Source organism: Dipteris shenzhenensis, chromosome 20 (assembly GCF_047967505.1).
Source record: "Dipteris shenzhenensis isolate YYH24624 ecotype China chromosome 20, Dip_SZ_1.0, whole genome shotgun sequence".
Classification (NCBI taxonomy): Eukaryota; Viridiplantae; Streptophyta; class Polypodiopsida; order Gleicheniales; family Dipteridaceae; genus Dipteris; species Dipteris shenzhenensis.
Genome location: NC_141615.1, coordinates 26432421 through 26504509, shown reverse-complemented (window position 1 = coordinate 26504509; position 72089 = coordinate 26432421). Strand labels below are relative to the sequence as shown.

Here is a 72089-nt window from a genome sequence, read left to right as displayed (position 1 = left end):
AGGGGAAATGCCTAGCAGGTTATGTGAAATCTTACAAATCATGTCAAAAAGAGAAGAAGGGAAAGTGATTATGATCGTGGATCTTCTAATCCTTTCACCTCTCCAATGTATTCATGAGACTGAGTGGATCAAATTCCATCCTTCAATTCGAATTCACTAACTCTACATTCAACACACCAAAAACCCGTTCAATAAACATAATTTCAGCACTTCCTTGTGCTCAAGTTCCATCCACCGATGCTCTTTACAAAGAGGTGAGAATTCCCAACAAGAATCATGTTTAGTTTACAAATTCTATAAAAGTTGAAATTTCTTGGGTTTTCTTGAAAAATGTTCGTTTAAAATGAGCAAATGCCCTTTTCGTCATAATATTGCAATTATTATCTCCCAATTTCACAAACATTATGTGAATTTGGAGAGATTTCGAAATGTTCTCTTCAATTTCTATTTTTGAGATGTTTTTTGGTAAATATTGCACTTTCATATTTCTGTACCTTTCAAACTAAGATTCTAGAATTCTACCTCTTACATTTGCAACTCATTGTTCTTTTACAACATCTAGGTTTCATCTTCCATGCTACTTTCCACTTCACTAGTTCTTCTTTAAACTTCTTTTGTTTAGTTTGGATTCTAGAATCCAATTTCTAACGTGTTTCGTGATGGGGCATGCTAATGTGACTTTTTCACTGATTTCTCTTTCCTCCAATACTTTAAGTTTTCTTAGTCTCAGTATTTGTTTTCCAGGCAATGGCATCACAATCCCAGCTTCTCCACTCCAAGAAAAAGTCCAAAACGTCAAAAAATATATCTCCTTCTGAGGTGGGAGGTGATGGAAGAAGAAGGTTGGGGTGTTCAGGATCCTTGACTCCTTCTCGTTTGCAAGCACTACCCATGAGTCGAGCATTTGCAGAGACAAGATCGATCAACTCACCAAATGCTTCATCAAGGAGAGAGCTTCTTGCACCTGAACAGTCTCTACAGTAAAGTGAGGTCATGCCAACAAGGAAGAGAGTGTCTAAAAAAAAGCCTCTTCTTGCAGCGGAACAATTTCCACAACAAAGCCAGTTGACACCATCAAGAGTGAAAGGTCGTACAGGTAAGCACTCTTCAAATGAGATGGAGGCTCCTATTCCAAAGGATTCAAAACCTACTGGCAATGATTATTATTTTGAGGGAAAGAATAAAAAATTGAAGTATGGGCATGGTTGGACATTGATCATGGGAGTTCTTGCCCTTCATAGGATAGTAGTTGAGTCTACTACTACCTTTTTGCTCATGACTAAATGTAAAGGTTTATCAAGTGATACTAATCAATTCCAACAGGCTAGACGTATCATAAATGTAATGGAGCAAAGATCAGAAAAGATGTTCTTTCTGGTTGAGCATGAACTAGGATCATCTGAAGTTGTTGTACTCCTTTTTCAAAAGGACTTTGAGCTATAAGAGATCAATCCCCAAAGCACATAACAATTTTTCAAAGATGCGATGCAAACAAGAGGTTTGGTAAGAAAATTCTCTCTTCATCTCCTAGTTATTCTAACTGTAATTTGCATGTTCTTTTCCTCATTTCCTATTTTCTTGTTGGATTTTAGAGTTTTGGTCAAGCATTTTCGAAGCACATGAAGAGTATTTTTGGTGGTTCAAATTTTGCAAGTACCTCTGATGAAGATGAAGAGATGCAAGAAGATGTGGACACCGACACTAATGATTCGAGTGAAGAGGAGACAGTTCAAGAACCTTTTGTGCAGACACAAGAACAAAAGGTAGTAAAGACAAAAAAAGAGAGAAAAAACTCTTAAGTTTAGCTGAGATTGTTATCTCAAGTTTTATCTCAGGTTCAGGTGCACCCTTGTTAGCTCCACAAGGTGACAATTCAGAGAAAGATGTGTAAGAAGACAAAGATGGTGCTAGGACTTGCATTAGGCCTAATCCATTCCTTACGAGGCACTTTTTGAGATCCCAATTCTCCCCTAATTCTCTTTGATGTGAGAAAGGATAATTTGTGTACTTGAGTTTTGAGGATATTATACAGCAGCCTATTTTTGTATTCATTGACAAAGCAATACAATCAAATACATTGTGTAATAGTTGTTGGGCTTACGGTTGGGATACATTGATGAGATCATGTACAAATCTTGTGATGTGGGAACATACCCATGACTTAAAATGTTGATAAAAGTATCTTATTGGAAGGAAAAGTTTATGATTATGGCCTAGGAGACCTTTTCATTTAAGGGCAACTTGTTTGAATGGTGTATATAGTTGTGTGATTGGGTCTGAGACTTGGCTATAGTTTTGCTCTTGGTGTTATGACACCTCTTATCAACTCAATAGCCTAGTTGAATACATACTACCAAAGTTCATGCTAGGGATGTTGCTTAAGCCTCTATTCAACACACTAGGGTGGAACCTGTCACTAACGACAATGTACTTTGTTAATATGTTTCCTTGCTAATATACTCATATATAGGAAATCATGCATCTTTTAACATCACTTGTTCTTTTGGCTAAGTACAAAACTGATCTATTTATCTCTACTTGGAGAGAGTCACCTCAATATACGATGACATAAATTATTATGAAAGGACTTCTAGACATAAAAAGGGTCTTTTCATTCAACATGTCCAACCAAGAAAGATCCTATGAGAATGTTGTTTCCCAAACACAGGGGAATAGATGATTTCATTTTTTGCAATCTAGTCCTCCATTCTAATTTGATGCTTGTTTTGCATATATGTTGTGTCTTTTTATTAGTGAACTCATTCATGATTGTAGCTTGTTGGGAGGCTCATGATCCTTTCCCTAGTGGTACTCCAACCACATACATATCAATAGTCATATTTAAGTCTTGAAAAATATGAATGACCTGAATTCATGAGAGCATTTATGGAACATTTGGTGGCTACTGAATAAAATAGTGTGTCTTCCCATAAAGTCCTCTTGCTAAGCCTATAGATTTTATTTGATTTGTAATTGCATTTGATATTGTGATATAGATGACAAGTGGAGCTCTACATTGCACTTGCAGTTATACAATAAGATGTTTTTGTTTGGACATATCTTTTTTTGTGGTGGATGTAGGTGAGTGAAACTCCTTCAATATCATCTGCATTTTTACAATACTTGTCAAATTAAATCTCTACTCTCTAGGAATGAGAGCTTTCAGTTAGGACAATTGGAGAGTAATGGATTGTTGGATCGTATCTTAGAAATATGAGCCATTAGATTATTTTATTACATGTTGTCAGACCATTTCAACTTTTTGTCTGACATGTCGGAGGTTGGGCAACTCGGTGAACTCCCTCTCATGAGCAAGTTAGTTGCCCTGTGAAAAAATAAGGGTATGTAGAATCCATTATAGTAGCCTCTCATAAGTCTCTTGTTCTTGAGGCTGTTTGCCAACTTAGATTTTCCTCTTGAAGGGTCTGAAACTGCATCACACACATCTAGAGACCTTTGTTAATTTTTTTAAAAATATTCCCTTAATTTCTAACCCCTTTTTATGACTATTTAAATTTAACCTTTTTACGACTAGTGACATTTAACTGATTCCCCTACTTTTATTTATATGCCCCCCCTAAAATTTCCCCTACCCTTATTGTCTACATTTTATTAAGCTCCCCTATGTTTTCTTAATACATCTCCTTTTATTTAGGACAATTTCCTGACTACACCTCCTTTTTATTTAGGACATTTCACTGCCCACTCCCCTTTTTCCCCATTTTTTATAGATTATATACAAATTTTTACCATTCATGTAACAGTATGATTTTTTCTTTCATTTTTTTAATATCTTAAGGATTTTATGGACATTAATTTGCATTATTGGCATTAATTTATTTTGGTCATTATAGTGCAATTTGTTGGGAGTATTGGACTTTTGGTATGGTTTTACTTTCCCTCACGTATTACCTTAACACTACTACAATCCTACCAAACCCCCGCTTGGTTTCCTAACCCAACCAAAATCGCCCTCCCCCACCTACTCACCACCTATTTTTCTAACTACGTATGCACTGCCTACCTTCATAACTACGGCCCATGCACATTATCTTAAAGAGTTGATTAGCTTCCACAACCGTCATACACCTCGTTACCTTGCATAGTGCACACTTGCTTCTACTCGTCCCTTCCTTTAGCAAATATGGCGTACCCTCCCGACGTGCTTGTTGCTTTGTCTACTGTGACCTTCCTCTCCTTCTCTACCTTTGTCTCATTCGACGTTGGGAAGCTCCCCTTATGGATATAGTGTAGCCTACTGTAGTGCTGCCTATTTTGCCAAGCTTCTCTATCCCGTGCTTGCTTAAGTTATCCTGGCAATTGGCTCCTACATAGATACTTGCATGCTTACATCGCTCCTACCCTGGTACATTGGAAACCATGTGCCTTGCACTTTGTTCCTCTTCTCCCAGCCATTTTGCCACCTTCTATCTTTGCCGTAATATATAAACCCACAACTCTAACTCCCTATACATGGCGGTCTCACGGGTGGACAGCTTCTCTCATGCCTCGTTTCTATGATCTTATGCGCTCTGTCCTTGGCTTTGCTTCGATCTTCGACTATTGATCCTTCTCCACTGCCACTTTGGTTGCTCAAGCGGCTTGAGGATTTGCAAATCTCTACTCACTGGTAGCCTTCGATTCCTCTCTCGCTTACTTGTGCTAAAGGACTCTTGGTTAATATACATTGGTTCGGTGGCTCCTAGGTCCTTGTTGCCTCCTTAGTCCTTGGTGCATTTAGCTTTGCTCATTGGCAGCTACCTGGTTAATGACTTGAGGATTTTGGCTCCATGCAATGTGCTTGCATGAGTCTTGGTGTACCTTCCTAAAAGCTTGATCCAGGTTGATGTTTATTCTCCATTGCATTTGCTCTGGAATTTTTTTGTCATTTTGTGCACACTTTCTCTGATGGCAGTTGCTCAATTGCTTACCCAAAGATAATTTGCTTGCCGATATTGTTTCTTGTTGTGACTGCTTGCACTAGCTATGGTTGATAGACTTTTGTCAAAAGCATTGGATTAGCCAACTCTTAGCTACCTCCCTTCAACTGTATAATTTTTTTCTTCATGGTTTACATTATCTATGCTTGCTTAGATTGTGGTTCCTACTAGATGAAATCTTCTGGATTTGTCTCTGATAGTGCATTCATCTTTGTCGAAGATGACTCGGTAGTTGTGTTCAGTCATTTGACCTACTGATAAGAGGTTCTTGCTGAGCTTCAGAACGTAGAGTACATCTTTCACCAATCCTTTTGTAATAGTGAAATTGTTCATAGGGATAATGTTGGTCCCTTGAACTGGATTCAGTGTATTATCTGCTATGTAGATGACATTCTTTTGACCTTCTAATGGTTGCAACTCTGTAAACCATTCCTGATGATTTGTCATGTGAGATGATGCTCCACTATCGATGTACCAAGGATCCTATTCTGCTTGGTCGACTTGATAGCTGAAATCCTCTTTTGTATTGAAATCAGTGTCTATATACACTGTCTATATACACTGTGTCATTTTTTTGCATTTCCTCATTTGCAAGAAACATATTCCCATGTTCATTTGCAAAATGACTGTGACTAGAATCTCCACCATGATGATTTCCTCTTGCATGGAAATTCCCTTGATTACTACTAGATGACCGCCTTGGTCATACTGCTTCTTGCGGCAATCTCTTTCATAGTGTCCAAACGTATGGCAATTGTTGCACTGGATGTTTGACACGTTGGTGGATGCATTCCCTTGTCCTTGGAATCTTCCTCAGTTGGAATGATTTCCTCTTTGCTGATTTTGATATTGCTGAGGACGATGCTGATGCTGATTCTGACTTTGCTAATGACTTTGTTGCTGATGATGACCACTTCTCTAGAATGATCCACCTCTGCCTCTTCCTCCTTCTGTCTGAAGCTATGAATGCCTGATCATTAGAATGACCTCTGCATGCATGAATGGATTGCATACTAAGTCCTTCACCAAGTAAAACTGACTGAAGTTCTTCTAGTGTCAAAATTTATTGTTGGATGGCAATACTCTGGACTAGATTCTCGTATCCCTCTCCTAGTCCATTCAGGATGACTTGAACCATTTCTGCTGGATTCATAGTCTCTCTTGCTATTGCGAGTTGATTGTGTAGTCTTTAATTCTGAGTACGTAAGCATGACCGATTTTGCTTCTTTTGCAGAAACTCTGGTTGATTTGGTTTCATAGTGTGAGAATCCTGGAAGTGTTCTTGGACTCGTAGAGAGATGCAAACATATCCCATGGTTCTTTTGATGTCTTGACAGTGTTGAGTTGTCCTAGCATGACATCTTACACATTCTGCTTGATCATATGATATGCACACTTATCTTTGTTATCCCATTCTACCTATGCACGAGCAATGGCAAGGTCTGCTACAAGTGTGAAAAATGTTAGTCTGTGAGCTAGAGATCCCGCTATAGATCCCATTGCTGGTGCTATGAGAATAGGTGGAGTAGAGCTATTGCTGGCTGGATCATCCAATGGTCTAGGTGTAGATCCATCAACATACTACCATTTGTCCTAAAGTACAAGAATGGTCTAAATTCGATATTTCCATGTTCCGTAATTAGGGTTGTTTAGCTTAGTAGATGCCTCCAGATTGAGATTGCTAGTCGTAGACATGGTGCAAGAAATATACTCAAAGTGTCGTGAAAATTAATGTTTGAATCAACTGCAAAAACATTGACTATGGAAAGTGAAATCTGAATTGTCGGTGAAGGTAGAACTGCAATATATAATCCGATCCGAATTACAAGGCTTGTGGCAAATGATGCTGGGAATAGCCAAGAGGCTTTACAAGGCTGAAATGATGTGCACAATGCTGTGAAATAGCTGAATAGGCTTTACAATGATGGCATGTGTGTGAAATCAAATCATGTGCTATCTGCCCAACTGATCAATCGACAATGCCTCTGAACACTCTGAAGTCTACTCACTGAACTGATGAACGTTAGGTTTCAGGTAATGTGATGATGTGAAACCGTGTGTGAGCATAGGGACTGTTGACTCTGAGTAGGAACTAGTCGGGAATTTTTGTCATGGCTTAGATTGGCAACTTGGGGAAATTCAAAGTGTCCCCTCTATGGCGATCTAGTCTACTCTGATCTAGATCTATACCAATCGTCGATCAATGAAAGAACAGTAAATAATTTCTTTTCTTTGGCTCTTTTTATGTGCTGGGAAAAATACATCGATGTAGAGGTTGATGTGTGTAGGAAGTGGATTTGTTGGTGAGGCTCAAAAAGAGTAATACTTGTGCCAAAATGTGCGCATAATATGATGAGCATGTAGAGCCCAAAAAATCAAGTTATTTTTCTTTTTGGAGCCCTCAAATTCTTCCTAGATCAAGAGATACGACTTGATCTAGGTGGAGGGGCAAAAGGAGTGCAAATGTGCTTAATGATGATGTGGTAGCCAAGGGGTGCATGGAGGCTTGTCACTCGAGATGTTAAAAATGGCTGAAGCCTAGGAGTCGGAGTTGGAATGCTTTGTGGCAGCCCGTGATGCAAGCAGAGTCGTGGTGTTGAGATGGCTAAGGAGCTTGGCTTCCAGTGATGTAAGCGCTACTATAGACTGTTGCTACCCATGGACATTGAAGGAGGTAGTTGGAGCATGTTGGTGTGGGAGTTAAAGGTCACTGTGCCTTTACCTCGGTTATGTACAATACTGAAACACATATATAAATGAATGAAAAAAAAGATTAGGGTGTTTTGCAACCACCAAAACTTGTGTGGCTCTCTGTTTCTCTCTCTCCCTCTTCCGTTCTTGCTTCCGTTGAGAGCACTCTCAACTGGTATCAGAGCCCGGATGATCTAGCTGAGCGTGCGTGAATGCTTGTGTAGAGACCTTGGAGGAACCTTTGGAAAAGTCACTTTGGTTTTGCGAAGTGGTTTTGAGAGCCTGTTAAGTGTTTTCAAAGAAAAAGTCGGTTTTTGAGCTTTTCCCTGTTCTGTTCGATGATAGAGACTCCGTATTGACTTGTAGAGGCAACTATTGCTTGCTTTTGGTGTCCACTTTACTTCAGGAGCTTGGAAACACCTTCATTCTTGAATCTGGGATCATTTCATTAGATTTCTGACTCACTGTGTCAGTTTCTGCGTTTTTCTGCCCGGGTGTTGGAACTCAAGTTTGGAGCAACCATTTGCAGATCTGTCAGTTCCGGTGGACTCAAGAGGTCCTAAAACTTCTATGTTGCTCATCATTCGCACTCCGGTGGAGTTTACAAACAGCTCTATTTCCAAAAACGTTTTTCAGTCCGTGTGTTGGACCCAGTGATTGAGACCACGGTTTCCAAAATCGTCTATCCCATTGCATTCCGGACGCCCAAAAACCCCTACCTGTCAGTTCTTATGTGATTCGATGGAGGATTTTAAGAGTTATAGATCTCTGTGTATTCGATTTCATCTCTCTGTTATGCATTTTTCATTCTAAGGTTTTGAAACCTTAGATTTATTCCACATGGCAGTGGATAAGTGTTGACTCCCATTTCTCACTCATCGGTTGGGATTTTGGAGTTCCGGCAGAAGAGAGATATTTGCAGATTTTCTTGCTGAGTCCGATTATGCAATGGTGCCTATGTTTTGAGGCATCTCAGGTTCCATTTTTAGTAGCAGTCATTACCGTGGGACTATGATTTCTTGAGCATACCTTATGCAGATCACTTTGGTTGCAGTGTTTGAGTAGTGTGCGCTCATTCGTGGTGTGCATTGGGTTGCAGTGGATGATTTATAGGCCATTTGGATGCATTGTGGTCCTTATTGGATGCGCTGATAGGCCCAAATTGCCTTGTCGGATGCTATTTTTATGGACGCTTTGCACATGGATGCTATTTTATGCTGAGGGATAGCTTTGACACATTGCAGGTGATGCACTGATAGTGCTATGCTCTCTTGGATGAGATATTATTAATGCATATGCCAGTGGATGGTGTTTATGCTTGAGTCATTTGGAACTTATTGGCATTTTGGATTACCATTGCAGTTGGCATTTTCTTTTGGGCCAGATTTGCTCATATGGATGCATAGTATATGCACATGAGTCAAATGCATCTTTTGATGCTTTGAGCTTTGAGTTTTGGTGATATTTCACTCTATTGTGGCATACACATTTGGGTGCACTTGGTATTTGGTGTGATTCTCTCTTGTAGGCACTAGCATTTGGGATTTTGCTTCATTTGCATCATGGCATCCTCTTCCATGTCTGAAAAGGAGTTTTTTAGCATTAAAAAATTTGATAGGACAAACTTTTCTTTGTGGAAAGAACAAATAAGGGATGTGCTTATTCAAAAGAAGCAGATTAAACCCTTGGCAGGGATTGAAGCTAAGCCTGCAAATATGTCTGAGGATGATTGGAATGAGTTGGATGCATTAGTAAAATCTACTATTAGACTTCATCTTGCAGAGTCAGTTTATTTCACAGTAGTAAATGAGTAGACTACAGAAGATTTGTGGAAGAAACTGTGTGCCACTTATGAAAAGGAAACTGCCTTTAATAAAGTCTACCTCATGAAGAGCTTGTTTGAGCTGCAGATGAAGGAAGGGGTCTCCATTGCTTCTCACTTGAATGAATTCAATATTATTTTTAGCCAGCTTCAGGCTCAGAAGATGAATTTTGATGCGGAGACTAAGGCAATATTTCTCTTATGTTCATTGCCATCCTCATGGGATACCTTCCGTACAGCTGTCAGTAACTCTGCACCTGGTGGAGTACTAAAATTTGATGATGTTGTGGGTAGCTTGTTGGCCGAGGAGATTAGACGGAAGTCTATGGATGGCAATAAGTAGGATGCAGCCTTAAATGTGCAAAGGGGCAGATCACAGTTTAGGGTTAAGTCCCAAGAAAGAGGGAAGTCTCGTAGCAAATCTAGGGCACGGAACATTGAGTGTTACCACTGTGGCAAGAAGGGTCATATGAAAAAGGATTGCTACAAGCTGAAAAGAGAGCAAAAGGATAAGAAAAAGAATGCAAATTGGGGTGCAAATCAAAAGGAAGAGAGTCCAAGGGAGGACAAAGGAAAAGTGAAGATCGAGGAGATCAATGCAGTCACACATGATAGTGACAATGACATTCTCTTCATGTCTAGTTTATGTGCAGAGTTGCTTACCACTTCAGATGATGCATATTCCCAGGATTGGATTTTGGATTTTGGTGCTTCATTCCATGTTACTCCCCATAGGGAATGGTTCTCCACTTATGACAATGGAAAGACAGGTTGTGTGCATCTTGGAAATGACTATGCATGCGACATAGTGGGAGTAGGTGACATAAAGTTTTCTTTTGCAAATGGGTCTACATTTATTTTAAAACATGTGCGACATGTGCCTAAGTTGACCAAGAGTCTTATTTCAGTGGGTCAGCTAGATGATGCTGGTTTTCACACCACTTTTGGCTTTCAGAGTTGGAAAATTCAAGAGGGCTCTATGCTTTTGGCCAGGGGTGCCAAGTGTGGGACTTTGTATCCCTTACATGTATTAGGGGTATTTGATCATGTTGTTGCAATAACCGATCAGCCAAGCACTTCTTTGTGGCATTGTAGGTTGGGGCACATGAGCCAGAATGGAATGAATTTCTTATGCCGTTTGGGTTATGTACCGCATTTGAGTTTCTCTGATTTTGAATTTTGTGAGCACTGTCTCTATGGGAAGCAGAATAAATCAGCCCATAAAAGAAGGGGAAAGAAAGAGTTTGAAAAGCTTGATTTGGTGCATTCAGACGTATGTGGTCCCATGCCTAGACGGTCATTAGGTGGGGCTGAATACTATGTGACATTCATTGATGATGCAACTAGGAAAGTGTGGGCTTATGCTATAGCTCGAAAGAGTGATGTGTTCTAGGTATTTCAAAAATGGCTAGCCTTGGTTGAGAATCAGTCAGGTAGAACACTTAAATGCCTACGGACTAACAATGGTGGAGAGTATCTCTCTCATGACTTTCAGCATTTCTGTGATACACATGGGATTAAGAGGGAGCTCACATCCCCTCGTACTCCAGAACAAAATCCAGTTGCAGAAAAGATGAATCGTACCATTCAAGAAAGGTTGCAATGCATGCTTTCCAATGCAAGTATTTCTGGTGGTTTTTGGGCTGAGGCAATGAAGACTGCAGTGCATGTGATCAATAGATCACCTAGTAAGAGTTTGGATGGTGGTATTCTTGAAGAGGCATGGAGTGGCAAGAAGCCCTCTTACTCTCATTTGCATATATTTGGGTGTGAGGCATATGCACATGTGCCAAAAGAGCTTCGAAAGAAGCTAGATCCCAAGTCTAGGAATTGCATCTTTCTGGGTTATGGTGAAAGTGGAGAGATGGGCTATCGTCTCTGGGATCCAGAAGCAAAGAAGATCATACGCAGCCATGATGTAGATGCATAAGGCACCCATGAGGGATGTGGAAATGAGGAGAATCACTTTCCAGGATGTGAATCCACCTACATATGTTGATAGACAGCAAGCTGTCCATGCACCAAATGTGCAAGAAATGGTACCACCAAGTACTCCCACAGGTATACAATCAAGGGTAGATGATGGATCATCTATTGGTGGAAATGATGAGCCAAATGTGGCTGATATGCAAGTGGGACAGCAAGCTGAAATGCCCTTGAGAAGATCATCTAGAGTTTCTAGACCGCCTGATAGGTTTGTTCCAAGGGTAGACTATGTGACGCTTACTGATTGCGGGGAGCCTTCTTGCTACAAAGAGGCTATGATGCATGAGGCCTTTGATATGAAGGATTTGGGACTTGCAGGTCATATTCTTGGTATGCGCATCACGCGTGATCGGAGTAGGAAACTCCTTTGGCTTTCATAGAAGGAGTATGTTACAAAAGTATTGCAGCATTTCAATATGGAGGGGGGGAAGGTAGTGAGTACTCCATTGCCTCCATATGTGAAACTGAGTCATATGGATAGTCCCAAATCAAATGAGGAGAGGGCCATGATGGCCAAGGTTCCTTATGCATCAGCGGTTGGGAGTCTTATGTATGCTATGATAGCTACTAGACCAGACATTGCATTTACAGTGGGAGTTGTTAGCCGGTATATGGCTAATCTAGGAAAGAGGCATTGGGAGGCAGTTAAGTGCATCATGAGGTACATGAAGGGTACTAAGGAGATGTGCATCTGCTTTGGTAGAGGAGACATGCGTGTACTTGGGTACACAGATTCAGACTATGCAGGGCATGTGGATAGTAGGAGATCCACTTCTGGTTATGTGTTCACCTTTGCAGGTGGTGCAGTGTCGTGGATGTCTCGCGCACAAAAGTGCATTGCTTTGTCTACAACAGAGGCTGAGTATGTTGCAGCCACAGAGGGTGAGTATGTTGCAGCCACAGAGGGTTGCAAGGAGGCTATATGGCTTGATTGGCTAGTGGGAGATTTGGGGATTCATACATGTGTACCGACATTGCATAGTGATTCCATGAGTGCTATTCAGCTAGCACGGAATCCGGTCTTTCATGCAAAGACCAAACACATTGAGGTCAGGTACCATTTCATCAGGGAGGTACTTGAGGACAAGCAAATAGAGCTTGTCAAGGTTCATACAAATGATAACCCTACAGATATGCTGACGAAGAGTCTACCTAGTCAGCGGTTTGAGTATTGTCATGTATTGATGGGCATTGGATAGTATGCTCACTGGTTGTTCTCCCTTAAAGGCACATTGTCCTTTAAGTAGGAGGTTGTGGGGGTTAAAGGTCACTGTGCCTTTACCCCGGTTATGTACAATACTCAAACACATATATAAATGAATGAAAAAGAAGATTAGGGTGTTCTGCACCCACCAAAACTTGTGTGGCTCTCTGTTTCTCTCTCTCCCTCTTCCGTTCTTGCTTCCATTGAGAGCACTCTCAGTTGGAGCTCCATTGAAGTAAAGGTCCATTGTGTTGAGGTAGGTATCTAGACACTCCTTGACTCTGCTGCAAACAATTTGGCCTGCAAAAAGACTACTGCTCCCTTTCAAGCTCTCAAAGCAAACTCACCGAGATAGAGTAGGCTGTAGAGCAGAGTAGAGTTTCTCCAAATGAGCTCTCTCACAATTGGATTCCTATATTTCTCTCTCTCAAATGAAGCTATCTCATTCAGAATGAAAACAGATCCATATCTCTCTCTCAAATGAGGATATGAGAGCAAAATCTCTCTCTCAATAAAAACAGAAATCTACAACAATAGATTTGTCAAAGAACAATGAATCTCTCTCACACAAGGATCTCAAATAATGAACGGAATGAGTGAAATCTCTCTCTCTTTCAATAGATCTCTCACGAACTCTCGAAAGAGATGAACAAAAATCCTATGGATGGAATGGTATGACAGAAATTTCTTTCAATGTGGAAGTTCTCTCAACGGAAGAGAATCTCACGATCACTCAAGAACACTCTCGATCCCTCAATCTCTCTCAAAAGGATGGTGCCTCATCGGAAGGCAAAACCATGCTCTAATACCATGACAAAATATGAAGATGGGAGAGGAGAATGACTAATTGTACACTAAGCCATTTAGGGTTAGGGTTAGGGCATCTAACCCTTCCCTTTATAGCACTTTATTAGGTTAGTGCTATGCACATATGATCACATGATGTTGAGCATGATCTCTCAACAAGGGAAGCAATTGGAATGATCTATGCATTGCACAAATTTCAGCATTATTTATTGGGCAAAAAAGTGAATTTTCATGTAGATCATCAAGCTCTCATTTATTTAGTGAATAAACTACAATTAACAGGAAGATTGGCCATATGGATGCTCTTATTGTAGGAGTTTGACATAGCATTGTGCATAGGCCTGGAAAGCAACATGCCATTGCTGATTACTTGAGCAGGTTGCTATTAGGGGAAGCTCCAATAGGTATACCAGATGAACTTCCTGATGCAAACATTTTCATGATAAGAATTGAAGAACCACCAAATTGGTATGATAAGATGTTCTTCGTCCTTACTAATGGTTTGATCCCTAAAACATTAACTAGGGATCATAGAAAGAAACTTGTTTTACATAGCAGAGCTTTCCTAGTCATTGTTGGTGTTTTGTATAGAAGAGGAATTGACCAAGTAATTAGAAGATGTGTGCAAGATCATGAGTAGAAAGGTGTCCTAGCTGAAGCCCAACCATGGCAGACCAGCAGGAGGCACTTCTCTAGAGACATTACAGGTAAAAGGATTTTGCAAGCTGGTTTATGGTGGCCTACAATTTTAAAAGATGCTCATAATTGGGCCAAAGCGTGTTTTCCATGTCAAAAAGATGATAGACCACTTGACAGTGATAGGATGCCCCATCAACCAATTCTCCCCTTGGGATCTTTTTCAGAAATTTATTGGACCCATCAAACCTCCAGCAGAGTTTTTAGGTAATCAATATATTTTTGGTGCCACTGACTATTGTACAAAATGGGTTGAAGCTGTAGCACTCAAGACATGCAAGGCTAGGACTATGGCACATTTCCTTTATCACAACATTGTCACCATGTTTGGTGTTCCTATTGAAATAGTGTCAGATAAAGGGACCCATTTCCTCAACAAAACAATTAGAAAGATGACTAAAATGCACATGATGTTGCATTAACATTCTATAGCCTATTACCCACCACAAGCCAATGGGTAGGCTGAGAGCTCTAACAAATTGATGAAAAAAGTATACAGAAGAACAGTAGCTAATCACCCAGAGGATTGGGATCAGCACTTGGACTCAGTACTACTTTTTCATCAATAATGTACAGGATTTGAGAAGATAACAATTTGTTTTGTATCTCGAAAGGATGCAGTTGCTCATCAAATCTAATACTATGAGCAGAGATTCTTATGCTACATTAAGTGTAGCTGTGAAGGGAACCAAGATTTCATGGGCACATCTGCTGCACTCATGCCTGATGAGTGAGATTGCCAAAAAGGACTTGAGCACCTCCGACGCTCATTCAAAGATAGGGCCATTCATTGCTACGTTATTTGGATTTTCTAGTCAGATGGGTACAAAGGCCCAGAGGTAGTCCATCACTACAGTGAAGAGCACACAAAAAAAAAGCACGACACATAACAAGAGAGATATGCTACAAGCATTGGAAGATGCCCAATACTCCAAGCAGGAAGCCACTATGGTTGTCTAGGGCCAATCCTTGGCAAAACGTGTGTGGGATATGCCCCTTGCAAGAGAAGAGCTTCTAGCCGCACTTGCAGAACCCAAATATTCTAAGAAGAATAAGTTAAATCCTCGGTCAAAATCTATACTTATAAAGCCAGATACCTAGAGCAAACCAGAAGATAACATTGCCAGCATACTGCTTACAATGCCTTCCAGAAGCTCCTTCAAAGCCCCTGTCCACAACATGATGGACTTATAGGCATCCCCAACATAGAATCTGAAGAGTCCAACTATAGAAGGAATACATGCCAGCATGGATCCAGAACATGCACTCCGAGTTTTGCAGGATATGTTGATCAACAATATAGCTCTAGCTAAAGCAGAAAATGCAAGAATTAACAGAGGATAAGAAGGTCGAACACGAATACAGGCTTAAGTAGGCCGACATGCAAAAAAAGTTCCATGCCACACAGTTGAAGTTAGAGAAAATCAAGAGGGAATATGCCCAGTACAGAGCTATGTAGGAGAAGCAAGTCTCTAATCGTGCCAAGCTTTCCTTTTACATTGTATCACCACAGTCTGTGACTAGGCAACTCAGAGACGTATCTCATCTAGCTGGCTTAGCTAATCCAATCATCCCTTAATTGCTTCAAAGCTCACCCAAATGATGCTTGGTAGCTACTCCAAGACTTAGAACCACAAATTCTAAGGGGACAACTGCTTCTAGGCCAAAAGCCATATGAAAAGGTGTGAGGTTAGTAGTTACCTTGTAAGCCATTCTATAAGCCCACAAAGCAGAGCATTAGGAAAAAAGGGAGCTCATTTTGGGGCCTTTTGGCCAAAATGAAAAATAGCTCTCAACCAAGGGCCATAGAGCCAATGCAACATCGGGAAATATAAAACAATTTGAATTGTCTCTAGATTGTCAGAGCAAGAAAGAATATTTTATTCATGTACAACTATCAATAACAAATAAAAACATTGGTATAGCTACTGACACGATTCTACTATCTGACAATGTCTCATTCAAAATACATCACCAACTGAAATTTGCTTTCCCTCCCAAACTACTCTCCCCTCCCAAATTACTCGTCCCTCTCTCTCTCTCTCTCTCTCTCTCTCTCTCTCTCTCTCGGTTGCCTCCTCATATACATTTATTCAACCTATAGATTGGGTTTCCTTCTGCAAGTTTTGGGTGGCGATGGCAAACCAGTAACTCGAAGTACCTCTAGGAGCAAGGTACAAGAGAGAGCTATTTTCTTTGTCAATCTCTCTCTTTGAATCTAATCTATGCTTGTGCAAAACGGTGTGTTTATCAAAATATTGCAGACTAGAATATAACTTTTGCAAGTTTTGTACGACAAACCATTAGAATTTTTCTTTATCAAAATATTTAGGAGCAAGGTACAACAGTGAGCTCTTTGCTTTTTCAATCTCTCTTTTTGAGATTTAAGATGTGAAAGTGTTAAGTTGGATAATATTGTTTCAGTTTTTGGTGAACAATAGTGTATTAATAAAGATGCTATAGAATGGAATATAACTTTTGAAAGTTTTTCATGGGGACAACAACACAATGACTAGTCTTAGTTTTTCAAGAAGCTTTGTTGATCATAATATTGAAGCGCAAGGTACAAGAATGATATCATTGCTTTATCAATCTCTCTCTTTGATAATATTCTTAAAGTTTTGAATAAGAAGATCGTGCTTATGCAAGACTAGAGTATAATGTGTGCTCTTTGATATGTCCATTGAGTTTTCAGGTGTTCGAGTAAAAGTTTGGATACTAGTCCCAATGGCATGCATCGATAATTAGAACCGTTCTTGTGCCAAATGTCGTGTTGATCAGATTGCTGAGGATGAAGCTATAGACATGAGCTCCCTCACTCGTCGACCTCTTTCCTCTATATCTTCCATCGATGTTGCCAACAAGGTTACTATGGATGGCTCTTGCAAAGACTAACTGTATCAAAAGGAAGTTGGGTGCTCATGCAACCAAATAGAAGGAACAAGCCACGTTCAAGTAATCTCTTTTTGGCATCTTGGAAGGGTAGGGTGAAAGATTTTAGAACCAAGGAGGGGATGAAAAGGAATATTGGTTCAACATGTATACATGCATAGAGAGCTTGTGTTGCGAGAGAATTATCCAACTTATCTTCCACAACACAGACCAAATTGTAAGTGACTTCATTGAGAATTTATATTTCATAATCATAGAATCTTCTGAATCTCAATGTCTTTATTTTTATTTTCAGATACATATCCTTCATCTTATGAGCAGTGGTAGCCTATCGAATGCCTTTTAGGATTCATGGATGTGTTACATGGGTCCATAGGAGAGTTGCAATATCAAGGTAGATCGGCAGTACAATTAGCTCAGTCAAGAGATTTTTTCTATGATCATTTTTACCAACTATTGGATAAAGCCAACACACATGGTGTGTTGAAGAAGCTAGCTCTCCTAGCATGGAACTCACATGGAATACCATTGATTGGTCAATTCCTCATGGTGCTATAACAAAGTCATATAGATCTAGGTTGTTTTCAGAAGTACAACAATTCTAACGGCCAGGGATTGCTAGTAAAATCAACAAAATAAGTATTTGCATGCCAATAACAGTCTTTGTAGATCTATTCAATAAATTTTCTATCAAGATTTGCAAGACGATGCTCACTTATAATGCAAATGGTGCTAAAAGAATTCCTAACTTCTTGGATTATGGTTGGAACATGATAACATCCAACCAAGTATATTGTGAGGTTGTGCACAACTTCATTAAACTTAAGTACATGATTGCCACTCAAAGTTTCATATTAATCTTTCACTATAAATGCAATAGAATGATTAGGAACCAATTGGTTCCAATGGATCAAGATTTGAACTCTTTTGGTCCTGATAATGAAGTAGTAGATATCACCATTAATGAGAATGACAATTTATTGGGAATTATATCACTCAGATAATGCTGCACACTCACTCAATTATTCCAGGACATTCAAGTGGAGAAAGAGGGTAGTGTTGCAAAATTATTCTCATTCATTCTGAATAACAAGAAGGTAAATAAAGAGTTGAATATGACTCAATGTTTTTTATTTATTCTTGAACGAATAATTGATTAACACTACATGTTGATAGGAATTGCAGCGAAGGGAAAGGAGAATTTTGTGTAGAGATATCCCAAATGGAATTATTGACATAATTTAAATTCATGATTATAGGTACGAAATGATTATTTACATAGTATACAATTGTGAGGAAACGAATAAAAATTATACATTATAATGTCAAACAAATTGATGATTCTCAAACAATCACTGCCGTTCAGGTGATGGTGGATGCTATGAAGAGTTAGCATCCAATGCCTAGGATGATCCTATGAAGAAGGTTGACCAAGGAGCTTTAATTGTGCCTTTTCCTCATCCACCACCTTCCCTTCCATGTTCTAATCTCGCCTTCGCTCTAGTAGTTGAACCTTTCTAGGCTCGTATTGTTGGAATCAGATAAGCTCTACAATAGTTTTGGCTCTAAAGTTATAGCCATAATAAGCATTGTAACTATATTTTTTATCATTTATAAACAACAATGGAGAATTAGTTTCTTTGGTATCGTAACAATTTGTAATTAAAAGTTTGTAATAGATACATCTATATTCATGAGTCAAGTCTCTCTCTCTCTCTCTTTCTCTCTCTCTCTCTCTCTCTCTCTCTCTCTCTATGGATTACAAACCAGAGTCTCATATATAGATGAACTTCATTAAACGTCATTATGCATTACAAACTTCCAAGAGTAAAATGTGCCTCAACTCAACTAGGAGGCTCTGAAGTAGTTAAAGGATTCTCAAGTCCAAGCTCAATAAATGGATGGGGAAGGGGATCACGATCCTCAGGTCCAGGCTTAGTAGTTTGAGGGGCTAGATGAGGGTCCTCATGTCCAAGTTCAGTGGATTGTAGAGGCATCTAAGGTTGGGCCTTAGGATCCTTTAGCCCTATCAAAGGGTCCTCATCTTGCTCTAGAGTGAGGTCCTCCATCAATTTTGAGCTCTGTCCCTCATCTAATTTCTTAGAGCTTTCCTCCTGCCTGCTTTTCTCTTGTGGTAATGAGGAGGCATATTGAAGGAGATCTATGATAATCCTAGCTCTGAAGTTTAATAGAAATTGATTGTCATAGCTTTCTTCTATCATCTGCAGAAACACAAACAAAACTTTAGTTTCAAGTTCTGTGTTAAGATTAATGTTATGTATAAATTTTAAATGCATCAATAATGGTACTTACAGGACCTCGTGTATCTCCTGACAAATAAGCCTCCAAAATCTACTTGGTGTTTATAAGGACCCTCCATCCACAAGAGTGGGCATCGTATTGTTGTGGTGTCTGTGAACCATCCAGTTGCTTATAAGCCTAAAATTATTGTAGTTAATTTTAAAAAAAGTATTGAGAGGACACATGATTTTATGTCTTACATCCAAGTGCAGCGGTTCAATTGCACCCAACTTAGATGAATTTTTTTCGCAGAAATCGATTGCAAAAGATAGTCTCTTTAGACCACTACAAGTTGCATATGTGAGTGTGAACAACTTTCTAAAAAATAAAACATTTGTTATTTTAAAAAATTGCGATACTTATTTAAAGCATTGCAAATTCACTTACAGATCGATCTCTCGATGAGTATGTGGAACTGAATTGAAGCAAAAGCATCCTTTTGATGGTAGATGTACTATAGCTAAACTCCAATGTCGACTTCATTTGACAAATGCTGTAAAGATTAGAATTTGTGGATTGAAAATAACAATCTCGCTCCTTATGCAATGTACTTACAAATCACTTACTCTGAATGGTAAGGGATGACAATTAGGGTCACGAATTGGAAATTGCAATATGTGAACCACTTCGCAAGCTGGTCCACCGGCTCCCTGGGATCCCTCATTTTGAAGGAGATACCTGGGTCCACGATATGTACCATACCTTGAATCTCCTCATGTAACTTTTTTTTGAGTAAGCTCAATAGAGGAATTCACAATGGTGTTCAAAATAAGTGGTTGTCTAAATCTATATATAAAAGAGAAACCTACTTGAGTCCTACAAGGATAGCTGTATCGGTAACTTTTCCTGCTCTATCTTTGATTGCTTTGAGACAATCTTCTATTAGGGTAAACTCTTTCATCGACTCCGCATCTGCAAACTTATCCTTACTGCAAGTCCCAATCTATTTAGACACTCGAGAACATGTAGCTCTAGCTTTGCAATATCTAAATTAGTGGACAAGGTACAAAGATGCATGGTGTCCTTATATTTTATCCTTTGCACCTCCTCGAAGGCTATTTTTGCTCTTGTTTTTATTCCATGAGTCACTTGAGTCACTTCATCTATGGTCACCTCATCTTGTTTTGGCATTTGAGTAGGTGGTATAAGAAAGATGTCTCTCATCTTCATGTTTGTCATATATATAGCCTTTAGGAGTTTGTCATATCTCCATATAACCATCCTTAAAGTGGTGATATCTTTTGCCATGATTGTCACCCTATGGCTGTGGGCTGCAAGAAGAAATGTATCCTTAAAAAACTCTATGAAAAAGTCCTTGGTAGCCACCTACAATGCCCAAATACATGTTCTTTGCCACCGGTATCCAAGGCCCACAAAGTTCATATCATCACAAACTTGCCTAACATGCCTTTGAAAAGGAGCCTTAGGAATACATAGTCCCATGGCTTTCTGGGCCCCTCTTATCTCCATTAGAACACTTACCTTCTTGTAAATTTGCTCTTTTTTGCTTGTTTGAGAAGATGCATTGGCTTTCCTTTTCTTGGATGTGAATCCCGTCCTCTAGATGTTGCCAATCTCTCTCTCTCTCTCTCTCTCTCTCTCTCTCTCTCTCTCTCTCTCTCTCTCTCTCATGAAAGGCATGATAGAACACAGTGCAGGCATGAACAGAACACAGTTCTTTATCAAGTTTTATATATCCTTCTATCCCCTGTATCCTTTGATGCAACTATTGATAGACATCATGGAGTAAACTCTGCAATCAGTCTAGCATTATTAATTTATCAAAGTCAGCATGCTTGGGCCAATGACATAATACTTGGGCATTTGTGGATGGTAGGCTGGAGCTACAATGCTTCCCCAGCATCCTCACCCAGCAACACTATCCTACTAATTGGTGCTAGTTCATCCTACAAGGGGAAGTGCTCTGATGGAATGTTATATCACTAAAGATACCACCTGTTTTGCTCTGAGAGACAGACAAAGAAAATGGTAGATATGCTCAATTTGAAGATCATCAGATATCACTGCCTATCATGTCTAGGAAAGACTAGAAAGCTTCCTTCAAAAGGGTTCATATACACATTAAAAACTTGTTTTGAGGTTTCATGGAATACAATGATTTGCATCATCCATGTAAAAGTTTGAATCTCGCCATGGGTAAGTCGGTCCTCTGCAAGGTCCCCATGCATAGCAAGGCTAGGGCCAATCAATGCGGGGCATAGAAAAGCCAACAGTCAAGCTCTGTCTGTCTCTGTCTCTGTCTCTGTCTCTATCTCTGTCTGTCTATATATATATATCTCTCTCTCTATTTATTTGTCTCTCAGTTCTTTCTGTGTGTGTGTGTGTGTGTGTGTGTGTCCCTCCCTCCCTTTGTGTCTCTCCCTGTCTACATCTCTCTCTCTCTCTCTCTCCCGCCTTCAGGCTTTATTGCACCTCAATTGTTTAAACACACACGTAGAATAAGGTGGCCCAAAAAGTCCTTACAATTGGCCGTTCTAAGCCACTCTTATGCAACATGCATTCTGAGAAGGCAGAACATACAATCCCCCTTCCCCCCCCCCCCTCTCTCTCTCTCTCCATCATCACCTTTAAACTTCACAAAAAAAAGTTACACTCAATTATGCACTGGTTCAAAATGCATACAATCTATCAAGTGACTAATAATTGGGATGCACAGCCAAGATTACTATTTGTCTCTCAGTTCTCTGTCTGTCTCTCAATTCTCTTTCCCTCTCTTAGTTCTGTGTGTGTATGTGTGTGTGTCAACTCCTTGTCTATTTGTCTAGCTGTCTGTTTGTTTGAATGTCAGTTTGTCTCTCTCTCTCTTTCTCTTAGTTCTCTTCCCCCCCCCCTCTCTCTCTCTCACACACACACACACACATAGTTCTCTCTCTCTCTCTCTCTCTCTCTCTCTCTCTCACACACACACACACACACACACACACACACACACACACACACACACACACACACACAAACACACACACACACACACACACACACACACACACACTCACTCACTCACTCACTCACTTAATCACAGTTTTGTGTGTGTGTGTGTGTGTGTGTGTGTGTGTGTGTGTGTGTTTGTCTGTTCATCTGTCTCTCTTTCTCTCTCTCCATGTCTGTCTCTCACTTCTCTCCCTCTCAGTTCTCCCTCTCTCATTTCCCTTTCTGTCCCTCACTTATCTCCCTCTCATTCACCCTCTCACTTCTCTGTCTGTCTTTCACTTCTTTGTCTATCACTTCTCTGTCTGTTTGTCTGTCACTTCTCTCCCTCTCAATTCTCCCTCCCTCACTTCTCTCTCTCCTAGTTCTCTCTCTCTCTCTCTCTCTCTCTCTCTCTCTCTCTCTCTCTCTAATCTCTTTATGTTTGTCTGTTTATCTCTCTCTGTCTCTCTATCCGTCTCTCACTTCTTGAATACCAAAATTTTCCGACCTTGCCACCTTTTTACATGGACATGGATGAGTACGAGGAGCATGGTAGCTTGAGAAGAGGAGGGGAGAAGAGGGGAGGGGAGGGAGAGAGGGAGGGAAACTTAATATCCCCCCCTCTCTAGATCCTTCTCAAATTAGAAAATTTTGCTCTCCCTATCTCCTCCTCCTCCTCCCAATCTCCACTCATCCTCTCCTCCATCCTCTCCTCTTCGCACTCTCTCCCCCTCTCTACTACTTCTTCCCACTCTCTCCCCCTCTCTCTTCCTTCCTCCCCTTATTTTTCTCCTTGCTTCTTGCTCCTTTCCCTTACTTCTTGTCCCCAATCCTCCTCCCTTTCTTGCTCCTATTGTTTCTTTCTCCAACCTATTACATTTAAAAAGGAGCTATTATGTGCAAATGGGAGAAAACAGGAAATTATAATTGATACCCTAAAAAACACATCAAAGTTAAATCTTCAATTATTTGTGCTTTTTAAGTTTATAATTTCAAGAAATTGCATGAACTTTGGGAGTATTGCTAAAATTTGTATTCGTTGCACCATTCCAATTTTAAACATCTGATCACATGGAAAATTATTTGTCCATAAGACTTTTTCCTTTAGAAATTGAATTAAAATATTGCAAAAAATCACATATATGTCTACGTAAAAACTTCTAATTGCATCTCCTTTTCCATCACATGCTTGAACTACTTTACCCAATGAAGTCTAAGTACTTTATTCTTCATTACTATCCACTTAAACACCATTTAAATCGAAACATACATGAATGAATTCTAGGACACCAACCCCTATCTCACGTGCATTCAAAATCATGGGTTTTAAGTACTACTTATACCCCTTATGTATGGATATTTCTATAATGCCACTAGAAACTAAAACCCCCTTTGTTGAACGGATGTGCTATCCTACATATACTTTAATGAGCCCCCATGGTGCATCCATGTTAGGAATGAAGGGCCTCATTGAAAATGATATGATGACCAAATTTCCTTGACTTAGACTACTACTTCTACCTCCCAACTTTATCATTAGGATCACTGTATGACTATAGCATCGTCTCAATGCATCTAAAGACTTTGTAAAGAAATGGAGACCCCTTCCTTCATCTGTAGCTCAAACTACCTCTTCATGAGGTAAACTTTATTAGAGGCAATTTCCTTCTCATAAGTGGCACATAATTTCTTCCACAAATCTTTCGTAGATTCTGCTCATTTACAACCCACCCAAACCTTTTTGACTAGATTTGATATTCAAAAATTGACCTCTACTACATGAGTGATCCAAAAATGGCATTGAAGAATAATTCCTACATGCCAACCTTCAAATTTTCAACCATCCCACTCCAGATTGCATTTATCTATTTAAATCTTTTGTTTACTGTTTGTGCTCCAAGAGATAGGTCTCTTTCTTCCCCTATCTTATTTCTTAATGAAACATGTTGACTATTATAAGCAACATGTAATTTGTCATTACATTTTTTTAAAGGTCTCAACATGTTACCTATGATTGGCCTAAGTAGTCCCATCATTAGGGCTACTGAGGCCAACCATCCTAGGGACTACTTTCTTCCCCTTTATTATTTCTTAATGCAACATGTTGACTATTATAAGCAACATGTAATTTGTCATTACATTTTTTCAAACCTCTCAACATCTTACTTTGGTTATCCTAAGTAGTTCCATCAATGGAACTATGTATATCAAAACCCCCTAATTGCTCATATTCAAAGGGACTTTGTGGCCAAACATGGACATTATTTTGGCTAAGGTAGAGATTTCTTCTTGCAATGCACTAAATTCTAGCAATCCATCCCTTTTCCATGAATAAGCATCCTATAAGCATCAAGCAATATTATAGATGAATGATTGGCATCAAAAAATGTGTTCAATTTTATCTCATGACAGCCTTCATTATCAGCAACTTGGCAAATGAATATCATTCCTTTACTTTCAAACATGGTGCGCTTTAATATTTAGTGTGGGATCTCCTCATTTTATGCCTTTCTCAGTCTAAAAATAATCCTATAGCTTCATTATAAGGTCTTATTTTTTAAATTATGGTAAAAATATGGGAGCATACAAAAAATACAAAAGCTAATTTAAAAAATCATTGTATCCACCCTGTGAGAGCCACCATCTTAGAGACCCATGGGATGCTAGCATCACCATACTTCGTAGTATAAGCTAGATGGTAATCTAAGTCAGAACTTATAATTGTAATCATTATATATTTTTCCATAAGAGTAAGTTGGATGCCTCATATTGTATGGCTCTTTTAGACATAGAATCAATACAATAGACCCAAAACACAACAAAATTTGAGGAGACCTAGAACTAAGTGTAATCTAAGTTAGAACTTATAAGTGTAATCTAAGTTAGAACTTATGAGTGTAATCTAAGTTAGAACTTATAAGTGTAATCATTATATATTTTTTCGTAAGAGTAAGTTGGATGCCTCATATTGCTTGGCTTTGTTAGACATAGAATCAATACAATAGACCCAAAACACAATAAAATTTGATGAGAACTAGAGATATCCCTCCCTCCCTCCCTCTCTCTCTCTCTCTCTCTCTCTCTCTCTCTCTCTCTCTCTCTCAAATGGCTTGACTCTTTGTCTTCTAAGGTGTCTTTTAAATACATGAGAAATATGTGATGCTTCCTTACGTAAGGTGTTTGTCTAAAATAATAAGGAACGTTTGACTCTTTTTCTCCAACATAATCATGAATAGTGATTGTAAATAAGATACTTTTTGAAATGTGGTAACTACGATAGCACCATAGTCATAGTAGTGCTTATAGGAGATTCAACCATGGCACCTATGCCTATAGACATGCCATCTAGGCAACCAATCTCTCAGCTAGGTGTTTACCCCCCTTATAAATAAATGAATAAATAGATAACTTTTGCATTTATGCAATCCCATAATAGGAAGAAAATGACAAAGGAAAAAAAGTGGCACAAATTATAAGAGTATAGAGTACAAACACTTTTCTTAGTGACAAGTATAGTGAAACACATTTTATTATTGCAATCAATTTTGGAAAATGTGTTTGACAAGTATTTAAACAATTTTACTTCAAGACAATCATCCATGAAATCCAAATGTTTTAAGAATTCTTTGAAACTAATCTTTCATCTTATTTAGGACTTTTGTGAGTCCAAATTTAATGAAATATGGCTTCAATATTCAAAGTGAAAGATCAATTCAATGGTAATGCATGCACATTCCACCTAGCATAAGGTAGATTGCATTTTTGTTAACCCTCAAACTCACTTAAACGTCCATTCCTACCAAACATGACTAGCCCACCCTTGGACTCACTAAACCTTTAATGATAAATTCTATAGTCTACCAAAGCATGATGCATTTCTATTGCCCCCTAAGGAATGAACCACTACCATGGACTATGCTTTCTAACCAACCATCGGGGAAGAAGCAACCGCAATGCCTTTTTCCTAACTTGACTAATAATCACCTAGTCCACTTGAAAAAATCTGTGCTAATATTATACTACACTACTCTTGGTCCTAACTCACAATAGAAGAGCTTAAGAAAATAAGCAACCATGATTCTTCCCCCTCAGACCCTCCTCAACATGAAGATTAAGAAGAGAAGCAATGAAGAGTTTATTTCCCTTTGAACAGAACATTGACTTCCAATATAATTAAAAAGTCTAAAATCTTAAGCCAATTGACTGACAATCCAACCAACTAATTTAGAAATTCAACCAATTGAGTTTATGTTGAGGCCACTACACAAGATGTTTGCAATGCGAGGTTGGAGGTTGTTGGCGCAAAGATTGAGGCACATTTGAAGCGCCATCGCTCCTCAAATGGGCACCTTTGTTTTGGAGGACGCAAAGTGCGCCATTTCTCTTCCAAGCAATGTGTACTCGCCATCTGGCTTCGAGCATTGCCTTCAATGCTCCTCTTCCTCTGTCCAGCGAATGAAAACTTGCCATCGGCAGTGTGCAGCTCACACACAGAGCTCGGTGTGAGAGTTGCACTAGAGGCGCTTTAGTGACCTCGTGTGCACTAACTCTTGGTGGGATCCCCACCTTGTCCTTTCTTTTTCTTTTTTTGCCTCCAAGGCTTGTGGTTTGAGTGTTGGGTTGACGAGCTGGGGCATGGAGTCCTAGTTTCTGGTTGGGTGTGTGCGTGAGTCAAGTGTGCACCAACCTTGTCTTTCTTGTGAGACTAATTGTGCACCACCTTGTCTTTTCTTGTAGTGAGTTGGACTATGAGTGAGTTGGGTCGTGAGATCATGGGGGAGGGAAGCGTGACATATGGAGTTGAAGATGGGGGAAAGGTGAGCAATAATAAAGAGGCAAAGGGTCTCCATGGAAAGGCTCATGAAGCTCTTGCAAATGGAGCTCTCTACTCCAAAGGGGATGCACGCAGTGGTGTTGCCATATCCTCTGCAAGGCCACATAAATCCATGTCTGTCCGTAGCGAAGGTGTTGGTCCCAAAGGGGTTCACCTTCACCTTTGTGATAACAGAGCACACAGCGTCCAAGCTACAATCTTTGGAGACTTCTGATGAGAATTGTGGAATAAGGTTTGTGAGCATTTCTGATGGGCTTCCTTCTGGGCACCCTCGTGATGGAGCTGGTGCTTCTGCTCTTCCATCCACCCTCTCCATCATGCACGGCATGCGTACAGCTTTCGAAGAGCTTCTGCCTCACCTCCACGCTTCTTGCCTCATGGCTGACTCCTTCGTCACCTGGATTCCCCTCGTCGCTCGCCAGTTTTCCATCCCCTGGATCGTCCTCTACACCACCAACGCCCACACCCTCTCCGCCGTCCTCCACTCGCCTCATCTCATCTCCTCTGGCTTCGTCCCTGTCCAAGGTGGGCTCTTTGCTTCGTCCTCTTTTCGCATTTCACACCATCTTTGCCTATGATGGCTTCCATTCAGCTTTTTTCGCTTCTCGCAGACCCCCTTCGCATCATCGATTCCATTCCTGGTGTCCCTCCTTTGCGTGTTGGCGATCTCCCCATGTCGATGCGAACCATGCCCACTTTCGCTGTGGATCAAATGACGTACATGCACGAGGCAGCAGGTGTTGTCCTCAACACCGTTTATGAGATCGAAAGCAAAACTCTAGATGCTCTTAACACGAGGGGTCTTCGCGTTTATCCGATTGGCCCTTTGTTGCTCATGCCGGGCTCTTCTGTGTGTGGTGCGGGAAGTCTTGGCTTGTGGCCAGAAGAAAGGAATTGCCTAAAGTGGTTAGACACTCTCCCTACATCCTCAGTTTTGTACGTTTCTTTTGGAAGCATTGCCACTATGGGTGCCGAGCAGATGAAAGAACTTGCTCAGGGTCTAGAAGCAAGCCGGCAGCCTTTTCTCTGGGTCATTCGTTCCAACTCCGCGGACGGATCTGTTTCAGACGTGTTGCCGGATGGCTTTTTGGAGCGAACGATAGATCGGGGCCTCATCATCTCATGGGCTCCTCAAGTCGAGGTGCTGTCACACGCATCGGTGGGCGGGTTCGTCACTCATTGCGGATGGAATTCTATTACAGAGAATCTCTCCACAGGGGGTCTTCCGATGATTTGCTGGCCGCACGTTGCAGAGCAAAAACTGAATGCAAGAGTGTTGGTGGACGAGTGGATGGTGGGCTTGGAACTGCAAGAAGAGGAAGGGGTGGTGAAGGCAGGGGAGGTGGAGAGGGTGGTGAAGCTACTGATGCAAGGAGAGGAGGGAAAGGAGTTGAGGCAGAGAGCTCTGCAGCTCAAGGAAACTGCTTGTTCAGCTGTGCAGGATGGAGGTTCATCTCAGAGGTATCTAGAGGCTTTTGTGCAAGATATGGTGGAGAAGGTTGCATCCAAGGACGATAAATAATACATTCTCGCACAGAGTTGTGAGAGCAATCATTTTAGTGGTAGCTCAATTGTGTCTACTTTTCGAGTTTGTAGAGGAGAAGAGAGGAGTAGCCTTTTCTTTGCAGCTCGGAGTCCATATTCTGTTTCTACTTGTTGGATGGATAAACCCTGCAAATAAGTAAATCTACATAACAATCCTGCTATGAAGGTAACGATCATGAATAGTCTGAAGGATTCACCTGTTCACAGGTTTCTCTTATGGTCTATACAATGAGTCATTTTCAACGGGGCATGCTTTATGGCAGCCAAATACTTTGTAAACTGCGATCCATCACTGGTCCCTAGATTTGTCTACCAGGTAAGGTCTCACAAATCTTTTTGCTACTCATGCCTTTCAGGCTCCTACTGTGTTGGATTTCTATGTTTGAAGTAAGGTTTTACTACTCTGATGGATGTTTAATGTTGCGAGGAATAGAAAACATTATTTTGGTGAGTTCAACTCGGAACCTTGAAGGCGCATCCACTATAATTCCCAGGTGCATGTTGCATTGCATCAGCTTTGCCTCCCTGTTCGTATAATAGCTGCGTTTTTGCCCGCCTTCTAGTGTGCTGTTGATTTGACTGTGACTGTCATGAGATTGAAACTGCAAACATGCTGAGTTTGGGCATGAATGTGTATGCTGTGTGTTTCATAACCCTTAAGGAGACTTTCACAAGGGTACCATGTAGTAGGGGTATCCCTACCACCATAATATTAGGCCATCTTAGGGGTCAGCCCTACCATGGATACACACATGATTAATTACGTTTGTGTCTATCCGGGATTTTTCCCTCCTCCTATGGGGAAAACTTCAAAGCTAGTCTTGAAGTGATGATACTCTGACCCCTACCATGGATACACACATGATTAATTACGTTTGTGTCTATCCAGGATTTTTCCCTCCTATGGGGAAAACTTCAAAGCTAGCCTTGAAGTGATGATACCCTATACTCTGCCTCCCAATGGGTTTCTTTCCCGTAAAGACACCATTTATTTCCCTTATCTCCACAAGCTCCTCTAATTGTCCTACAAGCTCATTGCCACCTCGCCCTTCCCTCCAAAACACACAAACGCTCGTGCATGCACATGTGCATGCTCTCGCTCTGTGTGTGTGTGTGTGTGTGTGTGCCCCCATTGGGCTAGTTTTCAGCTCAAAGGGGGACATATTTTTAAATTTAAAAGCCAATATGTAGGAGTTGAAGGTAAGCAAAGGAGAGGCTAAACTTTTCGATACATGGGGCCCAAAGAAAGGCCCAACGGAATTCTTTATACAAAGCTCCTTCTTTGATAGGTGGAGGTCCATTGATTATGTTGTGGCATTCAAGCAATTGCATGGATCTAAAGTGAAGACATCCATCTCTCTTATGTGATAGTTGAGAGTTAATATGTGCAATGATGCATGCTCTCTATTAGGGCGGTGTAACCACCAACTTTTAAATAACTGCACCTCTTTGTCATCAAAGAGATCTCGAACCATGTGATTAATACATTGGAAAGACGGTAGATTCACGGCAAGTTGTAGCATATAAAGTACATCATTGGAGGAAAGACAATAGATTCATGGCAAGTTGTGGCATATAAAGTATATCACAAGTATACTCAATTATGCCGTTTGGTAGTTCAATTGATATGTCATTATTACTTTGATCAATAGTAGATGACTATCTCCAAGATGAATGTCTAGAGCTCCTTTGATTGGATGAAGTATTTCGAACCAATAACATTGCAACATGAGTATCTTGGACTATTTTTAGCCATTGTTGCCTTGCCTTGCCTAGCCTTAGGCTTATTGGTGCAATCTTTGGCAATCTAGCCACGATTATTCAAATTTGATTTTGTTCTTTGGAGGTGATTTGTACTAGCATAAGACTATTATCTTTATTGACTTATATTAAGTCATTTTGTGAATATTATGCTAGAAAGCATGATGCCATTTCTTTGTGTAGCATTTGAGTAATACCCCCTCCTTTGCCTCTAGAATTCCATGTCCTTGGAAGGAACATGATGTTGATGCAAGCTGATAGTTTTCAAAATTGGGGAGGCCAACAATAGCCAAACATCAATCAAGCATGCAATTATTGTGGGGACGATGGCCATAGACAAGGTCCACAATGTGAGCTATGGTGCAAACATAGAGAAGAAAGAGGAATCCCAATTATCCAATACAATGCAAGGGGAAACCTAAATCCTCCACGACAACCACCAGTAGGTGTAAACATGGTGAGTCTACAACCAATTATTGAAGAGCCCAAGGGGAGTTTACATAAAAAGATGTTTAGAAGGAAAAAACAGTACATATTACTAAGCAAAACACATTATTTCTATGAGTACAAACTAATTGCACATCGGACAGCAACATAGCTGGGATAAAAGAACCTAAGGTAGCTGTAGAGACAATTGTAATCATAAGGTCAAAGGGAGAAAAACCGCTAGCAAGATTGGGAGAAACCGCAAAAAATACAATGAAACCAATTGATTGGGCCGAGGCAAATGTGAGAAACCAAGCTCTAGAACAAGTCCTAGAAATCAATGCAACCAAGGAGGCAAAAGAGGCATAATTACACAGAAAAGGCAAAGCCAAATAAATTATGGCTACACCAGGACAACATTTCGACCAAGCAGCAAGATGTGTGGCAAATAATTACAGAAACACAAAAGGGTGGCAATGGTGATGGATACGCCAAAATGACGTATCGTAAGGGGGAAGCACAAGACACATTTGATGCACCGAAAGAAAGCTAGAGCCCCGATCACGACAACATATCCTCCTCAGATAGATAGTAAAATTCCAGTCAAAACCCAATTGGAAACCATACCACAACCAGAATGCAGTAGCAAAGAGCAACTATCATAATGAGGAATAAGATATCTCTAATGTGCATAGAGACACTCTAAAACTGAGGAAGGAGACCATCCAAAAGGCAAAAGGCATAGAGCAAGCTGATAATTTCTTCAAAGAGCTTCTACACTCCAAGGTAAACCTAAATCCTCCACAACAACCACCAGCAAGTGTAAACATGGTTAGTCTACAACCAATTATTGAAGAGCCCAAGGGGAGTTTACATCAAAAAGATGTTCAAAAGGAAAAAATAGTACATATTACTAAGCAAAACACATTATTTCCTGGAGTACAAACTAATTGCACATCGGGCAACAACATAGCTGGGATAAAAGAACCTAAGGCAGCTGTAGAGACAATGGTAATCAGTCACACTGGGAGAAAAACCCCTAGCAGGACTGGGAGAAACCCCAAAAAATGCAATGAAACCAATTGATTGGGCCGAGGCAAATGTGAGAAACCAAGCTCTAGAACAAGTCCTAGAAATCAATGCAGCCAAGGACGCAAAAGAGGCACAATTACACAGAAAAGGCAAAGCCAAATTAATTCTGGCTACACCAGGACAATATTCTGACCAAGCAGCAAGATGTGTGGCAAATAATTACAGAAACACAAAAGGGTGGAAATGGTGATGGATACGCCAAAATGACATATCGTGATAAGGGAGGAGCACAAGACACATTTGATGCACCGAAAGAAAGCTAGAGCCTTGACCACGACAACATATCCTCCTCAAATAGATAGTAAAATTTCAGTCAGAACCCAATTCGAAACCATCCCACAACCATAATGTAGTAGCAAAGAGCAACTACATCATAATGAGGAAGAAGATATCTCAATGTGCATAGAGACACTCTAAAACTGAGGAAGGAGACCATCCAAAAGGCAAAAGGAACAGAGTAGGCTGATAATTTCTTCAAAGAGCTTTTACACTCGAAGGTGCAAGTCACATTGGATCAACTATTAAATCTTGTACTAGCATTCAAGGAACAATTGTTTCAAGGTTTGGAAGGAGACAACCAACCCAAGGCACCAGTGATGACTATGATAGAAGGTGATGAAGAGGAGTCTCTAGAAATCTATACATCCACAATAGAAGAAATAGATTACAGAGTTCCAACAATTAATGTTGAATACAAAAGGCAACGATTACCAGATATCCTGATTGATGGAGGATCAGGTGTTAACAAATTATCTGAGGAATTATTCAAGAAATTCTACTGCAGTGAGTTAGCTCCAGCATCATTCCAAGTGAGAATAGCTGATCAAAGAAGAATACAATCACTTGGTATCCTTAGAGGCCAGGAAATTAGCATTTGGGGATTGAGTGTCAATGTTACATTTGTTGTACTCAGAATGGAAGAGAAATATAATTCCTACTCCATGTTATTAGGTAGAGCTTGGTTGAGAGCTGCAAGAGTGAAACAAGATTGGGGAGCTAAGAGAATCACAATAAAAAAACGTTAAAAAAAGTTTAAGATTTGCGTAACATCTAAAAGAAGTTTCCCTCGGCATATGTAAACATTGGAAGCAGAAGGTGTAAACATGGTGGCTGAACTTGAGGAGGATGAGGAAGAAATCTTCCTAAGAAGAAACCCATCTAAAATACCGATATTTGAGGTAGATGTGGCCAAGATAGTCAAACAATACACTACTCCATTAAAAAAATCACAAGCTATTGAACCAACTCCAAACAAAGATGAGTCAGATGAAGAACATATCATACGCCCAGTAAAGGAGCAAATGATGCAGATCAGTTTCAAGGCGTTTCGTGTGTCCCTCAACCTGACACAACATAGCAAGTGGTTGCAAAAAGTCGACCTCCTGGATTACGCTAATTGGTCCTGGAAGACATGAAAATCGCAGCCTGATGCTAAGAAGCTATATGAACATTCCTAGTAGATTGGAGGCATGATTAGACCTACACTAATGGCAATGCTGACTGTAATCTCGCATGTCTTCAATCTTCCCCTCACACAGGAAGAAGACATGTACGAGAAGAATGTGGAGGCTAACACGTAGAAAGAATTTGGTACTTAGAAAGGGTTCAATAGCTTGTCAAAACAAACACTGAGTCGTGAGAGCTATGCAATCATCAGAGTCGCAGAGAAAGGCATGAAAATTTCTTGGGCAAATGTGCTCCATGCCCTATTGATGGCTAAGGTGTCCAGGAAGGACCTGAGCAACACCAACAAGCACTCCAAGGTAGCCCCTTTCTCATTACTACTCTGTACAACTTTGCAAACAAATCTGCACCCCGTCCTCAAGAGATTGTCGTGCAATACAGAGAAGAAAGAACCAAGGCAGGTCACGATCCACACAAAGACCCCATAGGGAAGGCCAAAGTAGTGCGACAGCTAATCGAGGCAAACTACACTATGGAAGAAGAAAATCAAATGATATATGGGAAGCCTCTTATTGACACTCTCTGGGATACTCCTATTGGAGGAGGAGAATTATTGGCTAGACCCTCTGATGCAAAGAAATCTGAGAAGACAAAGCCTACAACATGAAAGATGCTAGTCACCAACCCCACAATGCAGGTCAACGACACGGAAGAGGACATTGAAACAGTCATGCTGACACCTCCGAAACATACAACAAACAGACCGGTGACTTCGACAATTATGAAGCAAAGAACCTCAGGTGGCACATTGGGCAAAGTTTCCAATTCGGAGGTTGAGCATGCAATGATCATTCTCACGTCATTCCACGGCAACACAGTGTTCATCTCATCTTAACATGATAGATTCAGGACTTTCAAAAGGAGAGAGATATAATCATGCACTAGCTCAACATGCAACAGGAACAACAGAAGCAATTGGAGGAAACTTAGGAGGAATTGGAGAGACTCAAGGAGGAATATTCACAATTCAAGGACTCTTAGGAACAATAGGTATCCAAGCTACATGCTCAAGTGAAAATTCACAAGGAATGTCTACCAACCATTACAAAATGGTTAGATGAAATGAAGGAGGAGTTCTTTCTGCAACTAGAGAGACTTTTAAAGCAGACAACACAGATCAGTAGATTGAAAACGCTTTGCTCAAAGAGAGAATTAAAGCCCTGGAAGGAGCAGAACAATCACTCAAAAAAATGGCCGAAGAGGTAGATGGTATTTTCATGTCTTTTGTGGAGCTGGCCAACTTAAAGCTCCAATTGATTGAAACATCTCAGGCCCTATGGGCTGATGTGAAAAACCAATTACATATGATTGCCAGAAGACCATATGAGGCCTTTGCATCCGCAGCTTATGCTTATGAAGCCATGGCCCAAGAGATGGAGGACATGTGAGCCAAGCTGAGACAGATGCCGTAGCAGGACACCCCGATGGATGATGCTGAATTTAACCCCAGCCCCCAAACAAAGTTTCTTAACAAGCCACTACTTCCAAGAATGGAATATAGTTTTTAATTGAAAAACGGTTATAATTGTCAAGAACTCTCTTTGATTTTGTCTCTACAATGATATTTGCAGCCAAAGTTATCGGATTGCCTGATTGAGGTATTAGTTTGTTATCGAACTGTAGTCTGACTCAGGTATTAGTCTATTTTGGATCAAGCTGAGCTCAGTTGTTGTTCAAGAAAATGTCAAGAAGAGGGACTTTTGTGTTCAACTCTCCTGTACCTTTGAATGTCTGGAAATCTATCTGCAGTCTTTTCTTTGAGTTATCCACTCTGTTTCCGACTATGTATTGTTCTTTGAAATTGTATTGCTTTCGGTTAAAGTTAGTCAAGTATTTTGCATTGTGAGAGAGCCATCTGTTCTACCCCACACATGGGTGTACACCGGATGGGTGTTTAACATGAAACACTATTATTAGTGTTCATATTAATACACTATTTTACCACACCAACCAGTATGCATGAAATTCACATAGCAATCCACAACATTGGAAGAGTAGTCAAAGCTCATCTCTATGCAACCTCTGCTTTAAGATGCATTTTCACCTCAACATGAATTTGGCATGATTGCATAGCCAAGGGCTCATCCTCTCATCTCACCATCAATCAAGACATATAGCCATACATAGCCAATGCAATAGACAAGAGGGTCCACTTTTTGGTGGGGTGTTGGTTGTGGACAACAGACTGATAGACATCCATTTAATACCTTGAAGGAGTCAGTAAAATGAGTGATTGCACTAAAATCTAACTCAAAATAACCAGATATGTATTGTTTTTCTATTAGTGTGCTTTGATTGTCATGAGTAATGATGCTAGAAAATGCCTATGAAATGCATAAATGTACTTTCAATATGTGAAAGTATGGTGAAGATCAGGGTCCAAATCTGATGCAAAATAGCCAAGATATGGGTATTTAAATTTTAGTTTATTGTAGGCATCAAGGAAAGCAAACTAATTTGGGCATCACTTTCGCCACTTTCACGAAATGGTCACTACTATGACATAGGAATCCTCAATCCAATCAAATTTGATATTTGGTTTGATATAAGGCTTTTGCTAGTGTACCAAACACTAAATCTAGTTGGCACAAATTTAATATTAGCCTCACATTTTAATTTTTAATGTAAAACAAAACGAAGGTTTAAAAAATGACTTTTGTATTTTTAATGCAAAAGTCACAAAAAGAAAGTAAAATAAAAACCTCACTGTCTTGTGCATATGTCTCTATATGGTTAAGAAAGGACTAGTGGCTATAATCTTTTTAGAACAAAAAGCACATGTAGTCTAAGACAAAAGTGAGATGGGGACCTCTTCGTAGCATAGTTTTTATTTTTAAAAAATTTCTTGTACGTCAATCTTGTTCCCATTTCTTAATTTGTAAGTTATGTTTTATTTTCTATAATCTCAATATTGCCTTCATTTAATTTTAGTTCACATAAAGTAGCCCAAAGATTGGAGGAGGGGCCTCCTAGAAACATGACTTCGATAGGTAGATACTAATGCCTGGGATAATATTTCTATGTTTCATTACATGTGGGGATTCCTTATCTTTTCTCCTCTCCATGTTGATAGAGCCTATCCATTAAGAGTAAAAAGAAGTATAAATACATTTGATGCTAAGACTTCACAAGCGCTCTTGCTTCTCTCCTACAAGCTTTGCTGGCCTCTCCCCTTTCTCCTTCTTCTCTCGCCCCTCCTCTTGTGGTTTTCTCACCCCTTCTGCCCTAGACTCCCTCTTTGCTCCTCCCACACCCTTGCACCTCATCTCGTTGATGACTTGATGGAAGTGTTAGCCCCACATGGGTGTTGTTCATAGCACCATGGTCCTAGCAGTTCCCTTGCTTAGCATTCGAAGGCTAGGAGGGCCTCAACCCCCCCTTAGTACCTTGGGAGGCTGGCCAACATGCCCCCTTTAGCTCGCACTACCCATGGGCAGTGGGTGTCAAAGGTTCAGTCCCGAAGGTGGTGTGCTACTCCAACGGTGCAAGATTCCCCCCTAGGTGGTTTTTTGGATGGATCCCTTTGGCTCTATAGCTCACTTTCAAACCCTTCCTAGTAGTTGGGAGACGGTCGATTGTTTTCTTAGCTTTCTGGAATTTTTTTCTCAAAACTCTTTGTGGTTCTTTCAAGGCATTTTCTTTTTGGTGTCATCCCTCTTGCAATAGCCCATGACTCGCCTATGACTGGCTGTGTTTTTTGTTTTTTTCAGAGCTCCGTGGTAGTGGTTTTCAGAGGGCTAGTGCCTTCGTACCCCCTACTTGGAACTCCCCTTTGCTAGTCCTTTTTAGCCATCCTTTGGGGGTTCTTTGAGAGGCCCTTTTCCTCTCCTAGCCTTCTCCCTTTATTCATTTCCTTCCTCTTATAGCAATGTATTGTGCTTTTTAATGAATAATGAATCTTGGTGGTGAACGTTGGTCTAGCGAGAGGGGCTCACATGGTAGTACCCTCAACACCCCAGGCCATTAAGGTTATTATCTCTCTAGAAGACAAACACCCACTAAAGGAAGCCATACAGCCACTTCAGTATAGGCCAACGCTAGGCAAGATAGTTGGCCTCACGCCAACCAGGAGCGAAGTTCATGAATGGATTCAGGGCAGCTTAGCATTGGATCAGGACCATACTTAGATATGGATTCAACACATCATGTGCCCTTCTTCCCGCTGCTGATGCTCCGATTTATAGGACTCCCCAAGTACAAACCCATCTTCCACTCCATTGGTGGAGCCATCCCCTTAGACAATAGCAACAGTGGTAGCAGATGATGGAGTCCCCAAATTTAGGCTGATTGTGGAGTGTCCAAAGACTCTTTTGGAGGATATCTTCATGGAGACTTTGGATGGTGGCGAGCTCAGACAATGCATAGAGATCTCATGTCTATCACAGTAGTGCTTATGATGCAAGAAGATGGGACACATGGCTAGGGATTGCAGGAGAGGTTAGGTTAGAGATCCTCCTCAACTATGCTCAAAGAAAAGGGTTGCTCGCCCAGAGGATGTGCAGCGTGGGATAGGTCAAAGGATGGAATCCCAGACACCTTGGGTAGAGCCTTCTGGAGGGGCTTGGACCCAAGTGAGGTGGAAGAAGCCTAGTAAAAATGCCTTGAAGCAATGATGACAATGCACTAGGTAGCATGAGTGGAGGACGATAAAGCAGGAGGTAACTCCCCAATCGCAAGGGAAGTAGACACCCCCCAATTGCAGGGGAAGTAGGTAGAGGATTCCCTAGAAGGCCGCCCACATATGCAGGAGGATGGGACTTCCTTTGATACTCACCTAGTTCCACCACTAAGTAAGACAAGGCCCATAGGAGCAGACCCAGCAGAGCAGGACCAGGGGGGTTCAAAAGTTGTGTGGCCACCGATCCAATGGCTACTCCCCAGACAACCTCAATAGCTCCATCTCCAATTCTTCCCACCCCCCGAATGCACCCCCCCCACCCCCTCGCCTCATCTCCCCCCCCCCCTTCAGTTGCTATCACCCTCACCACCTACCCCCCATTGTTGCCTCCCATCCCCTCCCCTTCCTCCCAATGAAGTAGGGTTAACGGCTTCTTCCTCTTCTTCTCATCCCCTCCCTTTCCCAGGACCCTAAGCCTCTGGGAAAGAGCAAACCCTCTTCTTAGGTGACGGCCTCCCCCATCACAGCATCTATCTTTCGCCCATCTACAGAACATGGCCTCTTCATGGAAGGCCTCTTTAAGAGACTCCTCATGTCAGACTAGGCTAGAAGAATCGCCTTGGGCAATCTTTGTCTAGGAAGTTTTGGAGGATTGGCCCATAGAACTACCTAGAGATAAGTGATATGCACCCTCTTGCCCTGATTTGATGGTTATGATTTTGCAGCCCCACAAAGGGAACTTGAGTTGGAATGGTTGGATCTCATACTTGCCCGTTTTGGGGGGTTCAACTTTGCCTTCACAAGAAAGGAAAAGCACACCCCCTCTTTGTTCAAGAGAATGATGAAGGACTAGATATATAGCATGATGGAGAAGTGGACCTCTGGATCAATCATGATAACTCTCATAGTTTTTAGCTAGGTTTCTCCTCTAAGACACCTGGCATAGTTTATGCCATGGGCATCATACCCTTGCGACCAAAGACATTATTTATGTGGTATCTATACTAGTGCGCAACCAAGCTTGGGATTGAGGTGCCGTTTATGATGCAGCAAGCCCTCAAGATTCGCATAGAAGATGTTATGCAAGCTTTGGTACGGAGAGGCATTGATATGGATTACTCCCCTTCCAAAACCCCCTAAAATCTCAAAGATCAAATGAAGTGGTGCAGGCTCTTACTCACAAGAGAGCTCTGCTTCCTCAAGCCTCTTCTCCATGAGCTAGACACTGCTAGTGAGTTAGAACATGCATGGGCTCCATGACCATGCACGTTAGCAACCCTTGTACATAATCCTTTTCCAAGAGCTTCAGAGAGTAGTGGTTGGGATATCAGTGGATTTAATTTTGATTCAAGAGCATATGGTTTCAGTAGGGCAAGCATCAGTTGTGGCAGCACCATCTTTTTCTAGGGAGAGAGCCCGAGGTGTGGTCTTCTATAGTGGGAAGGCTGGAGGAGTTTGCATTGCACTTTTTATCAAGGGGAGATGCTTATAGGTAGGGCAGTGTGGATGGGGATTAGTGATGGAGATTCTAAGATAGGCATCTTGAATGTTTATGCCGAGGACATGTAGATAGTAGCCTCTCGCCTTTATAGACAGTTGATGGAGATCCTCCCAGATATTGACTCTTGGATTGTTGGAGGCAATTTCAACAATCTAGAGCATGGAGAGGACAAACAATGGGTGCTCCCTTCTCTGAGATGCCAGTAGTAGAGAGGAGCACTTGGGAGTTTTTCATGATTTGTAGTAGAGACACCTGAAGAGAGAGAGAGTTCTATAGGCTTCTAGGTGGCCTCAGTTAATCTTTTGGTTAGCGCAGGCATGATGGATTCTTAGAGAGGCTAGGCAGATTCTATGTGGCAGATTGCGCACTAGATAGGGGCAAAGCATTGGTATGCTGGTAGGTTGCGATGATGTACAACCATTCCCTAGTGATTTTGTAGCTTGAGCCACCCCCAAGAGGGCTTCCTCAAAAGGGGATCCATATTCTTGATGCTATTTTACAGGAGTAGGAAGTGGGAGGGGGTAGTGGATTTGGAGCAAGTTGATTGATAGCCCAGAGGGGGGATAGGCTACGTGGATAGTAGAGATGATTTAGAGGAGCTACTGTCCCAAGCTTTGTTGTGATGTTGACTTCTCTAGGCATGAGAGTGGGCTCTGACATGGTACTTGGCCTAAATTGAGCATTCAAGGGAGCAGGACACAAGGTCATAGTGGATGTCAGACAGGTAGGAGTGCGCGAGGCTTGACCTCTAGGACACGAAGATAGGTAGGAGTGTGCACGGCTTGACCTCTAGGACACAAAGATACGACAAGTAGAGTTCTCCTATCACTCCTCCAGATATTGGTGGGCACAGTGACTAGGCAATTTTTTTGAAGTGCAGGACCTAGATCACTGCTATAGAGACTGAGAGGCTTGGATGGCTACATGCACTCGGAACCTGAGGAGATACTTAGGATGATCATCGAGTTTTACAATGGTCTATTCCAGGAAGAGGAGTGAGTCCCCATATGTGATCGGCTACTAGGGAGACTGTCTAGGAGCACATCCCATCGGTGGTGTTGTAGAGCATGAGCAGGTAGTTAGAGATACCTTTAAATGATCAAGCACTATCAAAGGCTTTTTAGGCACTTCCTCTGTAGAAGATCCCTGGAGAGGATGGCTTGACCCTGACTTTCTTCAAGTGTTTTTGGGAGCACATTTGTAATCCTCTCTCTAGAAGTCTTTGACACATGATTGCTTCCTCACTCCTTGAGAAGAGGGTGAATTTGTTTGATCGTGAAAGGGGGAGACCGAGCAGACCTGCAAGATAGTGGAGACCAATCACCCTAGTGGACACAGCCTACAAGGTCTTTGCTAAGTCTTGAGTCTGTGTCTATGGCCACATTTGGTGGACATCATCGATGACACTTAGATAGGGTTTGTAAAAGAACGAAAAATATTGGAAAACATCTTGACTTTTTGAGATGCTCTTGATTGGGCTTAGGAGGAGTCTCATTCTCTTGCTATCCTACTCTTGGATTTCAAGCAGGTGTATGACAGGGTAGAGTGGTCCTTCTTGGAAGGAACTATGCAGCAATTGGGCTTCTCCGATAGGTGGATTACAAGGGTCTCGACCCTTTACGTAGGTATTTTCCATTTAGATACTTATTGGTGGTCTTATATGAAATGCCTTCTCTCTCTCCTGCTCAGTTCAACAGGGATGCCTCCTCGCTCCTTTCCTATTTCTTTTTGTGGTGGACGCCTTGGGTTATTTTCTACACTCACAAGCTGGGGGCCTTATAGGGATGAGACTCCCACTATGGTAGGAGGAGAAGATGTTGGACTCAGAGTTTGCAAATGACATAGCAGTTTATGTGGATGGCTTTGTAGAGAGCCTAGAGGTGGTCAGGACGTCTCTAGCCACTTATTGTGTGGCTTTGGGTGCCAGGATCAACCGTGCCAAACCATTGGGCTTCCTTATTACCACTGAGGAGGCTTAGGAGATTCAAGATTAGGGGAAGCCCTTGGTTTCAAATCAACCCTGCAAGGGTAGATAGTGTGGTATCTTGGGTGCCAGGTGGGCATACTAGAATTTGTCACCACAAACAAACATGCATGTCATATAATCAATAATTGAATGATGAAAGGGATGAATATTTTGTACACTTTGGATAGGCAATGCCAACTAGGATACCCAGACAAGTTATCTAATACCATGTTCTATTGAAACATAGATGAAGAAGAAAGCAAATATGCGTGTATATGTAGGGTATATGTCATGGATGGGGAAAACATCCAAAATAAGGCTTCCTATTTTGGACGTTTTTTGAGGAAGGGCCATTTTTCCATCTATTTCCTATGATCCATGACATAACAAAAGGTCTGCAATACGTCAAAAGTTGGATCCAACCTTGTGCATCACCTCCTTCGACTTCTCAACTTCGACCTCCATAACTCGTCAAAGTCATGGGAGCTCGTAGATGCGATCTCAACCGTTGGATTAAGTCTCCCTAAATCATGGAAAATGGTGGGCTCTGAGCTAGGTGATGTGTCAAGAGCTTACCTACCTACCCATCACATCATACCAAAGCACTCAATGTGCCCATCACATCATACCAAAGTACTCAAGGAGGGATGCATGGGATCTTGCATCCCTCCTTGCAAGTCAGCCAAGACTTTAGATTTGGCTTCCCAGTCCTCTTTCAGCCAATTAAGTTCAATTCCAACAACGAAATTGGCACATTGTGATCCTGTCACAGATCTCGAGACCCTAATACAAGTTGACACATTTAAGTTAATATATAAGCTTAAATAAACTGGATCAAAATATTTTAAAGGTTCATTGCTTCTTTTTCCAATCTATCATTGTTTTAGCTTGGCTTACAAATCATGCTATCTGTTGGGTTGCGCTCAGTATCAAAGCTTGATAGATTGTAATGTGTCACAGTGAACCTTCGAGAATAGGGCCCCCCCCAAAACACCACGAGGGCCCAAGAACTTATAAACGGCCATGGAGATCCTCGCCTCATTAGATTATCTAAAACGAAACACAACTCATATTTTAGGAAAAAGGAGGAGTAAATATTATGCACGTGTAGGCGTGAAGGCCTTAACTTTTGGAATATAAAATCCCTAAGAGACTACACTAAAATTCTTGGTTTTCAATTGTATTTTGTCCCTAAAAGATAATGCAAGCATGATCCTAAATTCCTATGATCTAGTGGAGCAATGCTTGGGCTGAAGCAAAGGGCTCACTAAGAGAGAGAGAGAGAGAGAGAGACATACACACAAACACACACAACACTGAGAAGGAGAGAGAGGCACAAGAGAACTGCAAGTGATATGTGGGAAAAACCCCGCTACAACTAGGGATCCGTTTGGAAATTCTACTTGCCTACCTCCCTAATTAAAAGCCTAACAGGTCATTGCATGATTCTTGATTTGGAGCTGTTTTATATGCTGAACCTAACGCAGGCAAACTATTGTAATTGCTACGATCCCCCAAAGTATTGACCCAATTTTCAGCCTAATTAGAGCATACCAAGTCTTTTGGCAATAAAAATTATCTAACCTGTTAATTGGACCAATTTTCCCCTTTTCTTGACACAACTATTGATTTCACACTTTTTTAGCCTAGTCACAAGGATTCTAGGTAGTCTGTACCACACTAAATAGTGGAAAAAATTCAACTAGTGGAGATTTGGGGAGAGCAGGTGAAGCATCCCATGACACATGCAAGGCAAACTCCCTTGACATCCTACCAACTTTGCATCAACTCTATTGTTATTCTTGCAATCCTCAACAAACACACCCTCTGTATTAAATTGACCTGCAAACCTTGCTGTACCATTTGACCAACAAAAACCAAGTTCTTAGTAATACTTGGCACATGTAATACATTAGACAAATACTTTGTTTTCCATTTTGCATGTTTAAAGGAACTCTACCAACATGGTCAATTGTATGACAAGAGTTATCTCTTGCCTCAAAGCCAGGCCTCTCAAGCTGCTGCAAATCAACAAACCACTCTCCCATGATAGTTCATGTGGTTTGATGCACTTAAGGGAATAATAATATTATTATTATCTCATGTGGCTTATGCAAAATGGCATTAATATATGTTGCATTGAAAATAGACTCTCTCTCTTCATTTTGCCTATCGGATAATGCATAACTACCCTATTGCAATCTACCATTCTTTGCATCTTCTTGTTTCTTGTAACAAAACTTTTCAATGTGACTTGGTTTTCCAATAGTAGCATCCACTTTGATTTCCATGCTGTCTATGTTCTGCCATCCACCTCGGCCTCTATTGCTTCCCCTACCTCTATAGTTACCTCTTCCTCGACCTCCAGACCTCTCGCTAGAGTATTGCTGACCTTTGTAGTTTTGTTGGTGTCCAATGCTATCATCTTTTCCAACACCACGGCCTCTCTATGACCCCCCCTGCCTCTACCAAAATATGAGTAGAAAGCACTAGCACGTCCTCGCTCATTATTGCTTCCTCCACCTTGAGCTAACTCTTCAGTAAAATCATGAGAGATGTCAATTCTTTAAAGTCGGGGAGATTTTCTTGTACGTAAACTAAAGTTACAAATGACTTCCACTTCTCATCTTCATTTAAACCATTCAAGGTTGCAGACACTATGTCCTCATCATCTTGTTCTACTTGAATAGATCCCAAGGCATCAACAATCTCTTTTTTTCTCAACACATAGTCATTCACAAACATAGTTTTCTTCTTGACATTATTGAGCTCATTCTTAAGATGTCTACCATTGTAGATGCGGGATTGGATGAGCTTCAACCATGTGCTATGGCTACAAAGCTTACTTTCTTAGCTAGTCTTTGATGACAATGTTGCTAAATCAAGAATAAATAGAGATAACCTTGCAAAATTGTTGCTTCAAATGAACGAATGATGTCTAGGAATGCATTGGTGTAAAAAAGGAAAGAATAATGATGTGGTTTTGCAGTGTAATCGAATCAAGGGGATAATAATGATTTCGTATTTGGTTTGTCCAAGCTAGTAATCCATATTTGGCATACATGTCAACGTCCAAGCTAGTAATCCATATTTGGCATACATGTCAACCAAGCCTAGCCGATAAAGACATTCTTTTCAAATCCCTTTTCTGCAAGATTAGCATGCAATTTGTAGCCCTTGTCTATGGCCTCAGTATTGATGCAAGCTTTCAAGATGCAGACATATGTGCTCACTCCATGTACAAATATTCTGCTATCAGAGCAGTCCAGGACAACATTGCGAACTGGCATATTATCAAAGGCTTCTTGAGCCTGCACATACATTTCAACCAACATATTGCCAATAGAATATGTGACAGTAATTTGCAAAATGCCCTCCACCTGCACTTGTACAAAACACATTTCTAATCATGTTGATGTTCAGCATATCCTGTCATTAGCGCATTCCACGACACAACATCCTCAACTGGCAGAATGCCAAGACTTTCCGTGCCTCTGAAAGTGCACCACATGTAGCATACATATCAACCAAAGTGTTGCTCACAAAAACATTTCTTTCAATCCCCTCTGTGCAATTTCAGCATGTATTTCTCAGCCTCTTTTCAAACACACATCCAAACCTTTTCAGCATCAAACACACTCCCAGAATCCACAAACATAGGCACAATGTGTTGCCCTCCCCAACTGTAAGCCCCCAAATGAGGAAAGCGTGGGGGAGGGAGACCTAGGGCAGGATATGCCCAGAGGAGAGAGAAAGGGGGCTGCTACATGGGCATGATATGCCCAGAGAAGAGAGAGAAAGGGGACTACCACATGGGCAGGACGTTGGATGGACAAAAGCAGTAGAGCCTAATCCGCCTTCACAACCACCCTCATCCACGTTTAAAACACCCGAACAACACAATCACAAGGCAAAAGGCATTCATTCAACATCCTTCTCTCTACACACTTCCGGACACAACTCACACTCTGGTTACATTTCTTCGGGAAGCCACACAACTCTTTAAAAAAACCAGAGGAATACACAGCCCAACACAAGCTCCTACTGATTGAGCTCAAACTCACAAAGCATACAAAGACATAATGCATCCAATCCCATCGGACAACCATCCACAAGTTCCTTATGGACTAAAGGAAATCTGACATGCACTACGCTCCCGTATCACAGCTCGCCACCCTTGGAGATCTTGATATACTGCCTGGCAAGGCCTCTCTGCCTTCAACCCACAACTAATGCAAGCCCATGCTCTCTTTACAACACTCCTGGCACCTTCTTCAAGCAATTCCATTAAGAAAAAGACGACCTCTTCCAAAATCCTACTAAGGTGTTCCTATAGTAGTCCTCTTCTTCTCTCAAAATTCAAAATCATAATCGAGGCTATGGCTTCTCTTGCTCTGACTGGTCCTCTTGCTTCTCAGAAACCCAAAGAGCTCATGCGTAGCTTCCTCCATTTAAAAACTTCATGGTACGCAATAGACACACCGGCTGAGTAACTCCCTGCCCATATACTTTGCATGCGCCATCACCTTGCCACCGATAGTTGGCTCCTCCATCAGCTCGCAGTCTCGTGATCTCTTCTACTAGTAGCCAACGAGCTCTCCTGTGACGTAGTCCTTCAGCAAGCCTCCCTCTCCTGAGCTTTTTACCGCCACGCAGCTCTCTTTCCTCTGGCGACGCCCCCTATAGGCCTTTCCTTCTGAGATTTCCGAGGCTCCCTTCGCTCTCCCTAGTCTTTCGGCTTTCTTCCCAAGCTCTATGGAGCAAGCTCACACCCCGGCTTATTACAACCATCATCCAAGGATCTCCCCTTACGTAGTAGAGATCCACTCGCAAACAAAAAGCTCCCTGGCTTTCATCTCGCCTCGAGCAGGATCCCCTTCTGCAGATACGTGCCTCCTCGAAATCCTGCCTCATGACATCCCAGGCTTTCCTTTCCCTGCGCAATCCTCGACGTCCTTATACCCCAATAGCTCCGCCTTCACAAACTCACGTTCTCTTGCAGCCGGCTCCTTACAAAGCGCTTCCACAGTCTCTCCAATGCCCTTCATACATGATTTTGTCCTCCTCCAGCAGCTCCTCTTTCACTGAGCTCCCATTGCCTGCAATCGACGCCACCATCAACAAGCTCTCCCTTCGTTGCCTAAGTTACTCCACTGAGCTCTCCTTTCGTTCGGTGCTTTTCAGTTCACCACGCCTCCTTCCTTCTTTGGTGTTTCCCCAACCCCCAAGACAAGCTTTCCTTCTGCAAGCTGCCCTCTCCTCGTAGCATGCTACTTGCAGTCGCCGCCTCGCCATCCAGAACCTCCTCGCCTCGTCCTCACGTAGCCACCTGCATGGATACCTTTTTTGATTATAGCCACGTCATCTTTTACTTTTTACCACTCTTCCACCCTTCCTTCAAACTATACCAAAGCCCTTAATGCCCATATGGTTCTAGTTAGGCACTCACTCACTTGCATGCCACCAACACTTAGCATTTAGTTCATGCCCTCATACAGAGAGGACTCGGGACAACCATGAAAGGCGTATGTCATCCCACAACAAAACCCCGTCACACTCTGAATATCATGCTTTGGATTATCTGGTGATCCTACACTGCACTTCATTATCTCCCAGAAGTCCCTGTAGAAGTGTCTTCCATCTCAAGACAATATATCATCAGTGTGGAGTCCTTCATGAGAGTATCCATACCTCATTTCCACAACCAACTAGCTATGTACACAGCTATGCACTCACCCAGCAACATGCAACAAGTGAAAAACATTTTTCCTTTTTTATCCACACAACGTCACTTGTTAAGGAGCCATGGTGGCTGCAACAGATGGAGCCTATGAACAGGAAGATGGCGATGCATACACAGAATGCATCTGGCCTGGAAGAGGCAGATCTGGAGCAGCACTAGAAGGTGAGATGATCCAGCAAGAAAGCGCAGGAGTGGAGCAGGTTAGGGCAGACCACGGGCTGGTACGAAAGCAGAGGTGCAGGGCATCCAATGGGCCAGGTACTGCAGCAAAGGGAGGGGCTGCAAATGGGCAGCACCCTACCCTTATATAGGGCCTAATAGGCTGGTCAGCTGGCCAACTGAGTCGGCCAGCACACAGCCGTATAAGGGCTGCCCACAGCCCCATAAAAAGGGAGCTGTGGGGTCGATTGGAGGGGTAGTTACGTCGGCCAGCACCCTGCTGGTCGGTGGACTTTGAGGAGCCATCTGCCCCTATAAAGGGGCCCCTTGGGGGGCATAAACTCATCCAGCAGCCAGCAAGTTTTGGGAGCAGCAGGAGCAGCAGGACACTGACCCTCAGGCCTACATTCAGGAGGCATAGGAGACTCAGAGGTGCTGCAGACAAAGCTCATCTAGGGCTGGAACCTAGGTTGCCTTCTAGGGCAGCAAGGTGCTCAGGTCTTTGGACAAAGAGTCTACATACGCTCGAGGTGGAGCACGCGGGCTCAGTGATCTAGAGATATCCGGCAGGTACATTGTGGTAAGATCAGAGGACCACATCCTGGTGGAACTCTGGATCTATCTCTTTCATATTGTGTCCATAGCTTTGGACGAAAATATATTGCTTTGGTGGTTTCTATATCATTGTCTATTTACTAGTCTGCACATCTATTTGAAGGACGAGTTGCTTGCAAGAGGTTCACGAAAATGGACACGCTGCTATAGTGGCCAGCCAGAGACTGGCAGTTCAGTGAGAGTGCAATCTCACTTGTTAGGAGTGCAGAACAAAGGCATTAGCATATGTCCTTCAGTGCCAGACAATGTTCTTTTACGCTTAAGAGCATTGGCAAATGCATCTAAGCATGGCGCTCGAGCTTTTATGCCTGTTGGAAGTGCAGTGTCTACCAGTCTCAGCAATGCCTTCTGTTTCAGTTGTCTTGGGAAGGGCAAGAGACAAGCTTCCTTAGCTGCCACTTGGCACCCTGCCAGGAAGGCAGAGGTAGATGATGCAGTGGGGCAGCTTTTGGTCCCTCTTACACACCGCCATCTTATGAAGCCTTGAGAACTAAGATTTTAGAAGGAGAGAAGCAGCAGAGGGCAGAAAGACAGCAGAGAGGTTGGCTGATTTGTGGAGTGAATCTATTAATGAGGTGGGGGCTGAACATGTCATTCAATTCATAGCAGATGGGGACAATTCCAACAGGGCAGCAGGTCGCATTTTGGAGGCATGTTATCCTAAGCTCACTTTTAGTGCTTGCATGGCACATTGCTTGAATAACATGCTGAAGGACATAGGGAAGCTTGCTTGGGTGCATCCAATAATTAATTTTGCAAAGGATATTATTGGTTTTATCACACGACACCACTACATTCTTGCACTGTATCATAAGCTTGCCTCCAAAGACCTCTTGAAGTATTCAGAGATGCGTTTTGCATACAACAACATCATGTTGGAGTGTCTTCTAGAGGTAAAAAATGCTCTAAGGCAGCTTGTGTGCATAATGAATGGGAGGCACGGAAGGAATCAAAGAGTGCAAATGCCTTGCAATGCAAGCCTTTATGCTTATCTGATGCCTATAGGGAGGATGTCAATCATATGGTGAAAATAGTAATGAAGCCCATCATTCTTTTGAAGAGGCTTATGGATAGTGATGAGCCATGCATTGGCTAAGTTTATCAGGGGATGGAGAAAATGATTGAAAATGTGAAGGAGGTGGTGACTAATCCTCATAGGAAGCAGGAATTAGTAGACTTGGCAGTGGAGCGGTGGAACTCTTATCATTCACCCTTGTATGCTGCAGCTTATGTCTTGGATCCTGAATTTCAAGGTAACAAGCAAGAGTCGGCGGATAAGGAGGTGATGCGAGGATGGGAGAAGATACCGAAGCAAATGATACCAGATGCACAAGAGCGAAGGCAAGTAAAGGATGAGTTGGCTGTTTATAGGAAGAAATATGGAATGTGTGGCTCTGAGGATGCGCAAAGGGACAGGTGTACTGTGGGGTCTGCTCTATGATGGGAGATTATGGGGCTGATACACCTTTGTTGCAGAAATTGGCTATCCGCATCTTGAGTTAAGGAGCAGGTTCCTCTCCTTTGTGAGTGCTTTTTGAGTAGCTTTAGGCACATTGCATCAAAGAAGAGGAACAGACTTGGGACACAAAAGGCAAATGACCTTACGTTTGTACATGCAAACTTACGTTTGCTTCGCGTACAGCCGCGAGGATATCATTGGATGGCAGGAGAAGAATGGTAAGGCAACAGGCCAGCAAATCGTGCTTGTGGTAGGTGCATCCATGGATGATGTTGGAGATGACCAAGAAGATGGAGATCATCAAGATGATGGAGATGATGAAGAGGAGGAAAAGGGCAGCAACCACAATGCTGCAGATGTAGATTGATCATTGATGTTGACAGTGTTGAGTGGATCATGCATGTAGCAGCTAGTTTTTAAAGTTCTAGGAGCCTCAGTAGTAGGTCTCACTCTCCATTTCTTGTATCCAGATTCAAGATTCCAAGACTCAAGATAATCGCATATGCTTGTGCCTTGTCTCTGATGAACTTTGCTTTTGTATGCCATTGGCAAGCTATAATGATTGATCTAGATTCTATTATCATGATTCATCTATAAGATTCAGTATTGAGTTTATGTCCTCAGTCTTGAGTCCTTACTCCAAAAGCAATTGCAACGTTTTTTAGTCTTGAATTCTAAGTTTAAGCTTTCTAATGTATAGAATAATATGTTTGTTTATGGGTATGGTGACATGGCGTTCCCTTCCCGTTCACGTTCAGGCGTTCCCGTTCCCTAGGGGATCGATGTTCCGTTGCCGTTCACGTTCCCTAGTAACTATGATGAACTCGCCTTCAAACTTGAGCACTCCAGGTATTGGCATCCTCCAACGTCCCCCTTATGATGGGGGAACAGCCTGAAGTCCTCCAGGCACCAAGCTCTCAAAGTTTGTTTCAACCCATCCTCCGTCTAGCTAACTAAACAACATACCCGAGACAAGATATCCTAGGCATAAATCTAGATTGCCTAGACTGTGAAGCTCCAATTGTGGTTCTGTGTTGTCCGCCTTAAGTCATAGTTTCTGTTTGACCTTGGGTCCTCAGATTTTGTCGAAGAATCCCCTTTTGCTTCAACAACACCATCCAAGCACCCAGATGACTCATCACTGTCCATCACCTTTACAAAGATCTATGACTCCTCTCCTAACCAAACCTCAACATTGGACATCCTGACAGTAACACCGGGGTCCATATACCTAATCTCAATAGCACTTGGAGATGTCACCAAGAAAAGCTCCTCTGTCACCACATCAACTGAGCTGACTCCTCTGACTCTGAGCTAGCACCCTTCTTCTTCTGATCATCCTTCTTCTTTTTGCAATTGTTCACAAAATGGCCTAGCTCATCACAATAAAAAGCACTTCTTCTCTTTCTTTCTCTTCTTCTTCTTGTCTTCATTTGAAGAATCCACTTCTTCATCAGATTTGTCCTTGGGCTTACCTTTGCTAGGCGTGCCCTTGCCCTTGCCCTTGTCCTTGCTCCTGTCTTGAGCTATTAGGGCCTTGTCATCCTTATATATACCTTCGTACTTCTTTTCTCAAGGTCCTTGTTGTAGCAACAATGGAACCAGCTCCTCGAAAGTCACTGGCACGACCCTCTTCCCCATAATCATTGTAGTCACAAAACTATTATAGCTCCAATGGAGCATTCCTAACAATAGCATTGCCATGCTAGTCGAGCTCATCCTTTGACCAACTGACCTTCATCTTAGTGATGTGTTCCTATATGAATCTCCTTCATCCATTCTCATGTTATACAGCTCCGTTGCCCGAGGTCCAAGATTCTCGCCTCATTGTTGAGCTCATACATATCCCTTCAATGTTGGTAATGTGTTGTGTCCAATTTGTGGACATATAGAAATTTACAAGCGTTGCTTCTATATTTGTCTTGGATGCACTGTCTATTCTAGCTTGCACACACACATGAATGGATTTGAAGTACACACACTTTATCAAGTTTGATTCCATAGTGAAACACTTCCACGTGTAATTTATGGACTCATCTATCAGTCTTCTGCTACCCTCTGCAATTTCTAACATGGTATCAAAGCCCTAACACAAGTTCTCGGAAAGTGGAGCTTGAAGGCAAGGACCTTGTTCAAGGACAACCTTGATTCATTTCTCAGAGGAATTAGCTTCAGTGTCTAAAGGATTGTACCCAAGCGGGAGGCTCACGTTCAGACATGTGTCTGAGGGATTGTACCCAAGCGAGAGGCTCAGGTTCACGCAGGCTTCTAAAGGATTTTACCCATAGTGGGAGGCGCAGGTTCAGGCAAGGTGTACGACAACTCTAAACTCTTTAAAGACCTCTTTCAATTCATTATCATGGACAATAGATATCAGATACCAAATTTTGCTGAGACGGGCAAGCTCGATGAGACTAATTATTCGTTGTGGAAAATGAAAGTTCGAAGCTTCTTAGTGCTGAGGGAGTCGTGAGGATTGCGACGGGGAGAGAGCTGTTGCCTCAGGCCACTGTGACTATCCCAGCCACATCGACGTCAACAGCGATGACAACACCAGTGAAGCCTGTTTTAGTGAGGTCATGGCAGATCTGGGATTGGCTATTACTGTCGGTATGAAGGCGAATACAGTGCTTCCTCATATAAAGATCACAAACTCTTCCTTCGAGGCTTCGACGAAATGTTCTCCTACTATATGCCTGGCAACTCTAAATCTCTGAGCCCATGTGCTCCTCTGAGCTTATGTAGACTCTCTGTCCAAAGATCCATTCCACCTTGGCTGTCCGGGAAGCCGACTGACACGACCCCGCAAGATTTGACCCTATCACTGACCTAGAATCTCGTCCTCAATACAACCAGAATCATAGCGCAGGTGCCTCGATCCTCCCGACCACCCCCAAGCACGTGGGCTACAACTCGACTCATCCATAGGCCCGTATCTAACCCAGGCGTCCCATACCACCTAAGCCCGTCCAGAGGACCTTTGATACACCACCTATGATCCGCCATGTAGATGGCCAGAGTCCTGGCCTGGGTCCAAGTCCCATCCATCAGTTGAGGAGCGCTCAACTGATCTGCAAAATAGCACTGGCCCTCCCTCTATATAGAAGGAAATCCACTATAGATAGCATAATGCTATGAATAGCTCCCTCCATATAAAGCGAGCACTATATATGAATCAATCTATATATATAGCAATCTTGGCTAAAAATAGCCATCGAGCCCTATGCTATCCCGTAACCCATGTTCACCTGCTATCCAACCCTAGGTACACCATGCACATGACATACTCCCCTTCCTCTAAGAACTCACTCCTGAGTTCACCAAAAGCCTGAAAACTTGCTGTGAAGATGAGTCAATGCCAATAACTATACTCTGACTATCAGTTTGAGTGTGCTATACTTTCCATGAGATACCAATCAAAGAGAATCTAAGGCTAAAGCCACAATCTGTGATAACCAACCCAAGGAAAGTAAATCTCTCAATCTAAACAAGGTTACATATCGTCGAGTGTTCTCCTCCAGAAATCCAGTAACGCTTGAATCCACAGAGTTAATTCCGTTGACATATCCATACACAAGCATAGTAAAATCTATACCTGAAGGTAAATGAGTCTATCAACCTTATCTATTGAGTATCCTTGAACTCAAAATCTTAGGTTGAGATCGAGGAATCATTGTTCGAACAACCCCATCAATTGAACCCCTCGAGGCCAATTTTTAGGTTGCAATTTTCTATCAACCCTAATTCTTCAATTACTTAGTATTCAGAAAATCCCTCAACGGAATACCCTTGTTATTCAAATTCTTGGGTTGAAATACATGACAGACTTTCCATCGTAGAACAATCAGGTGTCCGTTCATAACTCATGATGGAAGAATCTTCATGGAAGTATCAATGGAAAAAATCCTGACCAAAGATATGGTTCCCTTGATCTATCCTCGAAATGGCCCTACATGAGGATAATCAATGAAAATTCAGTTGGCTATATCCAGTCAATGGTACTGTTCTAGACGTGTATGTAGTCAACCATCATAGGAATAGCATCCTATGTGATCCAAAGACTATGGAAACGATCCATTCCGAAATCTCTTAAAATAAGATCCACTATTGAATATCCTGTATAAACTTGTGCATAATAAACCGCTCCGATCACAAGATCATCCAGTTCTTAGGATCTCTTATCTAGGAACATCAAGTTCCAAACAAGGCACTGAAAGACCATCATTAGAAGAGATGCGGTAACCCTCCCTGAGATTGACTCTAGACTATGGAGCTCCAGGGTTGAACCCAAAAAATACATGGCTTCTCTCAGGGTAAAGAATCTTAGTCAGCCCTCGTAAAAAATCTAATCAGGTTGCCCCCAATTTAATTCAGCCTACTTGTACTTCACCCTAGAGGTCCTTGGGTATTATTTCACGCTGGATTATACCACCACATCAAAGAATCTTAAATGTAACATACCTTAGTGTCCCATACCACCAAAGTATACTGCAAATAAAAAACTCAGTAGACAATATGAGTCAATTAGGTAGCCAATCCCTCTTCAACTTAGATGATCCCAGATTGAGTCAGGGTAGCAAATCCGTTCTCAATCCTTTTCTTAATGTGATTATATCATCCCCTTGTGTTACAATAGCCTAACCAATAGGTCAAAGAAGAAAACAAGCAGGTAGCATCCCTAACAACTCTTGAATCTTGACTATCCATGACCTCAGGCCAAAAGAGTGAGAATCACAATGACCCCGCCTTTGGACATGATTCAAAGAAGGTATCCAACAAGATGCATCATGGTCTAATTAATAAGAACCTTCATAATCACATCGAGAGCAAACTTCAAATAGAAACCAAACAAGAATCTATGCACCAATATTCGAGAAAGGGAAATCCAATTGTCTTAGTTAAGTCCAGTTTAAGATGGAACAAAATCTCAAGCATCTTCAATGTACCTTCATCCATCAAGGAATCTCTCTCTTGTAGCAGGTCATGAGGTCTACGAGGAATAATCTCCGATGTAGCCTCATCCTCCATCTCAATAAAATAGTAATCCAACGTAGGTGTCTCATTACTTTGATGTCCTTCCATGGCTGGAAAATATCTCGCACGGAAGAGGGACTAGAAGAAAAACAGCTGCGTCCAAACACGTGCTCTTCACACTAGCAAAAGAGAATTTGGTGCTGCGTGGAATCAAGGAAGAAGGCGGGTAGAGGACAGCAAGAAAGATGGTGGAATCTGATAGGCTGATCTCAGACAGAAAGAGGTTGGGGAATTCGCCTTCATGCGCTGAAGTGCTGAAGTGAGAGAGAGAGAGAGAGAGAGAGAGAGAGAGGGCCAGGAAGGGCCATCAAAAGCTGGTGCTTGATTTAGAGCAAGTGCTTTCCTTGCTAGAGAAAAACAAAAAAGCAACCTGCTTTTTTTTACCAAAAATAGTCTCGCTTTTAATAGATATGGTTCCGCTTTTCTCCAGCTAGCCAAAAATAGCCAAAACGTGCTAAAATCAGGTCATACACTCCTTCCCAAAGCCAAGCGCCTGCCCCAATCATATCGCCCCTATCTCTAATGCCCGAATCTCCTACACAAGCCGTTCTCTGGCTTATGAATGCCCTCTCTTTCCTCCTACTTCTTAACTGCATCAAATCTAGGTCTCTAGGGTAGGAATCTCAACCTTGAGAACCTAGAGCGAATTCATTCCCTAACCAGCCCACTCTCATGCATCCCCACATAGCCAATCACATCAACAACCCAAGCGTGGGAAGTTATAGGTCAGAAACGATCCATCCTCATATCTCTTGCTGAAAGCATCAAGTCTTCTCATCGCCTACCCTTCTCAAGGAATCACGATTTCCAAACACGTAGCAACCGAGAGAGCACATAGCCTAAATCATGAGCGCACATCATCAGCCAACGATTCAGCCCATACATGAGCGGAAATTCAGTTTTGCAAGAGCAATCTCAAAAAGCGTACCTGGAAGACATCTTTTCTGCATACCTCGCGTTGAATTCAATCGTGATAGGATGGCTTTGATACCAAATGACACGACCCCGCAGGATCTGACCCTATCATTGACCTAGAATCTCATCCTCAATACAACCAGAATCATAGCGCAGGTGCCTCGATCCTCCCGACCACCCCCGAGGACGTGGGCTACAGCTCAACTCATCCATAGGCCCGTATCTAACCCAGGCGTCCCATACCACCTGAGCTCGTCTAGAGGACCTTCGATACACCACCTATGATCCGCCATGTAGATGGCCAGAGTCCCGGCCTGGGTCCAAGTCCCATCCATCAATTGAGAAGCGCTCAACTGATCTGCACAATAGCACTGGCCCTCCCTCTATATAGAAGGACATCTGCTATAGATAGCATAATGCTATGGATAGCTCCCTCCATATAAAGCGAGCACTATATATGAATCAATCTATATATATAGCAATCTCGGCTAAAAATAGCCATCGAGCCCTATGCTATCCCGTAACCCATGTTCACCTGCTATCCAACCCTAGGTACACCATGCACATGACACCAACCTAGGTGGGCCGCACCTCAAGCTTAGTATGCAGCCTCTTCTGGGTCTCCTTCACCTCCTGGATAAGGCCCAAGGATGCCCTAACTGCTGCTCCTACCTAATGACTGAGGGCAACTCCAAGTAATGAGTATAGAGGCAAACTTTCTTCAAGAGGATCTAGCCTTTTGACACCTACCAGAAAGTCGTAGAATTATAATACCGACTCCATCATGACATGCCAAACGCCATAATTGTTCCCATCCAATTAACAAGCTACAAGGAACATGGACAATATCGGAATCTTCACCTTGTTTTCTGCCAATTCCTGCAGAGAAGCCATTGGGACAGAAGTGGAGAGAGGGGAAATCGGGAGGGTAGGAGAAGGGGTATGAAGGAAGAAAGAGAGCAAGAAAGATGAAGACAAGGCTAACAGTATTGAAGATAATTCTTCCTTCAACCTCCGCAAAGCTGGCCTTCACACAATCCACTACTTCAATCTGAAAACACCCTTAGTCCTCTCCGCAGCACAAGTCTTCTTAGCCAACCTTTGGCTCTGATACCATTTGAGAAGTGCAGCGGTGCTGAGCGACAATGGAGAGAAAACAGCAAACAACTCATAGAGGCGTGAGCTACGTCCTTCAGTTGGCCTTTTGAAGATGAGATAGCTCTTGTTGCCCCCCCTTTTGCATGGATCTTTGATGCAATTTTCAAGCAGAACCATTTTCAAGCAGAACAATTTTCAAGCCTTGAGGTTAACCTCCCCTCTTCATGAAATCCTGATCACAACAGAATGCTGGAAATTTTCCTCTGCTTCCCCTACAACACCAAATTCTTTTAGATCGTGCACTAGAAGTCGAAGCAAAAAGATGGAAACTCAACAACTTTTCCCTTTCTATACCTAATATAGTGTGGCTGTCACCGCAAAACACTTGCCCTCAATGCTCGCTCAAAGTTTCATCTTCTCCGGTTTGGTGAATTGCCCGTTTTGTTCAATGTTTCCGACAACCGAGGTATTAATGCTTCAAGTAGTCCACAGCTGAAAAGGAATAGAGGTTACTGACTTTTCATTATGTATCTCCGTTGTTATTCACCCTTTACAATGGCCTTGGAGACTATTCAATAGTTGTAACAGTAACTATAAAACTAGACTCTCTAGAGCTGCTCATATTCTAGGAAAATACTGTTATGAAAACCAGCGGCAAACTGAGGACTGCTCATAGTTTAGAAAATTATTGGTATGAAAACAAGCAGCAAACTGACTTTACCTGCGCCTCCCCATGCTAGCCCTCATGTGCAAGTAGCCAACTCAGGAAATAACCAACCTGTATGAGACTTTTACAGGTTCCAGATGTTCCGTTTCCTCCGCCGGTACTACCATCCCAACTGCCATCCCTCATGTAAACCCAACAAATCCATTGATGATAGTGGAGGTTGTCATGTGCACGGATTGTGTCTGATGTGTGCCCTAGGCACACAAAACTAGCCTAGGTAGCCTGGGGAGGCTAGGGGCTAGGCAGGTGATTCTCAGGTTGGGTTGCAAAGGCAAATGGCACGAGTTAGGGTTTTGGCTATAAATAGCCGCCCGGGGCCCAAGTCTATATAAGGGGCTCAGGGGGCTCAATTTTCAGCAGAGCACGGCAGAGCAAGTCAGTTCTTCCCTATTGGTATGGATCTTGGATTGTGTGTGGATGCACACCTGCTCTTTAGATTAGCCCAAGGCCCAGCAGATCGATCCAAGGCTCCTTGAAGGCACCACCTGGTGCTATGGGACACCAGGCTGGTTGAGATCATGGTTGGGAGATGTGCCAATTGCCAGCAGCTCAACCTGTGGCTCGGAGGGAGCATCCCAGTCTAGGATGCCATGGTTGGGTGGTGAGCAAGCTTGTGGATTCCTTTATGGTTCTATGATTGGTTTCTGGTGTTTGTTTGCAGGTCAGGTCACACAGGAGCACTGGGGTCATGTTAGTTGGTATCAGAGCCACTCCTGTGGAGCAATTTCTGTAGGAAAGAGATTTGGATGAAGTTTCTTGGAGGTATGAATCAGCTTTAAGCTGTTTGGAAAGTTTTTCTGCTTTGAATTGTTGAATTTGACGTTAGGGATGAAAGAAAGATTGAGTGGGTTGTGAGAACTTCACGATTAGCGCATGTAGGGCCTGGTAGATGTAGGAAGAAGATTCCGAATAGGGGAATTCTGCTTGAAAGGTAGAGGAGCGGCTGATTAGATAGCGAATCAGATCCAGGAGGCCGTTTTGGTACAGATCCTTGCGATTTGGACGCTTTGGCTGTAGTCGTGAGGCTGAAAGCTGTGTAGCTGGTAGGAACGATCATTGAGCCTAGCACCGGCTAGGCTAAGCACGTGGGCCAGCACGCTTACGTGGGTTGAGCGGAGAAGGTAAGGAGCGGAATACGAAGTTGGAGAACAACGCCTGCAAGCTGGATGAGTCTGTTAGCTGCACTGCCTGTTCATTCGCCTGCATCTAGAAAGGAACCTGCATGATGATCGTTGCTCCAAGCTAACGGGTGGCGTAGCAGACGGTCTTGCGCTGATGGCTGTTTCGTTTTTTTTGCTTGTTTTTTTTGGGGCTTTAGCTTTTGGTGGTTCACTTTTAATAAAGCTGGGTATAGCGTTCAGCTCCTCCTTTCCCAGCTTGCTAATTTCGCTGTTCCACGAGCACTTCTCCCTCTCCAGATTCGATAGTTGTATGCTGCTGTTCCCCTACCAAAATTGGGTCTGTCCCTTCCTAACAGCTTATGCCTCTCCTTTAGATCCCCTCTGGCTGGTTTCCTATCAGTTCTTCTTCTCCTACCTGTTCCTTAAGTACCCAGTCCTTCCCTAGCCCCATGGCTGAACCGAATAACTCTGGCCAGCCTGAAGATCACTAGATGAATCAAGACATTGACCTTCAGGCCGGAGAAAATGAAGGATTGTTTGATACTTTGGTCACGAAGGATGCTTTTACCAAATTTCAGACTGCTTTGGAGACAAAGTTTGAGCAATTCGCTATGATTCATTCTCAGTTGACGGACCAGATGCGCACGCTTCAAAGTTCAATGAATGCTCTCACCCACATGGATGCCTTGGCCTCAGTATTAGGCCCAAATATCACCCCAGATCTTTATTCTGGGGATCAAAAGGACAGAAAGAAGGAAGTAGTTGACACTTGGTTACACAAGTGGTAGGTTCACTTCCAATTCCATATAGAGAAACGATAGAGAAACCATAGGGCTTGCAGTGGAGCGATCAGAAAATAGACAATACTCAGATACAACTGAAGAACGGAACTCAGAAAACATAGTGCCTGTCGGTAATATGAAAAACTGAATACAAGAACCTCAAGCCGTCGTGTCTGAAGGACCGTGGCTGAGGTGAATCAGAAAGATGATTCCATGTAGAGAGACAGTAGAAAAGATAGCAGCAGAGGGAGCGTAACGCAGTCCTCCATGTAGCTCAATGATGACGAGGATGATGGGAGCTGGAGCTGCCCTAGGAAATGGCTGAAACCAGTATGCTCTGAGGAAGGAACCTTCAGGCTATCTGGAATAGCAATATGATGAAGAAAAGGAGCTGATCTGGGGCAGAAGGAGCTGATCTGTAGCAGAGGAGCAGAAGGGGACAGATCTGGAGTAGGATGGGACAGATCTGGAGCAGAAGGAGCTGATCTGGAGAAGAGGAGCAGAAGGAGACAGATCTGGAGCAGGATGGGACAAATCTGGAGCAGAAGGAGCTGATCTGGAGAAGAGGAGCAGAAGGAGACAGATCTGGAGTAGGATGGGACAGATCTGGAGCAGAAGGAGCTGAGCTGAAGTAGAGGAGCAGCTCTGAGCAGAGGAGCAGAAGTTGGGACAGATCTGGAGGAGAGGATGGAGCAGCCAGGAGGCAGGAAGGAGAGGCAGAAGAGGAGGCAGAAGTGGAGAGGAGAGGTAGATGGAGCAGGCGGGCCTGCAGCAAAAGATGGAGGAGATGAGGAGCAGCTGCAGGTCCTGTCCTGTCCCTGGAAGTGTGAGGGCAGAGGCCTTTTATAGGCCAGACCTAGCTGGTCGGCCAGCTGGTCGGTGGGCCTGCCAGCTGGTCGGGCAGCTGGTCGGTTGGGCCTGCCAGCTGGTCAGTGGGCCTGCCAGCTGGTCGGCCAGACCAGCTGGACTTTCTGGCCATTTGTTTGGCTGAGAGAGCTGGCCTTTTGGATGGCCTGTGAGCTATTTGATTGCCCCGTAAATTGGGGATTGCTCAGTTGCTGAATACCCCCTCTCAATTGCCAATTTTGAGGGGCAAACATTGTGTGCTTGGAGCTTCGTGTAGGGATGTCGATGGTGGTGCTGGCTATCCCTGTGAAATGCCCAATAGAAGATCACAAGAGGAGTGCCCTTGCAAGGGAATTGTTCACTTCCTCAAGTGTCGTAGTTACACGTATGATACCAGATAGAAATAAGAACACTGTGAAGCTTGAGAGAATAAGCCACTCCCTCTCACCGCCGAAAAGGTGGAGTAAAGTGCAAAGGGAAAGAACGAATTTGTCGTAGCAATACTGATAATCCAAAGAGGTCGGAGCTGAACAGTGAGCCAGTGTGTGTCCGATCTTGGACCTCGGGAGAGAGGAGTCTATCCCCGCCTCCATGCAGGTAGAAGATTCGAAACAACAGACATCTAGACACATGTGAACAGAAAGGGTCCCGCCTAGGGAGAACTTGTAGATCCTGGAAGTCGATGCTGATGGAGGTAGAGGTGAAGTGTCATGACCCCCTCTTTCGAAGGAATGGGGAGTGTCAAGCCAGAAACCTAGAAAAGGAGGGAGGGATGGTAGTAGAAGATGGAGGTAAGAAAGGGAGGGAGGGATGGCAGTAGAAGATGGAGTTCTGAAAGGGAGGGAGAGATGGGAGTAGAAGATGGAGTTCTCTCCCTTAGTGCACAGCGGAATGAAGAGGAAACTGATATGTTCATAGGAGTGATGCTCCCTGTACCTATGGCCTCCATGAAGAAGCAGGATCTTTAGATCACCTGAGATCTGGGGTCTTTAGATCACCATGGCTCTGATACCATATAGAGAAACGATAGAGAAACCATAGGGCTTGCAGTGGAGCGATCAGAAAATAGACAATACTCAGATACAACTGAAGAACGGAACTCAGAAAACATAGTGCCTGTCGGTAATATGAAAAACTGAATACAAGAACCTCAAGCCGTCGTGTCTGAAGGACCGTGGCTGAGGTGAATCAGAAAGATGATTCCATGTAGAGAGACAGTAGAAAAGATAGCAGCCACGGTCCTTCAGACACGACGGCTTTAGATCACCTATGGCCTCCATGAAGAAGCAGGATCTTTAGATCACCTGAGATCTGGGGTCTTTAGATCACCATGGCTCTGATACCATATAGAGAAACGATAGAGAAACCATAGGGCTTGCAGTGGAGCGATCAGAAAATAGACAATACTCAGATACAACTGAAGAACGGAACTCAGAAAACATAGTGCCTGTCGGTAATATGAAAAACTGAATACAAGAACCTCAAGCCGTCGTGTCTGAAGGACCGTGGCTGAGGTGAATCAGAAAGATGATTCCATGTAGAGAGACAGTAGAAAAGATAGCAGCAGAGGGAGCGTAACGCAGTCCTCCATGTAGCTCAATGATGACGAGGATGATGGGAGCTGGAGCTGCCCTAGGAAATGGCTGAAACCAGCATGCTCTGAGGAAGGAACCTTCAGGCTATCTGGAATAGCAATATGATGAAGAAAAGGAGCTGATCTGGGGCAGAAGGAGCTGATCTGTAGCAGAGGAGCAGAAGGGGACAGATCTGGAGTAGGATGGGACAGATCTGGAGCAGAAGGAGCTGATCTGGAGAAGAGGAGCGGAAGGAGACAGATCTGGAGCAGGATGGGACAGATCTGGAGCAGAAGGAGCTGATCTGGAGAAGAGGAGCAGAAGGAGACAGATCTGGAGCAGGATGGGACAGATCTGGAGCAGAAGGAGCTGAGCTGAAGTAGAGGAGCAGATCTGAGCAGAGGAGCAGAAGTTGGGACAGATTGGGAGGAGAGGATGGAGCAGCCAGGAGGCAGGAAGGAGAGGCAGAAGAGGAGGCAGCAAAGGAGGCAGAAGTGGAGAGGAGAGGTAGATGGAGCAGGCGGGCCTGCAGCAAAAGATGGAGGAGATGAGGAGCAGCTGCAGGTCCTGTCCTGTCCCTGGAAGTGTGAGGGCAGAGGCCTTTTATAGGCCAGACCTAGCTGGTCGGCCAGCTGGTCGGTGGGCCTGCCAGCTGGTCGGCCAGACCAGCTGGACTTTCTGGCCATTTGTTTGGCTGAGAGAGCTGGCCTTTTGGCTGGCCTGTGAGCTATTTGATTGCCCCGTAAATTGGGGATTGCTCAGTTGCTGAATATTCCATCCCTACTCGGACGAAAAGAAAATTCAATTGGCTGTGGGATCTCTCTCAGGGAAGGCACTTCTCTGGTGGAAGGAGTTTCGGCCAAAACCCACCAACTGGAGCGACTTTGAAGACGCTTTCAGAAAGGAGTTCCTCAAGAAAGAGGAGGATTATGGCATCAGCGGCAAGTTTACAGCCCTTGATATGTCCAAGCAAAATCTCACTTTTGACACCTATATACAGAAATTTCGAGATTTGCAAACCAGGGCTATGAAGATGGATCCAACAACTTTGTTGGGCTTCTTTGTACATGGTTTACCAGATAACTATAAGCTGCAGATTAAGAACAATAAGTGTAACACTTTGCAGGAGGCCATGAACTATGCACGCATTTATGATGATACCATGGCTAGTACCAAGGGTACTGATACCAATGGAAAGAACAAGCGGAAGCTTTTCCAATCCTCATCTGGCACCACGGAGGGCAGGTCTTCAGACCATCCCTCCAATAAGAAACCTAATTTGGCTCTGACTAGTAAAGCACGATTTCTCCGTACTTTGAAACTGAAAAAAGAAGGACGATGCTTTATTTTGCGAGGAGCATGGCAGCGTGACCACACGCGGAATGATTGCCCGAAGAACTCTGGAGCCTCGCGAGACCTTTACCGAAGCCCAAAGGACCACCTGGCAAGTCAAAGACAGCTCACACTGTTTTGGCAGGTATTTACGTTAATGTTCTCCCTCGCCCTCATTCTTGTGATTGTTATTTCAATAATTCCCTATTTGGACCTCACGATCTCTAACGAGCTTATGGTGAGATCTAGGGTACTAGGATTCACGTTCTATTTGATCAAGGGAGTTCTCACAATTTTGTGAATCAAAAACTTGTGCAAACCCTTCGCCTGACCACGACACCTAGTGATCATACTTACGAGGTACAGCTTACAGCTGGGAAGCAGTTTTGGGATCGCAAGGTGGATCGATTTCCAATCCGGATTCAAGCCTACCATGATGTTTTGCAGTGCTATGCTATGCACTTAGATCATGTAGACTTGTTATTGGGCATCGAATGGTTTAAAACCCATGATGTCCAATTTGGATGGAAATCTCATACTCTTTCTCTTTTGCACCGAGACACCCGGATTACCATACACTATGATGACATTCATCCCTCAAAAAGACCTCTTGTAAATGCGATTCAAGTACATAATATGATACAAACTACTTCTTATGATGTGTTTCAGTGTGTTTTGATTCCACTTTCTTCATTTGTTGCATCTGTTTCTTCTTCAAATGAATTAAGTGTGCTAGAACATATGGAGCTAAAGAAGTTGTTAGCTGAATTCAAAGATGTATTTCCCGAACAACTGCCGACACGTTTACCTCCACAGAGGGCAGTTGACCATCGCATAGATTTGGTCCTAGGCACTCAGCCTGTAAGAGTTAGCTCAGCAACTTCAAGAGTATTTGAAGTTGGGGTATATACGTCCGAGTAAATCACCCTGGGGTGCTCCCGTTCTTCTGAGAAAGAAGAAAAATGGGTCTTGGAGAATGTGTGTGTGGATTATAAAAGATTAAATAAAGTAACAATCAAGAATAGGTATCCTCTCCCTCGTGCTGATGACTTGATAGATAAATTAGCACGAGCAAAGTACTTCACTAAAATTGATTTGCGTACTAGTTATCACCAAATATGTACTTATGTGAAGCATGTCGAAAGGACCGCCTTTCGGACTAGGTATGGTCATTACAAGTTTCTCATACTACCTTTTGGATTAACCAATGCTCCCGCAATCTTTCAACAAATAATGAATGACTTGTTCCGAGATTATTTGGCCAAGTTGGTGGTTGTGTTCCTGGATGACATCTTAGTTTACAGCAAGACTCTTGAGGATCATATTGGTCACCTCAAGATTGTCTTGCTTTTATTAAGACAGAAACAGTTGTATGCCAAGATCAGTAAATGTGACTTCCTTATGAAGGAGATCATTTACTTAGGACACAAGATCTCTAGGGAAGGGTTTAGCATTGATGAAGATCGAATTCAAAAGGTTTTGCGTTGGCCTATGCCTGAGACAATCAAGCAACTTCGTTCTTTCTTAGGATTCACTGTCTTCTTACGAAAATCAGTTCGTGATTATTCTAAAATCACGGTCCCCTTGACCAACATATTGAAGGATCGTGGACGTAAGTCTATTCAGCCTATTACTTGGAATGACGAATTGAACAAGGCTTTCGATGTTTTGAAAATTTGTATCAAGAGAGCGCCTGTTCTTGCACTACCCGATCCTACCCGGCCTTTTGTCTTAGAGGCTGATGCGAGTGATTATGCGATTGGGGCAGCATTATTCCAAGAAGGCCGCTCTGTAGCTTTTGAGAGTAAAAAGCTACATGACACTCAATATCGTTGGCCTACCATGGAGAAGGAACTTTATGCAGTGGTCTATGCTCTTAAAGTTTGGAGACATTATCTGTATGGTTCCAGATTTGTCGTGTTGACTGATCATCAATCAATACGCTATGTGTGTGAAGGGGATGATTTGAGGGGTGAAAAGGCTAGATGGGCTGAGTTGATGCAGGAATTTGATTTTGAGATTCAGTATAGGAAAGGTTCCTTGAATAGTGTCGCAGATGCCTTAAGTCAAATTAAAATGGTAAGTAGTTTATCGTTTACTGAGATTTCCTCTAACCTATTTCAATCTTTGAGAGGGCTTTGTGCAACTGATAGTCATTTCAGTCAGTATTGGCAGAAGGTCCAGGAGGGGAGCTCAATGATTGACCAAGACTCAAGGATGATGCCACCTACTGTACAGGCGGCCGGAGGTCATTGGATGATTCGGAATGGCTTGCTGTTCCATAATGATAAAATTTGTGTACCCGATGTGTTGGATCTTCGATCCAAGATTCTTCGGAAGTGTCATGATGCACCTAGTGCAGGACATCCTGGAGTACACAGGACTCTATCTCTTGTGAAGCATACCTTTTATTGGCCTAAGATACGTGCATTTATTGAAAACTATGTGGTAGGTTTCCGGATTTGTCAGGTTACTAAGGCAGAACGCCTTAGAAGCGCGGGTTTATTACAGCCATTGCAAATCCCAAGTAATAAATGGGAAAGTATTTCCATGGATTTTATTACTAGTTTGCCTAGAACGCGCAAGGGTCATGACTCTATTTGGGTCATAGTGGACCGTCTGACAAAAATGGCTAGATTCTTACCTACTAAATCGACCATATCAGCTGTCTAGTTGGCTCACGAGTTTGTGGACCACTTGTTTAAGCTATATGGTTTGCCTTCTGACATAGTCAACGACAAGGACTCGAAGTTTACAAGTAACTTTTGGGAACTATTTTTGAGAAGTTGGAAACTACTCTAAGTATGAGTTCCTCAGATCATGCACAATCTGATGGCAGTACAGAAAAGCTCAACCAATTGGTTGAAGATATGCTTCGGGCATATGTTTCTAAGAGATAGTCTTCATGGGAAGATTCTCTCCCCATGATAGAATTTGCTTACAACAGTGCAAAGCATTGGAGTACTAGTTACAGTCCTTTTATGCTTATGTACGGGTTTCAACCTAAGTCACCAGTTATGGTTGGGTTAAAGGGAATCCAAAATGATGCTGCAAAGACATTCTTGCAAGACATGCAAGAAATGTTGCAGTTTGCCAAGGAGTCTATTAGAAGTGCCCAAGATCGGGACAGATTTTATGCTAAAAGACATCGTTCACCTAGAGAGTTCTCTGAAGGAATGATGGTATATTTGCGTATTCCCAAGGAATCCAAGAGCCTAAGTACTGGTTTGGTTCCGAAGTTATCCCCCAGATACTATAGTCTGTTTAAGGTTATTAAAAGAATTGGACCAGTTGCATATAAACTAGAATTGCCTCCTGACGTTAAAGTACATTCAGTATTTCATGTCAGTAGACTAAAAGAGTTACTGGGTGCAGATGATCAACTTGTTTCTCCTCAAGAAATAGTAGAAGTTACAGATTTGACTTTTATTCCACACAAGCCTAAGAGTATTCTTGAATTTTGTGAAAGACAGTCTCGTAATCGAACTATCACGGAATACAAGATCAAGTGGAAGGATCATGTTGAGGAGGATGCAACACGGGAGACATTACCGAACCTCCAGAGGACATTCCCGGGTTTTTTAGCGAACTCAGGAGTGAGTTCTTAGAGGAGGGGAAGTATGTCATGTGCAGGGATTGTGTCTGACGTGTGCCTAGGCACACAGGATTAGCTCAGGTAGCCTGGGGAGGCTAGGGGCTAGGCAGGTGATTCTCAGGTTGGGTTGCAAGGGCAAATGGCACAAGTTAGGGTTTCGGCTATAAATAGCCGCCCAGGGCCCAAGTCTATATAAGGGGCCCAAGGCGCTCAGTTTTCAGCAAAGCAGAGCAGAGCAGGGCAGAGCAAGTCAGTTCTTCCCTGTTGGTCTGGATCCTGGATTGTGTAAGGACGCACACCTGCTCTTTAGATTAGCCCAAGGCCCAGCAGATCGATCCAAGGCTCCTTGAGGGCACCACCTGGTGGTATGGGACACCAGGCTGGTTGGGATCATGGTTGGGAGATGTGCCAGTTGCCAGCAGCTCAGCCTGTGGCTCGGAGGGGGCATCCCAGTCTAGGATGCCATGGTTGGGTGGTGAGCAAGCTTGCGGATTCCTTTATGATTGGTTTCTGGTGTTTGTTTCCAGGTCAGGTCACACAGGAGCACTGGGGTCATGTCAGAGGTGCAGCATACAATCGTTCGTCCTTATCATCTATTACTGGATAACTAGATTAAAGCAACTAACATTCATCGTCAGTATCATTCCCACCTGTGCTTCAGTTTGCTTGCAAAGCAACTGTATTTGCTCGTGTCCCTTGCTGTGGAAGGGAAGATCACTTGATTTCAACTTGCTTTCTTGCTCCAAGGACAAACTCTTCTCTACTACACTTGGAAGTATTGTATTCTGCTGCCCACATACATGACAACACTCTACTCTTCTCACTGACAACACTGTTCTCTTCTCACTCAGTTCACAGTACAATCCTTCAACCTCTGTCATGACTTCAAACACTATTGACATCCTGCTATTGTCTCCTATTGAGACCTTAGGGCTACCTAATTGTTTTGTTAAGCTTCAACCCCCTAGATGCCTGGGAAATCCCACCATGTTCTTCAATATACTGAAAACTACCCAGTGGCTTAGAAAAATTACTGAATACAAAGGCAGCGCATGAACTGAAATACTAAGGCAGTGGCTTCATATTTGAAAATATGCCACCTACGTCCAAAGTAGGAGCTCAAATTCCATAGGAGATCAAACTTCAACTTTTCAAGTAAGCCCTTAGCCAATTGCATACTTGTGCAATCGTTGTCAATCATTTTACTATTTAGTGACTCTACTTGCCAAGTGGCAGACCTACCAACTTCTTTATAGTTTTGGATACAATTGACGGTGCTTCTACCGTCCCAGCACATGCCTTCCACTCATTTCGCTCCTCTGCACGTGAGCACGTCAGGCCCTCCCACGCCCCCTTCCCTTTTGTGTAATGCTAAATCCACGTCCAAAGCCTCAACATTATGTCTCGCATTACTTTATTCCATAATTTTTCCCTCTCTTTCCTCGTGATTCTCACACATGAACAGAGAAGCGTTGGGTACAAGCAAAACGCTGGATTTACGACGCACCCCCCCTACAGCTGCCTCTCCGTTAAAGCGTCGCTCTCCATCCGTGGTGATGGCTATCGGCGATGGTATTCGATCATATCAGATATCGGTATCCTCCAATTCTAAATGAAACCAACTCTCACGCTGCCATTCACTCGAGAACATCAACAGATCCTCCTTCCCACCACGTTTCATTACTCTAATCGGTTTCTGTCAGAATACATTCTGCTCAATCATCTCTTTTTTCTTTACGCTACCCTTTCTTGGACTTTTCAGTGGGTGGGCTTCGCAAAATGCTCTTTGCCCGTATCCCCCAGCCTCTGTGTGGAGTGGCCCCTGATTTGGTTTGGGCCCCCTGGCGGAAGGCTTCTATTTAGGATAAACCCCACTGAATGAGTGGCGGAAGGCTTCTATTTGGGATAAACCCCACTCACTCATTCAGGCATGGATTCCCAAAATGGAATTATGAAACCTTTTAAGGTGAGATATCGGCTAAGAACGCAAACATGGACGAGGATGTTACATTCACAGGTGTGTCGTCAAATTTGTTAAAACTAAAATACCTTGCCGCTGAAGTACGATCAGCGTCTTCAATTGTCAAAATACGATCAACTGAAGCACGTGCCCGGTGCTAGCCTGGAGAAGGCTTGTCTCAAGCTTTGATGTTGTGAGCTGGAACAAAATGGGCATGCAGTGGAGGTGCGGGCAAGTTTGCGGAATCACTTGATGTTGTGATCAACAGCGTTGAGACGAAAGCAAAGTTGCAGCAAGGGAAGGGGCGAAACAAGAAGTGGTACCTGCAATTGCGAAATCGAAGGTGTAAAGAGCAAAGGCAGCAGACGGAGCAGAGGAGCTCCCATCGATGGAAAGAAGCTACGATGAAGAAGAAGTACAAGAGAAAGAACCCGCTCAGAAAACAAGTGAGTACAAGTAGTAGTGAGCACTGCCTTCAATTGGTTCCTGTCAAAGGAAAACAATTGTAATTGTCAATAATAAATTTGCAGCAATGATTAATTTGCAACAAGCTCATGTTCAGTTTGAGGAAAGTTCTCATGATTTGCAAACGGTGAGAGAGAGAGAAAGAGACACTCCCAGGGTCGCGTGGTGAAAAATAAAAAGTGTAACGATAGCGCTGCCTCGAAGGTAGTGCTAATAACCAACTTGTTTCCTAGAGAACCAAGCTAGAGAAGCAATCAATGCCTAGGGAATCTTCGAATTCCTTCAGAACACGACCACTTTTGTCCACCACATATCCCGGCAAAAAGCGTGCTCCAGGCCAAGCCTTGCAAAACCACTCCTATCTTTCAACCTTGAGTCCCCTTGGTACCTTGTATTTTCCCATATTTCGAACGTTTTCCTCTTGATTTCATAATAGAAATAAACGTTTTTCCCCTCATGGCATAAATGCAATAGCTACTTCGGGTGTTCTTCTCTTCAGTGTGTATAGTATATAGTCTAATCTCGGCCAACGTTTCTACCGCTCCTCACGAGTGGACTTGTTGGTTTACGAGAGCAACTTTTGTTGTTGGGTGTGTTGAGTTCGATCCCCAAAATCGGCGTCTTACAAACCCATGAGGGCCCTACCTTGTGGCCTCACTTTGAAAAAAATCTTATTCTTCTAATTCTATTCTTCTTAAGAATGAAGGAGGAGTTTGAGACAAACAAGACAAGCATGTATATATTATTGAATTCAAAACTGCATTCATGTAGAATGTCCACCAAAGAAGTAGTTATTGTGTGGTTGTAGGGATTGAAAACAAGCATGTATATATTATTGCATTCAAAACTACGTTCATGTAGAACGTCCACCAAAGAAGTGGTTATTTGCAGTTGTAGGAATCCTACACGAGCATGCAAGAGGCGTGGCTTATTGTATCTTAGTACTTACTCTTACACCAACTATGTCCACGGTATTACAATGCTACAATTCATTGTTCATATGTATTATACAGAGGGAACCCCCACAAGACTACCATTCAGGATCCAATGACACACAGGAGTCTGTCCTGGCGTTACACCCAATGCCTTCAACACAAGGTGTTCCTTTTGCCAAGCACTTGTATCTAGATGGCAAGCAACTATGGCATGTACCACATCCGTGTGCTTCCCATCTGAAGGCACAAGCATCACCTTGACATCGTATACTTTGGTTGGGAACAGGTAGTGGCACAAATGCAACTCGAATGGGAACATCAACTTATGGCAAATTACGTTTGCATCGCTTCCGCTGTTGAGATCATTGATGGAGAGTATTCTTGCCACGGAACGTGGTGCAAGGTCCGAGGTGAGAAGCATGAAGGAGGGAGTGTGAAGCTTGATGGTAACAAATTGCAACATGGATTCGAGGGAGGCTGGGCAGAAGGTTTCGGAAGAAGGACTGCAATGAAGAGCACAGTGCTCGAGTGAGGCGTGCATTGCTTCAGCCATGGTTGAGTTGGCGGAGATGTCAAAGTCGAGGAGCAAGCGGGAGAGTTGGGATGGCAAAAGGGGGAGAAGCACCTGGGCAATGGGGTCAGGGAGAAAGGAACGAGAGGGGATAGGATTTCGAAGGTCTGGGAGGGATATGGTGGATCCTGTTGAGAGTTGATGAGAGAGGAAGAAAAGATGAACATCGTTAGGTGCATTGTTGTCAAGACAGCAACAAAAGCAACAACAATGGCAGTCAAGGACCTGCCCCCCTCTTGGAAGCTCCGATTGACACAAAAGTTTAGCTTTGCTGCAAAATGTTTGCGAGGAATGGATGAGAGAGCTTGAATTGGCTAACTGATTGACCCATTTTTGTGTCTCTTGGCTATCCAATGGTGACTCCGAGACTACAAGCCAAGGCGGGATTTGCTGCTTGTATTCAACCTTGAGCGAGCATACACTTTCCTGCATTAATTCATGCAAGCTCTTGTATGAATAAGCAAACACACACACAAAATTCGAGCACATCGATATTTGCTCGGGTACGTAGCCACAATACAATAGCATTATTTAGCAACAACAATAGTATTGATAACCAGCAACAACACTACTTTTGCCTATATCATTACCAGTAACAACAAGCACCCCCCAAGACTCGTTGCGAGAAAGAGATTCCATGAATTTGTCATATTAATGGCTCAACTACCCTCCTCCTTTGCCTTTCTTCAGGCGTAGTTTAGGAGGACAAGGTGACACAAGGGGTGGGGCAAGATTTCTCTGGATGACTAAAACGCAAGAGCAAAACTAGGAAGATGGAGGCGATGAGGATAGCACACTGGAATTTAAGGTCAAAAGCAGAGATGGGAGATGAATGAATCTCGCAACCTCTTTATAGCATGGATGGGGTGGTGCAGGTGGCAATTTTGAGGACTGAAATGAAAATAATAATGGAATTGCATATGACAAAAAAGTATAGGAGCCAAAATTTCAATTAACAGACAAGTTGTGGGTGAACATCCCCAAGAAATCAACCTTAAAGATTTCACATTGCAGTAGAGCTTGCAACTTATTTTGCATTGTTAATACCAAAGTGGGACTTGTTGGAACCTAGGAGAACCTTCTCTTTTCTTGGGAATATGCAACAACATCGAGCAAAGAAATCATTGAATGCCACATTATGTGTGCTTTTGGCAAAGAGTAAGGATCCACCATATACTTATATGATTGCATCAAATAATTCAATATGATGTGCACTAGATTGTCTAAAGCAATGCTCAAAGGTCGCTTGAAGTTCCCACTCTGTCGGGGCTATGAGGCACTCCCTTGTCATTGCTAGTCAACCAATTACCTATAGAGAAAGTTTTACTGCCTTTGTTTTTAAAACTATTCTTTTTTCCTTTTTTTCCATGGCCAGAGTAGCTTGAGTGTGTTTAAAACTATGGACCCAAACAAGGAGGCTCCATCTCACACAACATTTTTGGAAAAGAGCTTCTAGTATCAATAGACCTCCTAGCCATGTAGACCCAAATCATTACTTTAAGTGTGATGATTTCTCTAGGCTACATAAAGGACTCTTGGTTCTCTTCGTAGCCCCTAGCCTTGGCTTAGAATAGGGAACAAGAGTGTGCACTAAATTTTAATTTTGGCCAAGGGTAGCTCATAGACGTGGGGGTGTTTTTTTTCCACTAGTTGACCCAAAATCAGTTATGGTCCATCTTGT

The 72089-nt window shown here is 42.6% G+C and overlaps 2 protein-coding genes across 4 annotated transcripts; one reads left to right on the top strand and one right to left on the bottom strand.

The window, feature by feature from the left end:
* Positions 1–27115: 27115 nt before the first annotated feature.
* Positions 27116–28892, top strand: LOC147889468 (UDP-glycosyltransferase 85A7-like). The gene is made up of 2 exons (XM_087391903.1): positions 27116–27629; positions 27716–28892. Exons 1-2 carry the CDS (start codon positions 27119–27121, stop codon positions 28624–28626), a joined length of 1422 nt encoding a protein of 473 aa, XP_087248029.1. The 5' UTR covers positions 27116–27118; the 3' UTR covers positions 28627–28892.
* Positions 28893–44558: 15666 nt separating this feature from the next.
* On the bottom strand, positions 44559–68892 carry LOC147889467 (uncharacterized). Of its 3 annotated transcripts, none has more exons than XR_015542950.1 (2): positions 68527–68892; positions 44559–44857 (listed from the first exon to the last, which is right to left on the bottom strand). XR_015542950.1 is itself a non-coding variant. In XM_087392001.1 (2 exons), the coding sequence occupies exons 1-2, from the start codon at positions 68821–68823 to the stop codon at positions 44591–44593; spliced, it is 330 nt and encodes a 109-aa protein (XP_087248127.1). In that variant the 5' UTR covers positions 68824–68892; the 3' UTR covers positions 44559–44590. The 3 variants fall into 3 exon arrangements, 1 of the variants encoding a protein (XP_087248127.1); XR_015542951.1 differs by having other exon boundaries at positions 44559–44788; XM_087392001.1 differs by having other exon boundaries at positions 68761–68892.
* Between the last annotated feature and the right edge of the window lie 3197 nt (positions 68893–72089).

Excerpts from the sequence above, each read along its gene's own strand:
- LOC147889468 (XM_087391903.1), top strand. The coding sequence starts at position 27,119 with ATGGAAAGGCTCATGAAGCTCTTGCAAATGGAGCTCTCTACTCCAAAG. Across the intron at positions 27,630-27,715 it reads TGGCTTCGTCCCTGTCCAAG|ACCCCCTTCGCATCATCGAT; the intron begins GTGGGCTCTTTG and ends CGCTTCTCGCAG.
- LOC147889467 (XM_087392001.1), bottom strand. The coding sequence starts at position 68,823 with ATGGGAGCTCCTCTGCTCCGTCTGCTGCCTTTGCTCTTTACACCTTCG. Across the intron at positions 44,858-68,760 it reads CTTCGATTTCGCAATTGCAG|GTGGAGGGCATTTTGCAAAT; the intron begins GTACCACTTCTT and ends GTACAAGTGCAG.